Here is a 68,247-nt window from a genome sequence, read left to right on the forward strand (position 1 = left end):
TCTGTACCGAAACCTCCCCTCTCTGACTTGTGGTATGGCCCATTTTTCTGCGTTGGCAGGAAGCTGAAGAGAAGTTGTCGTTTTTTTATTTTTTTTTCTTCGCTCAGTGGGTTTGGGTAGCGATGTACCCGTGTCTCAGACCTTGGCTTTGAACGTTTCCACTGACACGCAGTTTGCAGTAATTTGGTCAAGACGTCGCCCTACTTATTATGAGGATTACGACCAAAATATTAAATAGAAATGTGTTCCGTAGCTAATATCCACCATTTCTTTATTACAATGTACAGCTACACCACACAGCCCTTGTGAATAGCATTTCATGCCCCCCATACAGTATATATTCAGGAAGTGCAAAAGTCGGGACAATAAAATATCGCAGGAAACAAGTGGGCTTTAATTTTCAAAGTGTAGCCCAAGATATGTCACTGAAATGTGGTGTTTCTGCGCTACAGCCTTCGCTCCCCGTCTCCGGCGCTGAGGAGCTCTGCGTGCACAGCCGGCCCTCAGCTTCCGCACTTGGCAGCCGAGATCTCGCTGAACTACTAGATAAATCCGTGCGACGAGACTGAAACGAACAGAAATTATAGACAGATTCAGAGCAGGCAGCGGCGGCGCTGAAGCTCAGACACGACACCCGCCGGACTAACGCCCGGACTTGAGCGACGACCAGCCGCCTCAATACAATCTCTGCCTGCCGCCATCCCAGCCGCCGAGCTGTCCTGCCTGGGGAAGCGCCTCGAAACCGCGAGTGTCAATGTGATCAATTCCAGCAATGACAAAGACGATCTCCCCCGCGCTTAACATCCGCTTAAGGTGGATGCTGCACACTGGTGGTGGGGGTGGAGGGGATCCCCATTACCTGTAAAGCGCTTTGAGTGGAGTGTCCAGAAAAGCGCTATATAAGTGTAAGCAATTATTATTGTAACGCAACGGGGGCTCTGGCGGGCGCCCTTGCCGCATTAGGTCGGCCCCCCACCGTCAGGGGCTCGAACCCGGGACTCCCGCGTCACTCAGCAGGGACCCAGCCCGGTGAGCCGAAGAGAGATCTCCTACTCCTGCTATTACTGGGAAGGGCGGTGACATCACCTGCTCTGGTAAGCCGGCTCTTACACAGTGCCTGTCGGCCGTAAGCGTTACATTATTATAATTAACAAGCTCTCAGTCTGGTGATGTGTTTCAGGAAGAAGCCCAGAATGTCCGACGCGCCCCCTCGCTTCTGGCTCCTGTAGGAAGCCCCCCGCGCTGTGTTCTCTCGGATCCAGTGAGTACCGCGGTGGACGGCGGCGCACAAGCGACACTGCGCTCCCACACTTTGCCGAGACCGCACTCGCTGTCGGTGTTGCGCAGGGAAAACTCCGTTTTTTTTGGGGGGGGGGGAACATACAGGGCTCGCTCAGAAACCAGACTCAGATGTGTCGTTAAAAGACTGTCCACATTTATTCAGGAATAGGATACACACATTAAATGCAGTTGGCAGTGAGAGGGGAGGGGGATGCGAACAGGTGAATAAAATAATAAAAGCAGAAACAAAATCTAAGCGCAGGAGTCTCTGGCTGCGACATGCAGTAGCGTTGAGGTTCGGAATCTCTCTTTTTCCAGGCCCTGAAAAAAGCCTCAGATTTCCAGATACCAGCATCCCTGAGAAAGACACGGCTTTGCCAGAATCTCTAGGATCGCCCCCTTACAAAAGAGAAGGATAGGCAGCAGCTTTTCCTTTGGGCTCCCCAGCCATTTTCAGCAGCAGTTACTCCATTCTGTCTATAATTTGCACCCCCCTTTTCCTAATCTCCCCAAAGAGCACCAGATATGTGCTCATGCCTGTCGGCAGCAGGGAACCTCAGTTCTGCTGCCAAAGGGCCCTTTGACCTTCAATGTCCCAGCTACCTAACAGACACATTTTTAGTGTGATGTCATCAGGAGCTTCGCCACCCCTTTCATGAACCGATTTTGGCTGAGAAACGCTGAACGAGATCCCGTGTGCAATTAGAATCATTGAGGGTGTAATCAGGCCACAAATCCAACCGCACACGGGTCCTCTGTGCGTGAGTAGGTCTGAAGGCCCTGCCCCAGGGGTCAAAGTTACATGGACAACCACAGAGGTCACAGTTGTGAAGAGAGAGTCCTTCTACTGAAGTTCAGTAAACACTGCCCTCTGCTGGCCATGTGATTGCAGGGCTTGTCTTTGGAGACATTAAATCGCAAAGACTTTTCATTGAAAAAAACGAGTATTGGTTTTCCTCCTGCCAGAAGTAAGCCACAAGGAAAAGTCCTGAGGGTGGATTTTCACTGACTTTAAGCATTTCCGAACTTTCCATGGTTAAATATAACTTATCTGTTACACTTTCTGTAAATTGCGTTATGTTTCAAATAGGGGATGGACTGAAATCAAAACAAACAACTGAACAAAACAAAGGCTAAAATGATATATGAAGTATGATGATGATAAATAAAAAACAAAAATCGCTATCTTTAAAAAGTCCAATTTTGCAGCAGTGGAATTTCTTTAGCTCCCGAAACAGAATGCACAAACCAACCCATCAAACGCTGTTCTTATCATTATTATAATTGTTATTGTTGTCATTATGAGGATAAAAAAAAATCAATTATATATGTCCAGTAAGCAAGAAACACTGTGGCTCCTGTCTTCTTTCAGAGTTGGGTAATAACTCCGGCAGAAGGCCGAATCGCAAGCACTGCCTTATGAACTAGCCGACCTCCCTTTTACTAAGGATCAGCGTCTCTCCCCCCCTCCCGTCTGCAAGCAGAGCTGTTCCCAATAATGACACTAACAGCGGTGATGGCTGGTCTGTGAGGGGTGGACAGAGGGAGCTCAGCTGTGTGTGGAGCTCCAGTGCGTCGGCCCGGCGGCGGGCGGACCACTGGGGTCGCTGTGGCCTTTCCTCAGGCCGTGAACTCAAAGCAGCCCCGGCGGTACCACTGCATGTCCTTCACTCGGCGGATGGACTGGATCTGGGGGTGCTGGCCGCCCCATTCGTTCCAGTGCTTGTAGGGCCCACACTCGAACACGTACTGGTAGCCACGGTAACCGGGATACTGGTAGCCCACCCAGCTACGGAGAGAGGGAGAAGAGAGAGTGAGAGCTGTGCCTTCACTAGCCTCCTGCGGAGAAGGCGAAGCTCAAGGCTAGGATCGCCATGGAAAGTCGCTATATTCACTCCAGACTGACGACTGATTGAGACTCACGTTCCCCCCATGACTTGGATGCTGGCCACGCGGTCCTGGAAGCCGTAAGACCACAGGCTGGGGATATCCTCGTCACACACCTCCATCTTGCGCCCCTCGAAGTTCACGCACTCGAACAGGCAGATCTTGTGGTCCTGGGCGTCCTAGAGAGAGAGCAGTCCAGGAGCTGCTGTCAAAGCGCCGCTTTTTCTTGGACGTGGAAAGAGTTTTTGCGCAATTGCATTCCAGACGCTAGACTCTGCAGCGCCCTTCTTGCGTAATCCCGATGCTTGTAGGAACCGGGTCTCTGCTGATGCACGTTGTGAACTTAAGTCATACTGAATGTATGGCTGTGTTGAAAAACAACACTCATTAAGCCTCTCTATGCAGATTAAAAGTCATCTGTCTGAAGAAGCAGGCAGCATAGACCTGGTTATCCCCCATCTCCCATCTCATATTGTAAAAGAATGAATGAATTCCTCACACTTATATAGTGTTTTTCTGGTCACATCACTCAAAGCGCTTTACAGGTAATGGGGATCCCCTCCACCTCCACCAGTGTGCAGCCCCACCTGGATGATGCACCAGTACTCTCCCCACACACCAGCTCTCAGTGGGGAGGAGAGCAGAGTGATGAAGCCAGTTCAGAGACGAGGATTATTAGGAGGCCATGATTGGTAAAGGCCAATGGGAAATTTGGCCAGGACACCGGGGTAACACCCCTACTCTTTTAGAGAAATGCCCTGAGATTTTTAACGACCACAGAGAGTCAGGACCTCAGTTTTAGTCTCATCTGAAGGACGGCACCTTTATAATAAGAAGAACTATTATATAATATAAGAACTATTAATGACAACGTCCCGGTGTGACAGAACAGAGAGAGGCCTAGGAGCTCACCATACGGACTGGCCTGAAGGACATGAACCGGTCATTTCTGTAGCTGTTGGTCCAGGTGTCCCAGCGGGGATATTCTCCCTTCTCCAGCATGAACATCTCGCCGGTGAAGTTCTGTTGGTCGTACCCAACCCAGCTAGACAACAGCAGGAGGACAACAAAATGGCGTCAGAACACTCCACTGTAGCTACCAGCCTGCCAACACAGACTGGTACAAAGTGCCCTTTCACAGCTTCACAGGCTAACCCATCAGCCCTGATGAGGAAACATAGCCTCTGAGTTAAAGAGCTGTGTAGCTACCACCGAGTTTACAACCTTTGCTCTTGTCACATTGGTGCTGACTGAGGATTGCCCACTCTTTGGGAATGCAATATTGGTTAGGCATTTGACTCAAAAATATGAATTATAATAAAGAGGGAACACACCAGAAAAGGGCAGGCAGTTAGGTTACACAATTCTGTGTTTTTCAAAAGGATGTGGTTGGCAAATCTTCATTTTTTTGCAGCGGGTGTGTATAACATATTCTCCCAAGACCACACGTACAGAAGCACTGTAGCCCACGTCATCACAGCAGAGGCAGTTAAGTTATGTTTTTTTAGTCTAGATTCTGAGCTGAGGAAATGAATTTCTACTCAGGTTTAGAGTATCACCTCTCAAGCTCCAGCCTCCATTCTGGAAATGAGATGGACACTAACAAAGGATACTGTCACAGAGTAACCCAATCTAACAACGGAGGCCACAGGCAAAGCTTTTTTCCTCTGCAACAACGCAAGCCCTCTGTCAGAAAGTTTAAAATTAGACAGCAGAGCTCCAACACCTTTACTGTTGGTTGTTTTAGACCCCCAGAAGGATCTGAGTTGCTTTGAAACATTGCTTTCACATTACATTTACATAAAATTCTATAAAATAATTGAGACGGGGGTTAAAAAATAAATCCCGTTTTAACCATGGGTATAAATTTCAGGACGTTAAGTGTTTTAAAATGAGGACTTGCACCTTTTTTAATTGGCTGGTACTAATCAGATTAGCCCCACAAACACAAACGTTTTTAAAAATTATGTCTGGCGTGTGTTAGGTATTGTGTTATCTCGTTGATATCTCGTTATCTTGTTGATGTTTATTATGGAGGTATTTTTATTCAATAAAGTAGTCGATTTAAAAAAGCGAAGTTTCGTGGCGACCGTCCCTCACTGCCGCCCTCTAGCGATAGGAGCCCCTGCAGGCGCGGCAGTGCGAGTTGTACTTGTAACGAAATTACAATCTGTTGTAATTACAGTTGCAATTACTGAGCAGCAGGTGGCGCCCTTGGCTTTAGGTCAAATCTGGGGAGGGTTTTTTTTTTCTGGATGGGTAAACTTAATACAAAATAAAATTCGCCTATTTTAGGAGCTTGGAGGTGTCGAACTCCTGTCATCTGCGGCGCCCCAGCTCCCCTTACGAACCATTCCACCATCGCAAAGGCGCCGTTAATCTTAACTTCGCTTTTTAATGGAGTCCCCGTGTCCAATACGTATCTTTCTGAAATGCTAATCGATTTGGCAATGATAATGCGACTAGGTATGTTAATACTTGAACACCCCCCCCCATTTCTGACACGCGTGTAATCGATTATGACGCTGATCACGGTCCCCACGACAGCTCCTCTCTACAGCCGAAGCGCAGCGACTTACGGGCCGCACTCCACGCGGATGGAGCCCACTCTGTCGAAGCCCTTGTCGCACAGGTTGCGACACTCGGCGTTGAACTCGATGTGCCGTCCCTGGAAATTCTCATATTCCCAAAAGCAGATCTAAAAGAAACAACAAGCATATATATATATATCTCAACAACGAGCTCCATTTAATATATCATTTTCCATTTCAAGCGGTTTGTCTTTCTGCCTTGTTTAAGTTCAGTAAGCAGTGATTGACCTTAAATGAACTAATCCAAAACGTTATTTTTTTACCACAAGGTTAACCTGCAGTATATGGGCATGATCAGGAGGATCTAAAGTATGCTGAGGTCGTCAGCGTCAGTGCCTTATAAAAAATATCAACCTCCCTTTGAAGTACCTTCTTCAAAATCCTCTCGCCACCACCCTCGTCTTATTGATAACGCATTAGGTATCGGCCCAAGCGCTCCTGCAGTGCTGGAAATCATCTTTAAGAAACAAGCGACTCATTCGCTCCGGTCGGGTCAGTGGGAGCTGTGAGGTACTCATGGGCGGGACCCCCTGAACAGACCCCACGGACAGACTCCGCACAGAACCTACTTTGTAGTTGCGCAGGCCGACTGCGGGATGACTTCCGATGCTGCCCTGGGCTCCGGAGTGCGACATGGCGAGGGGGGCTGGGGGGAGAACAGACAACAAGCGGACAGTCCCATGACACCACTCCAGCGTGACCGGGGGGCTTCGAAACACGGCAGCGCGGCCGCTAATCCCCTGAGCCAAAGGCTCTCCCGAGCGCAGGGCTGCACAACCGCTGCCCTTCCTTCAGCCACACCCTGCACACGCCTAACCCGAGAGAGGCGGACAGACCCTCGCGTCTTTAGATCGCTGGATTTTGTCACTTTGCTTCCACCTCTTCGAGTCGAGATTGTATCAGCTACTATCCGGCCACTACGCACAGGCACATACAGTATAATCCTCACACCAGGATCGCCCCAGCAGTACCGCCAGTGGGCTACTTTTCCATTGATTATCAAGGAGACAACATTTCCTGCATAATAAAAATAATTATCCTTTAAATTGCTTTTTTTTATTAGCTCATTCACAGGGAAATAGTCCCCCTGTGACTCTCATGAAAGTGGAACCTGTTCGCTCCTGCCTGAGACCACATTTCACGTGTTCCCCCCAAAAACTAATTTAATTGACCCAATCCAGCAGAAACTAGGACGCGCGTTCAAGGCTGTAGGCTAGATTCAGGAGGCCTAATGCAGCAGCGCCCCCTGCTGGGCGGGGGGGTTACAAGCTGGTGCTGAAGATCTGTCTCTTCTGCGAAAGACCTGTCCGCACAGGCCCCGCAGGACAGAATCATCCCATCTGTGGCCCACCCAGGGCCGTTATCAGAGGCAGGAAAGCCCTGCCTAACTGGAAGCGCCTGCCCTTCGTCTACAGAGAGCGCAGCCGAGAAGTCTGGCTGCCCTGCGCTGGCCTGTCCCGTCCAGAGCGCAGCGAGAGAGGAGGCTCACCTAGGTACTGCGAGCAGGCTGAGAGGAGCTGAGACCAGCAGGAGGGGCTCGACAGGCAAGGTTGGTGTCGCACTCGGCCCCCGGGTGGGTTATATATATACCGTACATCTCCCGCGGCATAGCCCCCCCACCCCCCCCCAGTGTGTGAGCTCCCTCCGTCCCCTGGCATGCAGAGGCTCAACAGGAGCCCGGGCCGATCCCACGGGCCGCTGACTCTGCTCATCGCTTTGTTGAGGGGCGTCCGCTGGGCTGCCGCCTCACTCAGCACAAAGTGAACCATGCCCCCTGCGCCCTCCGCACCCCCCCCCCCCACCCACCAGTATCTCCCCTTCGGATTGTGCGCCGACAGAGAAATGTGCTGAGCTCAGGCGCTGACCTCTGCAATCACATTATGTGTGTGAGCTGGGTTTTCAGGACTTCTGGGGGGCTCGCTTGCCTTATGTGCTGTTGCTTTCCTCGGCGCCCTTATCTGTCGGACCCCGGATCTCTGCCCTTTTTTCTTTGCACACTTTGAGGGCTCAAGCTGGTACCCCTCAGCTAGTTGGCGGGGGGGGCAGAAAGATTTAAAGTTATGGCAGCTGTACTCCGAACTGCCCCCCGTATTAATAAAACCCCTCATTTCTCCAAACTGCATTGCTCCCTGTCATGGACACAGAACAATACATCCGTCTAGAAACACACAAAGACAGTCTTGCAATATACAGTGGATCATAAGTGTGACTCGTAGATCTGTATTAAAAAAAGACTGAATTGAATTTCTTCCTGCAGTGTCAGAAGCTAGGGTTTCAAGCCTGTTTTGTTACTGAACTCCTGGGTTGGGCATACTGTTGACATGATCTCTCAAGTAGTCTGTTCTCCATCTGTGACTATACAGTCAGTATCCTTGTTTTTGTAGGGTGATCTTAGCCTGTGTTTGACTAGAGAAGTTTAGCTACGAGGTCCAGTACACAAAAGCGTGGTAGTATTACTGGGCCGAACAACTATACTGACTAATTAAATAGCAAATAGCAAACTGGAACTCACAGCACCACTGCACTCTGTCAGAGGAGAAGGGGTTTATGTCTGTGTAAAGCAGTCATACCCACAGTTCTCCTTTGTTCTTGTGGTTTGGACCTTTTGCTGTAAGATTTAGGTTTTCTTATTACAAGGTACTTTTGCTCATCAAAATGCAAGAAAAGCCTGCCTTTCAATCAATGCTTTCACACATGCAGCAAGAGCCAGGAGTGTGTTATGAAATATATTGCACCAGTTGCTCTAAATCCCAATCTGAAGCTAAATCCCGTCTTTCAGTCATCTTGTTTGTTATTTGGGGCCCGCGCTACTAGCTCGAGAAAACTTAAATGTATCAAAATCAGCAGGAATTTTAATTTTTAGTGGGATATTCTGGCAAATATCTGGATGGTGTCATTGACATTGTGCATTGCTGTACCACAGTTATTCTGCTTTTGTGTTGCCCCTGGTGCAGAACAGATGGGGCAATTTCAATGAAAGTGCCCCCCAAATTCTTTACATTGGGTAAATATGAAGGCTCAAAATCCAGGGTAAATATTTAAAATCATATCAGTAATTCAGATCTATCAACCAGAGGTAACTGATGAGGCTTAACTGTAGAATAAAAATAATCTGATAAATACATTCAGTATAGATGGAGAAGCATTAAAAGCACAATAGATAAAGTAACACAGGATGGATTTTCTAAAATTGGGGATGCATTCCTGAAAGTCTGGGAGGGATGACAACAGCCAAGTTCAATCAGGCTCAGCTGTCAGGAATTTGTATTCATTCCTGACATTCTTCCTCACCTAAAACATTATAAATATTCTACATTATCCCCCTCTCTCCCTCACGTACGTCTTTTTACATCTCACCTCCACCCCATCTCCCCCTCTGCAGCTGCCCCTGGGTCACCCCTCACTCTGCAGGGGGCTCCCAGCCTCCTCGTCCTCTGGCCAGGAGGTCGGCCCTCAGCCAAGTGGGTTAAGACACATTTTATTGAATAAAACACTCCATAATCCTTTCAGTACGCTTAATTCTTGGGTGTTGTTCCTCCTAGTGAACACTGAAGTAAAGGATCCTTGTCTTTTATCAGCTCCATCAGTGTTCAGTCATGGTTTAATGGTTGTTGTACTTGTAGAAGCAGCATGGAAGAACACAGGGAGATTCACTGTCCTAACACAACATACCAACCCCATGAGCACATACCAGAATGGTACCCAGACATCTTGATATAGGATTGAAGGTGGTGGGAAGAATCTGCCTCTTGGATTAACATAGACAAGGGCAGCTGTGTTTCCAGCACAGATTGAGGAGACAAGCTCACGTTCATAATAACACAAATAAGTATAGGCATAGTTACAAGTGTACGAGACTACACAAGTGGGACTAAGCTGCCCTTAAGAATATAAGAACCTTAAGAAAGATTACAAGAGAAACCCATTGGGCCTGGCCCATGCCCAGTTCACAGATTGTGTAAGTGAGTGTGTTTGTGGAGACGGCAGTGTGATAGGCCCTGTGTCGCAGGAGGACAAGAGCTCTCATTCCGATTCATGGGAGACAAACCCAGTGGCTCAGGCAGGAACAATAGGCGCCAATGCAATGTGCTGACTCCAGTCCGGTTGGAAACCGGGGGCTCCATTCAGCCAGGCCGTGTATAAATAGCCCAGCTCGCACTAAGTCAGAGGACAGTTTTTGTGGGACCCCTCAACTCACACCACTGTTTTTGGGGTAAGTCAGGTAAGCCCTCATTTCAGCTGTTTTGTTCATTCTGCTCATATCTTCTAATCGTTTCTCTCCACGGGGAGGGTGGCCAACATTACTCGAAGCAGAGAGTCGTGGTTATTATTGCTGTCTAAAAAAAAATCTCTGTTTTTTAAGGCCCAGCTTTCCCACTTCAAATTTCCAGATTCCAATTTGAAATGGACTAGGCTGAACTGGCATTGCCATAAACAAATACAGACGGCTGATATTTTTCAGCTGCTTTATCAAAGCACTGCAGTAGCTTGTGCGTGTCGTTAAACGATACTTCGAGCTCACGAGGAATGACAGCAGCCGGAGTTTGTGTGGGTGACGGTAGAATCGTTTATTGAATTTAGAGAAAACTGTGGCTCAACCCGCTTGGCCTCCAGGTTGGGGAGACTGGACCCCCATGCTTGCTGGAAAGGTGGAGATGGAGTGGAGGAGGGATGTGAAAACGAGTGAGGAAGAGGAGTGTGGTATATATGTGAACTGAGGTGATTATGTCAGGCTTACGTGCAAGTTGCGACAGCTTAATTCGTTCGGCTGCCTTCATCCCTCCTGATCTTTCGTTAGAACTCCATTAAACTGAATTGAGTTAAAGTAAATTAAACTGTGGAATGATTCAAAGTAATGTGCATATAAGGCCTGCTGTCACATGTGCTGTAAGTGCTGTCGAAGCTATCGGCAGGCAGAAGACAGGGTTCTGATTAGCACTGTGCAGAGCCTTACCCAGTGTGAACCGTCTGCGTGTTTAACAGTACTGTGTCCATGTGTGATCAAGACTTGATCAGCTGGTGCTCTTCTGTGCCATTTCTCAGGTGAAACTGGAATGGTGAGACTTTCAACTTTAGAATTTGGGTGTGGGTCAAAACTGGGCCTAGTTACGTGTATATATTACCGCAAAAATATAAGCATCTGTATGGCATTATGTAGGCTAATGCATTTTTATTGTGTCATGCAACATTTTCTCTGAAAAAGGTTTCACTGTACATAATGTATGATGCTTTCTGTTTTCATAATTGTACCCCTTTCAAAGTTAATTGTCAGTTTAAAGAATTAACGATAGCATTCCCCTACACAGACTCTTCTCACAGATGCTGTCAGGTAGAGCCAGGCCTGAGACCCATTGCTGGGCTTCTGTCCTTCAACTCATAGCTTAAATAAATAAGGATCTGTCGAAGGCATCACCTGCACTGTCCTTCCACGGACAGATGTCCAAAGCTGATCATTTCCAGGCAGTAGATGTAGCACCCCCTGCCTGCCAGCTTGAACGAGTCCCATCTGTCTCTACTGCTATTTCTGTGTGGGGAATTTCAGCAGATGGGATGCTCAGCAAAACTCCCAGATGGATCATTGAAATCCTGTTATATATCAGACAAAGAAATGACCGACGGCCCACTGAAACATCTCGGAGGACAGCATTGTTAAAGACCGGCTCACTGCTCAGGCTTCCTCACACGTTCTCTCTGTTTTGTTCTGTGTCGGGCTGCAGGTCAGACAGCACTGAAATATCCGTCAGAATGGCACAGACCAATCCCATGCCCATGGGGCCGTGGAAGGTGAGAGATGATGATGATGATGATGGTCCCTTTCCTTCCTCTAACATCACCCTGCTCATATGAGCACTGTTTCCAAGGGCACTGTATGTGCCCGAGCACCCCAGTATTCTTGATCGTGTCCTTGACGACGCTGGGGGTGAAGGCAATTGTACTGGTGCCATAGGATTACCACAGGACTCCACTGACAAAGTGCTGAATAACTATTACATCTTGTCCTGGACTTCATATTCAACTTACTTGACTGTTAGTTAATGATGATTCACTTGATTTATTGTTTATTGGTGAAGCAGAAGCAATTGATGTCAGATCTGGAAAAGTGTCTTGCAGAGCGTGGTCACTGCTAACAAGCGAAACTAAAAAGAGATATATACTGTAGGTATTTCAGGACTAGTTCAATTTGTCATTTGAAAACCCAGGCCTAAAAAGATGGGTTTTTTTTACAAAATCTTATCATGAATGAATCTAATGGCAGTCAGAGAAGTGCTTTCTTAATCTGGATACATTTTAAGATGAACACCACTAATAATTTTGAAACATTGGTGTCTAGGCACTGTTGCTATAAATCTTACAGATTGACCAACAGTGTGAGGATTTTACATCCAGTGTTTTCTAAAAATTTCTCAGCTAATTACTTGTCTGCTGGCCTTGTTTTCTTATTCTTGATGATTGTGGTCCTGTTGCTGTTTTAAGTAAATAACAAAAATTGACAAGCAAGCTAAAATGCTAACATGAGTTTAAGGAATATTGTAGATAAAATTGTACTTTTATATTAATATAAAGTATGTATTAAACATAGAGCATTAAACAGGGATGACATACTATATATGAATGAAGAGCTTAGATGTAAATTAAATGACAAGAATGGGAAGAATTTTCCTCTAAATCATAAATTCTGTAAGCTTTAAATTGCTCTCTCCTGATAAATCGGAGCTCATTTAATGATTATGTTCTTCATTTATAATTTCTTACCCTGTAACCAAAATGTGATATATCTATATCTCTTTTTCAAGTGAACAGGTGTTTCTTATTATTTTAATTGTTCTTGGGAAGTCATTTTTATCAGAACAAATAAATTAAATCTCTCTCATGTTCTCCATGTTCCGTGTGCATCCGTGTCAGATCACGGTCTATGACCAGGAATGCTTCCAGGGAAAACGCATGGAGTTCACCGCTTCCTGCCAGAATATCAAGGAATGTGGCTTCGACAACATCCGCTCGGTTAAGGTGGAGTGCGGAGCGTAAGTTACAGTACAGGTCACATCCTGGGCACTAACTGGGCACACTGCACTCACTGGGAATTAACTGGGCACTATGTGGCCTCACAGCACTCCCTGGGTACTAGATGGGCACTAAGTGGGTACATAGCACTCACTGGGCACTAACTGCGCAACCAGTAGTCACTGGATGCACTATTCACTGGGCACTCTATGGGAATACACTACTCAAAGGGCACAGATCACTTCACCTGAGACTCCTCTTATGCACTTATAGAGACAAGCTTGTCTGGTCACACAAACATCATATGGCAACAAAGATTATTTAGGCCTGAAAACAAAATGTTTAATCTTTGAAATGATCAGGAAGTGAAGTCGGCAACATTTCCCATTCATTATTATAAATTCCAAGCAAACATTTTAGTTTGCCTTAGTCTGAGAAGGCAGAACGCATGTTTAATCCATCTGGTTTCTTTCAAAAACAACAAAAGAAAATACTACGGCACATGCAGAAAACAATTTCATTAGTGTTCTTTCTGGTCAAACTAGTGCCCCCAGCTGGTGATCAGCATTTGTCAAGAAGGTGAAGCACGCAGTAGCCTGTGGCGCTTGTCTGTCATTGCAGCTGGGTGGGCTATGAGCACTCCAGTTTCTGTGGGCAGCAGTTCATCCTGGAGAGAGGAGAGTACCCTCGCTGGGATGCCTGGAGTGGGAGCAACGCCTATCACATAGAGAGGATGATGTCATTCCGCCCCATCTGCTCAGCCGTGAGTACAACCGTGAACGTTGAGCCCCCTCCCCAGCAGGAATACCAGCGCTCACCCCCCCCCTCCCGATCAGCTCCAGGAGGCTCGGACAGCCCTCTACCGAATAATATATTTCCGTGGCTCAGTGACGGAATCCAGCATTCTTGCATTCTCGGCCATTAACCCTGCCCGAGTGAGCTGAGGAGCCGTCGCAGCAGCAGCCATGACCGTGGTTGAGGAACACAAAGTGCTGCATGCTGGGAAGGAAATTAAAAGGGAATGTGCTCGTATAGGGGTAGGACATTACACCAGGACTCCACTGGTCAGGGATTGTGAAAACTGACTACAAACCAAGATGGTACCTCATGAGATGCATTTCCGTTGTCTGGAGTGGGGGCAGCGTAGCATAATGGATAAGTCTCAGGTCTCATCACTGCGGGCTTGGGGGTTGAAGTCCGCACTGTGGGCCTGGAGCTGTATCTTGAGCTCTGTACTTGACCCCTGCTGCTCCAGTCAACACAGCTGTATGAACAAGGACCAGTATTGCCGGAGAAAATCCCTACATTAAATCAGAATATGTACTGGGGGAAGAGGGAAGACTCACCTCCTCTCTTGTCCTCTTTACACCAAGATATGGTATCTAATTCAGGTCTGCCCAGTATTTTATACCTCAGATAACCTACCCTCCGCTATAGAGGAAATCGTAGCAATCAAACGTCAGAGTATAAAAACACAAAGGAGGTATAAATATATGGTGTTATCTGTAAAAACAGGGTGTCAGTATAAGTCATTTTCAACAAATAAAGACTTTAAAACCTAGATGTGACAGGGCAACCCAGCAGAATTCATTACAATGTTGAAACCCTTTAATTATATCCCAGCCAGCATGGTTCTCTCACCTTCTAAGAATATATCCTTTTCTTATTTAAAACTCACCCTGAAGCTGCGGTTCATTTTAGGAGCGAGATTGAATCTCGTTTGCGGTCAAATCTTCCTGCCCCCCTGTGGTCGTTCAGCAGTATTGCAGAAGATCACAGGAGGTCCCTGAATCGCCGTGCGATTCCCTGAGAGTTCTCGAGGGGTAGCTGTACAGTACCGGCCTGTGACGGGTGTCATCTCTCCCTCCCCCTGCCGGCCCAGAGCCACAAGGAATCCAAGATGACTCTGTTCGAGCGGGAGAACTTCATCGGGCGCCAGTGGGAGATTTGCGACGACTACCCTTCCCTACAGGCTATGGGCTGGTGCAACAATGAAGTCGGATCCATGCAGATCCAGAGTGGCGCGTGAGTAGGACTTGTTAAATCTTCCCGGCTCGCCCCCAGGAACCTGCCCAGGACCGAGCCTGTGCTCATCATAAAAGGGTACTTGCCCAGATTTTATCAGTTGACCAATACAATGGCTTTCCTTGAGATTTTTCCCTTTATCGGCTCTGTCTCTATGGGTCTTCTCCCACACGCTTTAAAAAAAAAAAAAAGGTTTGGCATTCCACTATACTCGTGAAGGAGCTTCCTTTTGTTGAGAGACCCCTGTCGGTTTAAGGTAAACATGCATGTGCCAGACAGGACACAAAAAAAAAAATCCACGACAGCTGAAAAAGCATTTCTGACCCTTGACCTTTGCCCTTTCCTCCCAGCTGGGTGTGCTACCAGTACCCTGGTTACCGTGGTTACCAGTATATCATGGAGTGCGACCACCACGGAGGGGAGTACAAGCACTGGAGAGAGTGGGGCTCCCACGCTCAGACGTTCCAGATCCAGTCCATCCGCCGGATCCAGCAGTGAGAGGCAGCCACCCTCTCCTTCCTCTCCTGACTCCATCGCGCAAGTCCTTTTGAGCCAAGAGGAGGACTGCAGGCTGACACGCTGGTGCTCGGTTATAAACAAAACAGGGTTTACATCACAAGTTTCCCCCACCAGGAAACAAGCCTGTCTTAGGGTGAAGCTCCCTGGACTTATCGTTGCCATTGTACCTTCTGAACCAGTAATGATAATAAAGAACGAAAAACTTTGACGCATACCTGCTGCCCCCTGTGTTTCTCCTGAAATACTGCACTCTCCTTGCCTCCAGGAGAAACATGTCATAGAATACAGTCTGTAGATGACACACAATTTATTCAAAATTAGGGGAAACCAAATCATGCTGTTGCTGCGATATTGCTAGACCTTAAGCCTGTTCCGATTTAAAAATTCTTTCCAGTTGTACTTGTATAAAGAAGAATGAGGTTCTTTTGCTTTATCTGTCTTTGCGAAAGAACAAAGGTTATAAATGGGTAATTTTTCCAGTACAGGAGGCAGGCTATGTAAATCGACAACATGTTTAGCAAACCTGATCCCACAATACTTTGCATTAAAGTGGCTCCTGTTACATTTAAATGCCCTTTTTTGTAGAGAGCCAACCAAGAACAATGAGGATTGTGGTGCTTCTATGTCATGGATCCAATCTCTCTTCCCTACTTCCAAACTGAACTTCCTTTGCAACCAGATTGCCAACGCAGGCTCAAGTAAACAAGAAAAGCACAGCTTCCTTCAGAAGGCTCTTTATTAAGATTCCCAACAGTTTTCATAGAATCACAATCAGGGAAATCCTAAGAAATCAGAGGATTCTAGAAACCTGCTAAGAAAAAAAAAAGAAAATTAGACCAATCTAAAATCAAAATAAACCTTTTTTTTCCAGAATTGAAAAAAAGATCAAATCCAAATTGAAAAAAAACAACTTTCACTTAAAAGATTAATCTCCTATTTTAAAAGTGGCAACCAAACTTTTAATACATTCGGTTTATAAGTACCTGTGCTAATTCAATGCAGCATGGAGATGAACTGGACCACCATTCACCAGCAACAAGGTCATATTTGACCAATTGAGGGATTTTTCTAAGAAGCGGAAAAAAAAAAAAGAGTACTTTTATATCACAGCACGTAGCAGAATCCATTCACATTCATAAAAATAAATTTTAATACCTACACCACCTCCCTCCTTCTCAGCAGTGATCACCTTCAAACAGCACCGCAGCACTGTAGACATGCTCAGTTTCAGACTGGTATAGCAAGGAATATAAAGATGTAGAGGCCATTATTCAATTAAAACCCTGCAGCAGGGTTGTCCCATCTCAGCTCTGTAGGGCTAGTGTCTGCAGTTTCTCTAGGTGCTGGTGTTCTGAAGACACCAAGAGCTGGGAGAAGCCTAAATTGGCCCCATGATGGCAGAGGTATCTGCACCCTAAGTGCAATAATAGAGGGAAGCTGTAATGCAGAAACACAGCCTATGCAAGACAAGGATTTCCTACAGCTTGCCCGACACATGAGCTCACCTGCTCCTGGACTGCAGCTCACATTGCACTGGACCGAGTCTGAGGGCTGGCAGGCTGTTGCAGTACAATGGAAGTAGATCTGCAGAGGAAGTCACGAGCGAAACTCTTTAGGGTGTCCTTACAGCCAAAACTGCTTTCATGCCGCTTATGAATCCAGACAAATGAAAGAATAAAAGGGCTGCTTACCAGATCATTCAGTGCTTTATTTTCAGCTGGATCCAGGAAGGCAAACATCTTGGTCAGAAAGCGTTTGTAGTGGCCGGGGTATCGAAGCTCTTGAGAGACGGCGACGGGAATCAGCTTAGTTGAATTAAGGTCCTCATTTGGAGGACACCTGAGAGCCAAGTAAAGAACAGAGGAGACCAGAAAAAAATGGATCTGAGGTCAACTCAGAAACACAAAAGTCCCTTAAACTCTAGATCTCACAGTTGTGCTATAAGCCGAACAATGCACGGAGGGTACAGTGCCTTCTGAGTAATTCATGAACATTAAGGCCCTTTTATGTTTGGTACATAAAAATGGTGATCATGCATCTGCTTGGACTTAACATGATGCTGTATTACAGGGCTGGCGTGTCTGCAGGCATTCAAGGTCTCCAGGCAGCAGCAGCACCCACAGAGCTAGAAGAAGCGGTTACATTGATCCAGTTCACCCAGCGACCAGCCTTCAGAGCGGAGTTCAGGATCGAGACTGGACACCCCTGCTTCATCGGGTACGAAAGCCCTCGCAGGGCAGTGGTTCAGCGAGGTGGCGGCAGGTAAGGCAAAGAAGGAGCTTACCCATCAATCAGGAGGTTCCAGTGGGGGTTGCTGAAGGGGCTGGGAGTGGCCGTGGCCCAGCAGTCGTCCAAGATGAGGTGGATGTTGGGGTCAGTCCTCCCCACCATGCGCACCTCCACCAGCACAGGCTGCTGTAGCTCTAGAGTCACCAAGTCCTCACTGCTGGGGTGATAGGAGCTGTAGCTCTCATCTGGGGAGACCAGGATGGAGAAATACTTCTACATAGGCATTTATCCTCCCCCCCTCACAACCAAAGCAATATTTATTTGCTGTAATGCCCTTCACAACAGTTGGCCACAGAGTTGCTTTAGTTTCTATAAAGGTCACCCTCTGCCCACCCAGCAGTAAGAAACTCTCTGCCATGCTTAGCTTTCATGAGGCAATGATGACACTGTGCCACTGAGTTCACCCAACCAGCTGGGAATTCTGTTTTCAGCTAGTGAAGAGTTTAAGCAGGTACTAGAAACGGTGAAAGAGTTCCAACAGTCAAGCGGGGGGTAATTTAAGAGTATCATACAACATGAAAAGTGTCTGGTAATGGTTCAAGGATTCAGACACTCCTAAATCTTAGTTACAAGGGCGGCCATTCCAGAGGACTTCTTAAAGCATCCAGCTGTCTGGTCTGCGGTACCTTTCGCTATTCGGAGCTCCAGGTGAAGCGGGCCGTACGCTGTTAAAGACGGAGGGAGCGTCGGAGACTGAACTTCAGCTTTCACAGACAAAGACTTGTTTGCCGGATAGGAGCACCGAATGGTCAGGCTGGGTGGGGGAGACAGGTGAAAATGACAGAAGAGTGGGAGTGGTGCCCACTGGGTTTTGAAGAAGCAGAGCACACAGATAACGTACAGGCACCCTCTCCGAGACAGAGGTTACTGGGGGTCTGATATTAAACCATGAAAAAGGGTTTTCACAGCAGCTGAATCCAATTGCACTCAATCCAGTGCCATAGATAGTAATCGCCCTTTAAAAGGCAGACTTACTGAAAGTCAACATCCATGGTTATCACCGCAGTGCGACGGGAGACCGACATCTGGTTCTCATAGACTAGCATGTTATCGATCTCCTAGAAAATCAAAAATGGTTTAGTGTGGGCTTTGCAGAAGCGAAGCTCGCATTCCTCCCCACCCCAGATCAGCAGTGCGGTGCACGATTTTTAAAACCCCGCCGTTTGTTAAATGCATCCAAACCTCAGACATCGCAAAACGACTTGAAAAGCTCTTGCCTTGGTGGTTGTGCCACAGCTGCTTAGCGGAAACCTGAAGAGCACGAAGCTGGGAGTCCTGGAGGCAGGCGAGCTGCAGGGTGCGGCGGTGTCTTCGTTCAAACGGAGCGACTCCAGTCTCAGCGGCGGTTGGGTCACCGCCTTGCTAACGGCAACAACCGCGTATCCATCGCTGGTGCACTCGACAGTGACTGGGGGTTTAAATGAAGAGGGGAGACATGAGGAGAGCGTCGAGCCTAAAGAGACTCCGGCGATGAACCCGAAATTGCTACAGCGCAAGCGATCTTCAGTCAACTAAACCCCTCAAGTGCAAGGTGCGAGGGATACAAGTCGGACGAGAAATGAGAAAGAGCCTCAAACGCCTGCAAGGATAGGGTCACGCAAGTGTTTGTGACTGTTGGGAACGGGTAAGACTCACCGTCGTTTTTATAGAAGCAGCTGGGGTTCACGGAGGAATCGAAGCAGCACTGTTTAGCCCGACAGCGGGCCTCCCCGACCTGCGGCTCCTCGCAGGCCAGCGCGTCCTCCGGACGGACACTGCAGAGCTCCGCCGCTGTCCGCTGCTGCCGGCCCTTCACGCGGTCATCAGGGGAGGCTCCCAGAGGAAAAGAGGAAAGTCCGTTTTTACTTCCTGCCGGTCCGAGCATCTTTTTTTTAAATAAACCCCGAGCTCATTCCTTTTCCGGATGGCGCCCCGCACCCGTTAACATAATATCACCGGACCAGAGGGGTTTACAGAAGTGTGAACACTTGATAGAGAAGCTCATTACCTGCAGAAGTAGATACTCCGGGATATCCTAAAATTTCTTCCAAGAACACACAGAGAGCAAGGAAAAGCGATACCAGTGACCCACTGCGAAAGTAAAGCACCTCCATCGCCTTTGGTAATCAATCCAATCCCAAGCCCTGAGAGATATAATACTGCACGAAAGCGTACATTTTAAAAGGAGCACACCGCTTAAGTCTTGACGTAAATCAGATCTCCCTCTTCCCTGTACAATTCTCCTAAATCCCACCTCCAGATCATTATCAGCTTTAATCTACGTGTGATTTATGGATCTTTAAACCTAACAAGCTTTCCCTAATTATCGCTTAAAGCACACTCGGCAACAGTTCGCCTAACCAGCGGATGTCACCGTATTTTGTTGTGGTCAGTTATGTAGGATTCATGAGGATACGCGTTAACATGATGGTATAAACAGATTTGTGTGGTCAATCCAGATATTTAGGCACGTTCCAATCGACAGAGTTCTCTTAAAATAACCAGTAAAATCAAACGCTTCATATTTTATTCCTAGTTTCCGCCTGACCTCGGTCACGCTAAATTAGTGATTCCAAACTCCTGTTCTCGGAGTCCGGAAACTGGCAGGTTTTCTTGCCGTGCAAGTGCCCCACGTTTAGGAAAACCTGTAAGCAATCAAGCAAGCAATGTGTTCAATCAAGAACTCCTTATGCCAGTCTTTCAGGACTGAAGTAGATGGTATTGTAGCCGCATCATATACAGATGTGCCCAGCGATCAGTTTTTTCATGTAAAAATAGCCTTCAAGATTGTGGAGTTTCACGGTTTAAATAGGTTCCCAGTACTTTTACAGCACAAACTACAGGCGTGTTGTGCTCTCAGCTGGCTTGGAGGAGGGGCTATAATGATCTTCTAAGACGTTATCCTTACAGGTTTTAGCCCAGATTGACTTGTGGCTTTTTCTGCCCCTGCTAGGGTTTGATCCTGGTCAGGTGCAGCACAGCTCCCTGGGCTACAGGGAATTTCAGAGGACAGGTGTTGTCACTTCTGCACCTGGTTCAGTATTTCCACATGCCTGCTTTGTGTGATCACCATCCAGTGGTTCTGCGTCGTTAGGAATTTGTGACTAGATGGTTACTTGTAAGACTGGCCACACTGGGGCTCCTCAGGGCTAGAGTTGGAGTCTCCTGCCTGAGTGAATAAAGTCCTTTAATTAAACAGATACTGTAGCCACCTGTATGTCGGCACCCCTGCTTCTGAAGAGCCACAGTCCAGCAGTCGATATGGGCAGCTTTAAAAGATCAGTTAGCAGAGGTCTGGGAAGAACGTCCTCACTTGTTAAATAAGCAGCTGGTTGGTCCAGTGGAAAACCAGACCCAGCTCGAACCTCTCTCCTGACAGCGACTGTCCAGTCCAGCAGAGATGCATCTTGAGTCAGTCAGACCGCGCACCAGTCTTCGCTTTGGAGACCCTGGGAGTGCACGCAGGCAGATTTGCCACATACACATCAAAGCCTGTGGCATCCAGGTGATACTGAACACCACTGAACCCAGGAGTGCCGAGTTGTAGGTGTCAAGTTTATAAAGAGATTTAGAAATTAAAGAATTTCTAGGCATTATTGGTCAAACTAGGAACCAGTATCACACCATATTACATATACTGTAAGAGACAGTTGTATCTGTGAGGTGCTGTTATCTGTGGATAGTGTAAGTTACAGCCACCAACACTAGACGTTTCTTGATGTATGAGAAATTGACAACTGCATCTCTGGATGTGAAAGAGCAGCCTCAGCGCCACCATCCCTGCAACACAGCATAAACTGTTCAAGTTGCCATTTGCAGCAGCCAGCATCCTGTAGCCACACACCCCAGCCATCTGGTACTTAGTGGAAAAATAGCCTTCATGCTTGTGGCATTTTGTTGTGTATAAGGGATGTAGAATTGCAGGAATTCAAGAAGGACCATTTGCCAGTATCTTTACAGGCACAAAGCTACAGGCCTGCAGGGCATAAGACCACAGGCACGAGCCTTGAGGAAGTTATCCTTACGGGTATCAGCCCAGATTGAGTTGTGGCTTTTTCTGCCCCTGTTAGGGTTTGATCCGGGTCAGGTGCAGCACAGCTCCCTAGGCTACAGGGAATTCCTCTGCAGCAAAAGACCACTTCTCTGCCATTGCAGAGGAGAGGTGTTGTCACAAGCAGTGCTTTCACTGGTTGCTTCACTTCTTTCAGAAACCTCTCAGGGGCCAAGAAAGGGTTCATGACTTTAAGCACCACCCCAATTGGTTTATGCACCCTTAGGAAACAAGGCCTCTTGCATAAGAATTGCTCAAAGTCAGTGGACAAACAGTAAAGGTTCAGGAACCACATGACAAAGTACAAGACATCACCCTCCTGCTGTTTTAATAAAGGCAAAGACTTTATTGTAGTGCTTCCAAGTATAATGTGTCAGAGACATATGTTAGATCTCTCCCCAGATCACAAGGGGAGAAGTATAAAGAGGCAAGACTACAGCTACAAGTTGCACCAAGAGCTCGAAAGAAAAGAATGAGCTTTATTGCAGCTCCACACACGGGAACGTCGGTTATGTCTTCCGTCGTCTCAGGGAGATGAAGGCGAGGACCAGAGCTACAAGCACAACAACAGGTGCTGCCACCATCAGCCCATACACAAATGTAGACGCTGCCAAGAGAGGATCCAATTAAGAACAGCAGAGTAATCATTAAAAAAAAAGGAAGGCAGATGTCTGAACCAAGCCAAGTACCCTCAGTATCTTCCTTTATCTCCGAGTCTTCAGCCAGGATCATAGCCTTGCTTGAACCAAGGAAGGTCTGGCTTGAAGGAATAGTCCCTGGTACAGCAGGAAGCAGGCGACGTGTAATGAATAATAAAAAAAAAAGCATCAGCAATATCTTAACATTAAGAGCTGCAAGTTATAATGCATTAGACAATTAGAAGCAGAACTTGAGACTTTTGAAAGTCACAGCAAGTTGTACCTAGTTGCAAGCCACAGATTAGTATTTGACAGCGTCCAGGTCTAAAAAACTGTTACAGAACCAGGTTGGCTTCATATCCCAAAAAGAGTCCACATTCAAGGATGTGCAAATTGAAGCAGAGAGCAGGGCTAAGTAACAGTATTTGGAACACAGCTTGGACAAAGAAGGGGCTCTTGAGATAACGGGTCTTGGTGGAAGCCATTGGTTACTAATTTAGCAATTAAAAGCGAGTCATGGAAAGACAAATAGCTTACCAGCACTCTCAAGTTCCTGTTCAGCCTTGTTTGCGTCACTGGTCACTTTCACAGCCCCTGCAAGAGGGTTCAAAAACAAACCCAGGGTCAGCTTCTCTAGGCAAGGGGCAGGGAGGAGGAGGAGGTACTATAATGGATACATACCCTTGTTTTTGATGTCTACGCCAGTCAGGACTGGGACGTCTGGGGCAGTCAGCACTATGGCATTGCTCGACACAATGACCATCTCCCGGGAAGCAGAATGCCTGTCTGCACAACAGGTAGTATAAAATCAGGAGCAATAGAATGATTCCTTACAGTATAGAGCACTATATGGACACTCCACAGGTAATGGGGATCCCCTCCACCACCACCAGTGGTGTGCAGCCCCACCTGGATGATGCTCCAGTACTCTCCCCACACACCAGCTCTCAGTGGGGAGGAGAGAAGAGTGACGAAGCCAGTTCAGAGATGGGGATTAGGAGGCCATGATTGGTAAAGGTCAGGGGGATGTTTGGCCAGGACACACCCTGGGATTTTTTTTTTTTTAATGACCACAGAGTCAGGACCTCAGTTTCACAGCTCTTGAAGAGGATGTACTATTCATGATACTGGGGCATTAAGACAGATTTAGGGGCAAGTGCCCCCTACTGGTCCCACTAACACCTCTTCCAGCAGCAACCCTGGCTTTCCCAGGAGGTCTCCCATCCAGGCTCAAAAGTGATAAACAATTCCATTGACCCCCGTTTCTCAAAAAGCATTCTCTACTTTAGCAAGGGGAACTCCCACTGGTCGCCCCTGGGTCACCGACAGAATGAACAAGACTGGGGTTTTCAAGAGCAGCTTCTGTATTCGACTTGTGCCAGACCGCGGCGTCCCACACTCACCGACATTCCCGTAATAACAGAAGTTCCCATCAAAGCAGCAACTCCTAGCCTCGCAATCGGCTTTTGAAATCCCTCGAACTCCGCAAGCCAACCTCCGACTCTCCGCGACCACACACCCCCCACCGACACCGTGCGGCGCTACCTGAGCGACAGGCAGCCCCAGGCAGGGAAACAGCAGGAACGGGTACAATCCCAGCCCCACGAACTTGCTGAAAGCCCACATCGTCACTTCACTAAGCTACAACAGAATGAGGAGCAGAGCCGCTGACATCTTTATATAAGACTCTGGCACGCGCAGGGCACAAATTGGTGGGTAATTAACACGGGACGATCCCTGCGGGGGGGGGGGTCGAGTTGAGAGGATTGCTCACGGAGTTTCTAGGTATTTTATTAATTGCCTACTATATTTCCAATGGAATGAGAGAGCGCAGTGAGAGTCGTAAATGTGCTCCTGACAAGTGAAAACAAAAACAGCTGAAATTCATTTGAAAATACGAGTCTAAACTTTTTTTGCAGAGGGGGAAGGTGGAAATTAACCATTATTTTAACTTTCCCAACAATTTCCGGAATATATCCCGACCACATTCACGGAATTATGGATCGAGTCAAGGAACGCGTTGATTAGAAGCATAGTTGTAATCGATTATTCTGATTTTTGCAAGCCGCCTGAGCAGGGCCTAATCGTGAGGGCACAGATATTTGTTAGCGGTTGACGCCGGCAATGTCCGTGTCGTGAAACGAGCCTTGTGTTTACAGGCCCGGATTGGCTCTAAATCCTTAAACGTTAACTGCAGCTGCACGATCGAGCCTGTGAGGGATCAGCGGTCGCAAATCTGAATTCCACCTTTAATGAGCGGACTCGGGAGACCATTCGGACCGGTCCACCTTAACTCGGAGCCTTCTCCCCTCCCTTGTCGAGGGAAAGAACCTCCCACGGAAAAGGTTGAAGGGAAGTTGCAAGTAGACGAGAAATCAGATCGAGGAACAGGCGGCGAGACAGTGAGAGTGAGAGAGAGAGAGCGCTGCAGGCGGGGCGGCCCGGAAACATGGCGAGCCCACAGTGCCAACAGCTGCGCCCGCAAGCTGCGAGAGGTCTTCACACGTCTTTGCTTGCGAGTCTTCTCCTCGTCCTGGTCCTCTCCGCCGGCCTGCCAGCCCGTGGCGAAGCGAGGGCGCTGGCAAGCCGGGAGGCGGAGGACCGGGCCGGGGCCGGGGTCGAGGAGACCTACAGTAAATACTACAGCTACTCCGAGCTGACCGCCCTGCTCAGCTCGCTAGCCCAGAGGTACCCCCACATCGCCAACCTCTCCAGCGTGGGCCAGTCCGTGGAGAAGCGGGAGCTGTGGGTGATGCGGATCACGAAGGAGCCCACGGCGGAGCTGCCGGGGAAGCCGAAATTTAAATACGTGGGGAATATGCACGGGGACGAGACGGTGTCCAGGCAGGTCCTGGTCTATCTGATCGAGCACCTGCTGGCCGGCTACGGGGCGGACCGCCGGCTGACCCGGCTGGTGGACGAGACGGACATCTACATCATGCCCAGCATGAACCCGGACGGCTTCGAGAAGTCCAGGGAGGGGGACTGCCAGGGCGAGGCCGGGGGCCGGGAGAACGCCAAGGGCAAGGACCTGAACAGGAGTTTCCCCGACCAGTTTGAAAAGATCCAGGTCCCGGCGGAAGACATCCCGGAGGTGGTGGCCGTCATGCGCTGGATTCAGCAAAACAAGTAAAGTTCAGCCCGGATCCTGCTTGTTGTGTGGCAGCGATAATCCCCCCTCCGTTCTCCTTATTGTCTTCCCCCACGCGTGCTATATTCTTGTTATGAGCCGGGAAGATAGCGCTCTGTTGTTACACTGTGACCATTTCACTTAGCTTTGCCTTGTCGCGGCAGCCGCGGTTGTGGAGCTGGGAGACGCGGTGGTTTCTCGGGGAAGTCGCGGCAGGGCGATGCCTATCTTGCCGGTGCCATATGTGAAGCGGGCCGCCGGCTGGCTTTTTAGCGACGGTGCCTTTCTGATTCGTGCCCTCACCGGGCAAGGGGGCACCCGAGGGGGCCGGGTTCAAAGTTGACTTGTCGCGCCGGGGACGTTTGTGTGCGGTTCCCGACAAGCTGGGGCGCTGGAAACGACGCTATTTCGGACATATTTGCTTTTTTTTAAAAAAAAAAAAAAAGCCTTCGCGCTGCTTCTCCTCTTCAAACGAGGAGGGCAGTTTTGGCAATTGCAAAATATACTCCTCTTTGGGAGAACGTTGTGTAGGCAGGCGCAGATCTGTCTTAAATAAGTATGTCGCATCCAAAAACATTAGGTCGGTTTTGTTTTGACAGTTTAACGTGGCCTAAAGGAGGTGAAACTGGCATTCATACTTTTTTTTTGGGGGGGGGGAGGGGGTCTTATGAAGTTTAAAGGGGTGTCCATTTATGAAACGGACGGTCGTGCGGTGGGTATGATCTTAGAGTTTTATTTTCAAGCTGGTTTCGTATTTTCTATTTTTTGGGGGGCAGATGGGCGCACTGCGAGTTGCGAACCGAGGTGCCTTCCGGGGGTCGAACCCCCGGCTGTGTCGCCCGTCTCTTAAAGGACCCCCTTCCCCCCCCCCCACCCCCAGGTTCGTGCTCTCGGGCAACCTGCACGGGGGCACCGTGGTGGCCAGTTACCCCTTCGACGACTCCGCCTCCCACGAGCCCACAGGCCACTACAGCCGCTCCTCGGACGACGCGCTCTTCCGGTACCTGGCGCGGGTCTACGCCGAGCACAACCCGGTGATGAGGACAGGAGCGCCCCGCTGCGAAGACACCCCCTCCGAGACCTTCACGGACGGCATCACGAACGGAGCAGAGTGGTACGATGTGCCAGGTAGCGTCGCAGGCCTCTACCCCGTTCTTGGTTGTGCCTGGTTGGGTGATTGGGAGCTCTCCTCCTCTCTTTTCCAACAGTTACACCCCCCGCCCACACACTCTCTTGTTTTCTCCATCTTTTTTTTTTAAATTTTGAAACCCAGGACGAGCTGGTTGCCGTGGTGACGGCACCTTTGTAGACGTATGCTAACCACTGTGCTGATTTTGTCACAAGGAGTTGCTGTTAATGATTGAAGCTGTTGTCTTTTGCTGTGTGTGTGTATGTGTGGTGGGGTGGGGGGAGTCAGGTAATGATTATTTGAGCTGGGATTATACAACATGCTCCCCTTTTCTGGTTTTCCTCTAAAAGTGTTTCTAGTCACAGCGCAGCTCAGCAGAATGTGGATGTCTGATTCTCTGGGCAGCAGGCTGCATGAGGCTTTTCTTTCAATCTTCTTGGAAGATAAAATCAATAAATCCCACATAACACCAGTGTTCTGCCAAAACAGGAAATCAGAGGGTTTTGATTTCCTGTTTTGAAAAAGTCTGCCGTTTTTTTTAACTGGATAGTCACACATGTAGTTTAGGTGGTGCATCTGACTGGGATGACACATTGGTTTCTATGAGCGTCTGTGCTGAAGTCAAGAAATCTCTGGTGTTTGGGTGACTGCCATACGTTTTAAAATGGTCATGCGGTATGATATTTACTGAGCTGGACTTCAGTACACTTTTGTCACGAGAAATCCTGTGAAAGCTGTTCTTGTTCCTGTAGATGAATGTTACCAATTCAGTCCACCACTGTGTAGGTGTTTATCTCATTGCGTTCGAAACGCATGCCCCATCTCTAGCAAGAGGAGCTGTGAGAGCAGGCAAACTGTCCTGAGGGCTGCAAGTCTCCAACAGGATGGTCTGGAGTGGGACAGCAGCCCTACTGCCTTGTAGCTGGAGTTTTTCAGATCTCAGAAGTACTGGGATGGAATATCTCTGGAAAACCAGGTTGCTGTTCTAACTGGTGTTAGTGGACCAGTAGAGCGTGTTCCTCTTTCTGGATGAGAATATCCAAGCCCACGTAGCCTGTATGGTAATCAGGGAAACTGCAATAGGAGACGTTAAGGCGGCGTTTGGAAAAGCAGGTGTCTTGGCCCCTGGGTGTGTGCAGCCTGCTAAAGTGGTTTCTCATTCCTCCTCCCCCTGATCTGTTGTGTGTTGGGACTCCTGGTGCAGAAGGGATGCCGAGTATCGAGTCCCAGTTGGGGCTGCACTTCAGTGATGGATGAAGCAGGACCTCTCCTATAAATAATTTGATTTGGGACGAACAGCACTCTATAAATGCAATTACTCATTATTAGTACTGCAGCCACGTGATGCACATGGTGTGAATGCTAATGTGTGTAACTGTAGGGCGGGTTGGGTACTCTTCATGTCTTGATTCCTGCACTTGTTTAACTTTCAGCTAGAGGTTTTCGGGTTGGGTTTCAGTCTGGCTGGAGGCAGCGACGTTAGCCCAGCTTAGTGCACACACTCCCATGTTATTACCCAGCTCCCAGTCCCCTGCTGCCTCTCGGACAGAGCAGGAACCTGATCGCGGTTGCTATTGTACGTGGAAACCTGCGGCTTTGTCGCTAAGCAGCAAAGCAGTGTCTTGCGCACAGGTTAAATTGCACAAAAGAGCCCTTTTCTCCCAGGACCTGGAAGTCATTCACCCTCTCCTGGCTGGGTAAAGTGTGTAAAGGCTGAATTCCCTTTACCGCAGCGATTGTGCGGGAACTGGTTTTGTGTGCTTTCTCTGTAAGGCGCGTGATGCTCCAGCCCCTAAAGAGTTAATGGAAGGTGTGAGGGATTGCTACACCCGTGTGGTCTCCTCCTGACCCGGACATCCGCCTTTATGGCTGGCTTATTTTGTTTTTACTGTTTTCCAGTCTTGCTTAACTCATTTTATTTGTATTTGATTGCTCTTTGTAAAAAGTACACGCTCCAGGCATGTTCCGGAGAGCGAAGAGGATGTGTTTAGCATTCTTACCTGAGGAGGGCGAAGTGTTTAACCTTCACGCGGGGTTTGTTTGGCGAAGGGGTCTGGATTAGCAAAGTAAAACCCTTTGGGTGAGGGAGTGTCAGGATGCAGTAGCTCGTCAGGTGGTGGGTGTGAAGAAGGGAGGAAGAAAGTGGTGAACAAAAGTTCTCCACATCTGCAGTGCGGGGCTGTTTGAAGCCGATGTGTTCTGGGTGGTGACCACCTGTCTTTAGGATAGAGAGCATTTTCCTTGAAGTTGATTTATTCATAATTAATCAGAGATTTGAGTCTGGTATTGCATCTAATATAATCTAGTAAAGTGAGCATTCCAAAGGCTTTTTTGGGGCTTGAAGGAGGTGCCACATTGGAATTGAGGATAAAGCAATGATTCCCCCCCCCCCCTGCCATTTAAGTCCAATGCCTGGAAAATCAGGTCATGGGGAATAATAATTATCTGGTAATGACGTTTTGTCCACAGAGCAGAACTCCCCCATATTACTCCTAATAAAGTGCTTCCTCTGAAATGCTCTTTTTCTGTTTTAACCGCCACCCCAGCTGCTTATCGGCCAAGGGAAGTTTGCAGTTTTACTTCTTCTGAAATGCTGAGGGCCCCTGCCATTCTGTCCGTGCCCTGAGTGTTCCTCTGTAAACATCCTGCCGAGAGATGGGAGAGCGTGTCGGGGCGGGCAGTGAGAAGGAGCCTGCCCCCTTTCCTGTCTTGCTCCAGTGCGGTTTCATGAGCCAGGCTGGTGTGCTCCGGTGACTCAGTCAAGGATCTGCAGCTGTGTGCAGGACTCTGGGTTGTTATCCGAAGCCTTGCTATTATTTGGGATGTGCCTGCGGAATACCTGAGGAGTTGTGTAACCCCAGGTTCGGGCTGGGGGAGGGGCTCAGGAGGTACTGACCTGACCAGGTGTGGCGTTTGGGAGCAGGCTGTGTTCGTGGAAGATGGGATCCAGCAGTTACCTGTATCGACGGAGACATGTGACCTGTCTCAAAGTTGCTGAAGCAGGATCTGCAAGCCTTTGGCTTTTACTTCACTGTGTATTTTTTTAATTTGCTTCCTCCACATGCTGTCAGGCCACACCTTAAGAATCACAGACTCCGCAGACATTTAGACATTTGAAACGTCCTTACAGTCATACCACATGATGGCACAATGTAACTAATAATATTGAGTTATTACTTAGTGCAAGGCGACGTGCGTGGAAGATGACTCATTGCCAGTGGTTACAGTGTGATTTTTTTTTTTTTACTTTTGGCATTGTTCACAAGCAGTGTTTCAGTCAAGAGTTACCAGGTCACTGATGTGACGTGCGTGTTTGTCCTGGTGTCGTTCCCTGCAGAGCTTGTTATTAAAGAGCACAGAAATCTTCCCCCGGATTAAGCTTTTTTTAAATTTTTTTTTAATCGCAGTTGCCGTTTTCTGTCTATTCAGGGGCATTGTTGCAGTTTTGTTTTCTGCCTTTGGGAATTAGGAAGTGGAGGCTGATGAACTGGGGCTAGTTTGGGCCCTGGTTGGGTAGTGAAATCTATGGTACAGATCACCCTGCTCTTGTTTTTGGGACCCCACCCCCTCCCTGCAAGAGACACAGCTGGCAACATGTGGCCCCTGTGCCCGGACGGGCAGTGCCAGTCGGCGGTCCTTCCTGCCCGGACGGGCAGTGCCAGTCGGCGGTCCTTCCTGCCCGGACGGGCAGTGCCAGTCGGCGGTCCTTCCTGCCCAGACGGTTTCATTTTGGAGTCCCCGGTTGTAATCCTTGTCTTTTCCTTGTGTTTGTCTTCTGAGCACATTGTGCCTCCTGTATTATACATGTTAACAACAGACCTTTGTGCCCAGATTCTAAAATGCAATTAGTTTGTCTTCAGAGCTGATCACCCAGCCAAAAGGTCATGTTTTATTTCCCTCTCTTCCAAACGACAGCACGCGACCCTATTTTTGTTCTGGGATTTCATTGTAATCCCCTCCAAAGCGCAGAAACGGATTATTCGACAGTGTTGTTTTTGTGTCCGCTTCTATTGGCGTTTTGTACCAGAGTTGCACTTTCTGCATCCCTGCATTTTTTCAATTGATTTTCAAGAAGTGGCAAATTAAATAACCTCAATCAGGGCCTTAACGTCCTGACTGTTTATTTTTGCTTTCCGAGCTATGACCTATAAATCTATGCAGGGATTAAAAATGAATTGACAGTGACACCAAATGGCAGGGAAAGCAGGGATTTTCAGAGTCTTTGAGCAGCTTTCAGTTGTCTATCTGACGATGTGTTTTGCAGCTCTGCAGAGCTCAGTGGAAAAGCATGCACCGCACTGAGGTCAGTAACGCGTGCTGGTACCGCGGGATTTCCTTCTGCAGCATGTAGGCCCGCATGAGTAACGAGAAGCAGGGAAACTCCGAACCAGGTCAGTTTGTCTTGAAGGAGCGTCGCTAGCTTCCTGTCTTTGTGTGGCAAGGCTCCAGACTCGGGGGCAGATCCGGAGAAAAGTTCAAGAACTGCTGGGAATGCCTTGGATGCACTGAGCACAATTCCCAGGGAGCAGTCGGGTGCACTGGAAGGATGCTACTGCCAGTGGAGAAAAAATTGCTCCCCCCCCCCCCTCCAAAATGATGGCTAAACGAGCACCTTAAATAACCACCTGACAGATCATAAAAATGTTTGCACTACCCTTTCTGTACTGTTAACCCCAACCACACACACTTTAAACCGCCACACAGCTACTCCGGAGCTCTTCCGGACTTGTGTATATAAATACTGCTGTGTCATGCTTAAGGAATGTCAACGTCTGTGTTCCTGAAAATCTGTTTTTAAGAAATATCGTAGTCTGTATCTTACATAATGGAATAAAATGGTTTGCCTCTCGTCAAGAAAGGAAGAACATTTTCCTGTCTTTTTGCCTTTTTACTGGGAAGAGTAGGTTGCAATTTTTTGTAGTAACGGTTGGCTCGTTCACAATTTTTTTTTATACAGTATCTATGCATTTCGGCTCTTCATGGAAACAGAGAATGACATTTATCTTGTTCTACGTAAAGCTAAACCACAGACATTTGGCTGAAGAGCCCTCAGATTACAATTGAAAGGAAGCGGTCTCACTGATCCACATTCACAGACTCTTGAGCGGTTTCGTACAGGAACGGAAATAAAAATGGAACGACTCAGCTTTTGTCTGAATAGCTATTTATTCGAGGTTTGGATCCCCAAAGCGTTTTAAGTTTGCATTCAATATAAAAAGTGGAAGAAGGGTAGAAATTCAGTTAGTAACTATGCAGCCCGATTCAAGGGCTCTCAGGGCCTGCTGTTTGGTATAGTCTGAGAATGTGTCCAGTTTGCAAATTAATTCACTTCTTTTTCTATTCTGTTGCCTTTATCTTACTAACAGGATGTGTGCTGTATGTGTGTTCCAGATAGATGATTATATATCATTGTCAAGATTCTCCTAGATACTGGTCAAGAACTAAAGCATTGCCTAGGATTTCAGACTTGGCAGGAGGAACACCTTCACTTCCTGTGACCCTTCCCCTTAAGATTACTGCATTTTCTTTACCTTATTAAATCTGGACAAAGTCCTGGTATTACATGAGCCCTGTTCTATTGAGCAAACCTGTCATTGAAAATTGTCAGTTTCATGGGGGGGCTGGGGGAGAGTCATATTTCAGTGTGAAGGGCTCTTCAACTTCTAAGCTTTGTGCTGAATTGTGATGGTGCTGTACCTCTGCATGCTGTGAAGCCTTCATGCTGAGCTTGTACAGCGAAGGCGTGATGCAGAGAGCTCACCGTGGACAAACCTAATGTGTGGGTGAGCTGAACTGCAGGGAGGCCAGCGCTGACCTCCTGTCTCTACAGGTGGGATGCAGGATTACAACTACCTTCAGGGAAGCTGCCTGGAGATTACCCTGGAGCTGAGCTGCTGCAAATACCCCCCTGCCTCGAAGCTGCTCCAGGAGTGGGAGAACAACCGTGAGGCCCTGCTCTCGTACATGGAGGAGGTAGGGAGTCCAGCTCCTCCGGGGGCCCGGTCACGCGCGTTCCGAGCAAACGGGGGCTTGGCGCCAGGGTCCTGCACCGTTTTAATGCTTTTACAGAGCTTTCAAATCTTCAGTGAGCGCAGGAAATACACCTGCTAGGAATATAAAAACACCCGGTGGAGTTATTTCAGAGGCTGACTGGAAGGAAATCCCAGAGATGCTCAGGGCTGGGTGGAACAATTTTGCGAGCCTGCGGAATAGCGTAGAGTAGAGGAGTTCGTTGCTATACGCACGCGTCCGCTGAAGTCCTTATTCGTGCTGATATCTCATGACGTACACGGTATGGCAGAGAACGTTCATTATATGTAATGAACATTATTATAAATAAATTCAGGTGGGGAGCTGCGTCAGCATGCGTCAGCTGCAGAGGAACAAGTGATAGGTATCTTCCATGCTGAAAAGAGAAGAGAGAAAACGCAACGTTTCGGCTGTGGAGCCTTCTTCGGGCGTTTTCTTTCTTCTCTATTCGGCAGGGAATAAATAATAACAGGAACAATAAATATGTTGTGGAGCAATAAACGTGTAGAAGTGAGGAAAAAAAACAGGGTAGACCATGCAAAAAGTGCCGAATGCAGATGTGCGTCGAGTCTGAGACGTTGCAGTGAGCTGTTGAGGATGCTCACTGCGGTAGCCTAGAGGGTGATCTTAACCCTAGGGGTCTGTTCTTTAACAGTGCAGTACCGCTTGCCAGAGCATGGGGGGCGAACAGTTTGTGGCCGGGATGGTTGGGATCCTGAAGGATGGATTGGGCTTTATGGCGACAGTGGATGGTGTGGATCTCACTGATTGATGGTGAATCACATCCTATGATCCTCTGTGCCGCTGCCACAACCCTTTGTAGTGCATCTCTGTCATGCGTGGTAGTACTGCTGTACCACACAGTGATACCGTTAGTGTTCTTACAGTACAATTTCTGCTATTGGATTTCTTCAGCAGCACTACCTGCCTGGAGAGTCTGGGTTAAATTTAGCCAGTTGACATACTCCAGTGTGCTTCACTATTAATGATATTGGTTGGCGATCACCTGTAGCGGTATGTCTCTGTGAACGCATGTAGGCTAGCGGCTCGTGTGTGGCTGGCCTATTCTTGTTCGATGAATAGCTGTTAATGTGTATGTATGCAAATCCATTTATGGTTTAAATGCAGTTTGTGAAATCCCAGCACCTTTGCACACGGTCCCTTACTTTTGAATCCGCTTAAATGTGTCGAGTGTTCCTGTGACGCTGTTAACGAGGGCAGACGATTGTCTGACTTGATCTTCAGTTTTGTTCTCTCGCCTAAACAGCGACTTCCTCTTTTCCACTTCCCAGGTACACATTGGAGTGAAGGGATATGTCGTGGATTCTGGAACCGGCGCCCCGATCTCAGATGTGCTGATAGCTGTTGCCGGGATCAACCACAACATAACAACAGGCCGGTTTGGTGACTATTATCGGCTGCTGTTACCAGGAAGCTACAACATCACTGCCAGTGCTCCAGGGTAGGAGCTCATCATATGGGGGAATACACTTATGTGTGTAAAAGTGGTCCCCTTAGGACTGTATGCATCTTGTTGTTTACACAGTTAGCCTTGAGAGCAGACCACTTTTCATTCTAATTGAGAATCATTAACACATCAGTTGCGATACTATTTTGTTCACATGTCCTGTAAGTGGCTTCAGTGTTTATTAGCAGCGTATTGTGTCATGCTTATTCATTAGTTACATCTGTTCCCAAAGGAAGTATAAGCCACAGTTCCAGAGTTTTTTTTAAAGGTTTCAGCCCATGGTGATCGGAGCAGTTTTGCTTTTAAACGTGACCCTATAATGAAATAGCCTAACGGCCTTCTGGTGCAAAAACCCCATCTTGTGCTTGGGGATTGTTTCTCACCTTTTACAATCCAAATTTGAGATTGATTCCAAGGATGTAGGAGAGTATATTAGACAGAACACCATTCTGAGTTCATAGTAGCAGTAAATATTTTTTTTAATGGGTATGCAAGTTAATTCGCTTTTTGCACTCGCAACACTGCATCAGGTGGGCTTTCTTATTTCACTGTTTATAAAGTGAGTTTATGCGGTCAAACGTCTGTTATGAAATCCTTGTAGTGTGATGCAATATATGACGTCATGCGTAAGGGACCACAGGGAGCAGATCACCCTGGACAAGAGCTGTGCAGCTCGTTTGTTGACATCGGCTTGCCTGCGCGAAATGTCTCAGTTCCTAGGTGTTCGATGTCCAGTGTTGTCCAGGTTAAGCTCCCTTGGGTCCAGTTTTTACTAGACTTCATTGCTCCACGCTGCAGTTTTTTGCGGTGCGGTTGTATGGTAGACCAGCTAGCTGCCTGTGTTTCCAAGCGTGGAGCTCGGGGGTGATGGTGTCGGTGTGTCCTGTGCAGCTTCCTGCCGGGGACCGTGAGCAGCGTGCAGGTGGTGGAGGGGAAGGTGACCGAGCTCAACATCACCCTGGTGCGCTCGAGGCCGCACGGCGGTGTGGTTCCGACCACGGCCGGAGCTGCTGCGGCCACGTCCTCCTCCTCCTCCTCCTCCTCCTCCTCCTCCTCCGGGCCGAGGAACGGGAGCGCCCCGACTGCGCCGCCAGAGCACCTGCCCCTGCAGCCCAGGGACTTCCGGCACCACCACTACGCGGACATGGAGCTCTTCCTGCGGCGCTACAGCACCGACTTCCCCGACATCACGAACCTCTACTCCATCGGCAAGTCCGCGGAGAACCGCGAGCTCTACGTCATGGAGATCACCGACAGCCCCGGCGTCCACGAGCCCGGTACGGACTGGCGCGCCGGCTGCCCCTGCCACTGCGACGCTCCGATGCCCACCGCACCGCTCCTCCTGCCTCCAGCTCAGTTTCTGCAGCCCCTCCCCAGGTTCTCCAGCACTTGCTCTCCGCTTCTTGGGCAGCATTGGAGAAAATAAGTCCTTGGCTATATAAATCCCCTGATCAAAGCCGACTGTTGGGAGGGGGGGAGAAACAACCTCCAGTTGGTTCATCTTTTCCGCTGCAAGACCTCAGAGGCATCTGAGCAGTCATGGAAAAGCACCGATTTATAAATGAAGGTGGTTCAGGTTAGGACATGAACGTGATCATTATGCCCTACCCCTGTCACTGGTGCTATTAAATATTTCATGTCATTATTTCCAGTAAATCTGAAGAGCAGGGCCTGCTAACTGAGCTGGCAGGCAGTGTGCGATCAAGCGGCAGGCGTGTTCCTCCGCAGTTTGCCGTCTTGGTGTGGCTGATTTTATTGTAGTTTTTTTTTTCCTCCCCCACCACGGCAGGCGAGCCGGAGTTCAAGTACATCGCGAACATGCACGGGAACGAGGTGGTGGGCCGGGAGCTGCTCCTCAACCTCATCGAGTACCTCTGCCACAACTACGGCACCGACCCCGAGGTCACGCGGCTCGTCAGCTCCACGCGCATCCACATCATGCCCTCCATGAACCCGGATGGCTACGAGGTGGCGCAGGAAGGTACGTCCCCGGAGGAGCTGGACTCCCTACCTCCTCCATGTACGAGAGCAGGGCCTCGCGGTTGTTCTCCCACTCCTGGAGCAGCTTCGAGGCAGGGGGGTATTTGCAGCAGCTCAGCTCCAGGGTAATCTCCAGGCAGCTTCCCTGAAGGTAGTTGTAATCCTGCATCCCACCTGTAGAGACGGGAGGTCAGGAGGTGGCGCGGGGGGGGGCAGAGAGGATTGTGGAGGGTACAGAGCGCAGTCGAGCTGCGGTTTGAAATAGGCCGTTTCTGGAGAAGACGCACGCGAGGTGTATCCCCAGTGACGCTCTGAGTCTGAGCCGTTTTTCAGGAAGTTCTGTCATCCGAGTACAGCTCTGATATTGCCCGGAAGCGGTCGTTGCATATGCACTAGAGCTGTGCAGGATCGCGCGCAGGCGTCCTTGGTTTTCTCCCCTGTGTTTTAAGGCAAGATCTAACTGCGGCTCCCTTGCTCTGCAGGCGATGTGAAGGGCTATAAGGGCCGCAACAACAGCAACAACTTCGACCTGAACCGCAATTTCCCTGACCAGTTCGTGGACATCCCTGACCCCCGGCAGCCCGAGACCATCGTGGTCATGAACTGGCTGAAGAAATACCCCTTCGTGCTCTCCGCCAACCTTCACGGAGGTGGGCTCTTGCACGGTTTGAGTTGCACCCGAGCTCAGCATGTGAAAGAGGTGCTCGGAGTTGACTTGAAGCACACTTTGAAAGCGTGCCTTTGAGACTCATGCGAGTAGGAAGGACAGCTTTCTAAAGGGAGTGTAAATATTTCTGTGCAAAGGGTAGACAGATGTAAATGATGGACTTTAATTAAAAAAAGCCTGCACTCATTGCACGCTTTCTTGATTTCTAAAGTTGGCTAGGTATTTGCTAGTTAAGAAATATCTGTTGTTTCCGGATCCTGTCCAGTGTTACTGTATTGTGACACATCAAAATATTGAAGTAAGAACACAGAATAGAGTCACAAGTAATGTTTGTTGTCCTTGATATAAATAAAAACTAGCATGCACATGTTACCGGCAGTGATGTTTGCAGTTAGCAATAGATAAGTATGAAAGCAATGCAATATGTGGACAACAGTTTTTGTGGCAATTGAAGAATTTCTGTCGGGAGAAGTGCTGCAATTTCAATTTTGCCAGCTTGAACAGGTGTCTAAATATACACATTTTATCCATGTGTGTGATGTCACCCCTATAGATAATTGTTCCATTTAACTCTCCATGTAAAATGTTCTAAGATTGTGTTTTAAAACTTACTTATTACTTATTAAATGTCTCCACATGTATCTGTATGTAATTGCATGTGTAGTTGTTGCAGGCTTTGTAAGGAGAGAGATGACATGCTCCTGTCTGTTTGGCTGGTTACCTGTACCCAAGGGACAGCTCTGGGCTCTGCTCGTCGTCCTGCTCGAGCTCCTCAGGAGAGGGTTAGCTACTAGTAGTGCCTTATTCCCCAAGAGTCGCACTCAGTCGGCTGTGTGTCTGTTTCCCCAGGCTCGCTGGTGGTGAACTACCCCTACGACGACGACGCAGAGGGAGTTGCCACCTACAGCAAGTCCCCCGACGATGAGGTCTTTAAAATGCTGTCCCTTGCTTATTCGAAGGTAAGCGTGCGCGAGAGGAAACCAATCTATTGAATGCAGTGAAACAACAGTCTTTGCATCTTTATTTGTGCAAAGCCGTGCATCTCAGCTCAGTAGATTTCATTCAACTTGAGAAGAGATACGCGAATATTCATTTGTTTTGCTTCTGTAAGACATGAACCAGAGGACACACATAATAGACTGTGGATTTTCATTTTAAACAGACAGCGGGAGACAATTTATGCATAGAGTGGTGGGAGTATGGAACAAGCAGCCCAGCCATGTTGTTGAAGCCAATACCTTGTCTTCTTTCGAGACGCTGCCGGATGAGATCAGTTAGCTTCCAACTACCGAACAGGCTAGATGGGCCAAGTGGCTTCCTCTCGTTATTGACGTCTGTCTTATCTACTCATGCAACAAGCCGACAGTGTTGAGATGACGATGGTTGCAAAGGAAAAGGCCACTGTCGTTGATGACCTAGTTGGCAGTGCCATCACACACAGAGCCTCCCCACCTCCCTCTGAACACCAGCAAAACTAAGGAGCTGATCGTGGACAACAGGAAGCATCGAGGAGCTGATCGCGCACCCATTCACATCAGCAGGTCCGCAGTGGAGAGAGTCAACAGTTTGAAATTCCTAGGTGTCAACATCACAGACGATCTAACCTGGACCCACCACACCAACCTCTCAGCCAAGACAGCACGGCAGCGCCAATTCTTTCTCCGCAGACTAAAGAAGTTCGGCATGCCATCACACATTCTAACAACTTTTTACAGGTGCACCACTGAAAGCATCCTAACCGGCTCCAGAGGTGGTGAAACTGGCTCAAAACACTACCGGCCGCACGCTACCAAACATCAAGGATATCTACTCTGTTAGATGCCTCAAGAAAGCTGGGTCTATCCTCAGGGACCTGTCACCCTTACCACAACTTGCTCTCTCTACTACCATCCGGAAAACGGTACCGAAGTATACAGACCAAGACCACCAGGTTTTATAACAGCTTCTTCCCCCAGGCAGTAAGACTGCTCAACAGCCAACCACAGCAGACGCCTGCAGTTACCCAAACGGCCGCTGGCGAATAGGCAACCTCCTTGAGCTGACAGGTGCACCAGCGCTGCACTCTCTGCAGTCACTTGCACTCTCAGGACAAATACGAAGAGCACTAAATACCTCCTATCCTTGTGTTACTGTCGCACAATCTTTAAATTGTATTGTAAATTGCAATTGTGTCATTTTTTGTATCCTAATGCTAATCTAATCCCTCTAAATTCCTGTCCTTCTATCCCTCTTAATGAGCTCGTGGACAAAGCATTTCATTGCTGACAACACCCCTGTATGCTGTACTGTTCGTGCACTGATAAATAAACCTTGATTGATTGATTGATTGATTGATTGAAAGCAACTTGCTCTCTCCAATCCCTGTTCAGGAAAATCCCGCCATGTTCCAAGGCCACCCCTGCGAAGAGCTGTACCCCCAGGAGTACTTCCAGGATGGCATTACCAACGGGGCTGACTGGTACAACGTCCCGGGTGAGCTGCTGGTGAACGGAGGCGTGGCGCTGGTCCAGCAGAGAAACGGCCTCGTCACTTCATTTCCTGTCACTCCCTGAAGTACCCCAACGGCTGCTGACATAATGTCATTAATGTCACCCTTTAATTGAGCCGATTGCTGTGGTTGCAGACGCCTTAGGTTTATCTAGTACAGAGAATTTAAAGGCTGCTAATGAAGACTTAATTGAAAGCAGGAGCCTTTTGTGGCAAAAGGTGTTTTGTTAAATAGTCACCTCGTAGAAAGTGAGAATCATTGTGTTAAGGTGAAAGTGGCAATCGGGCGTTCTCGGTCTGCTGGGAAATGTTTTGTCAGGGTAACACCTAGATGCGTCATGGTTAACATTTTGGTTATTAGTCATCAAGAACTGTTTCAGTGCTGAAAAGAGTCCGGTAGCAGGCGTTGTTGTCCCTGAGTGCTCTGCTCGTGACGAGGCTGTTGCTGCTTGCAGGGGGGATGCAGGACTGGAACTACCTGAACACGAACTGCTTTGAGGTGACCATCGAGCTGGGCTGTGTGAAGTACCCGCTGGCCAAGGACCTGCCCACCTACTGGGAGCTGAACCGGCGCTCCCTGCTGGCGTTCATCCAGCAGGTCAGTCCGGCGCCCGGCCACTCCGCTCCTGCAGACCGAAAGGACCGCCTGCTCGCAGGAGAGAGGAGATCCGGTCTGTCAGATACATCCGGCCGTTTTCCCAACCGCTTTATCCCAGTCGGAGCCTATCAGCCCGGCAGGCAAGGGGTTACAAGGCAGGGTTCACCCTGGACAGGATACCAGTCTGTCACAGGAAAGACACAGACATGCTCACACTCACACCTGGCCCAGTTTCCCCAGGAGCTAATTAACCTACCAGGATGTCTTTAGATTGTGGGAGGATACACCCTCCAGGCAGATAGCAGCACAGGTCTGGAGCTGTGAGGCAGCACTGCTGACAACTGCACCAGTGTGCTGCCCCTCATAAAAACATTCCACCCCCACCACACTTCAACTGTGTAATTAAGTAATCTTACTTGTATTCTTCTGCATAGTTCACTAATAAAGAAGGGACAGGATAGACATTCCCTGCTAGTGCAAAACAAACCATCTTCCTCCTGACTCCATGGCTGAGATGCACTTTTGAATCTTCTTGATATAAGGGCCACTCAGCTTATAGACATTTGTTTTGCATGATGTTTAGCTATTTGCTCCTACAGAGGATTCTAGAGTGCTTCATGTGAGGTTGGGGGCACTGAGTTCATCCCTCCCTGGACTGCACACGTCTTATTTGAGATCAGCTGGGAGAGAAGTAGCCTGTACACCTATATATAGATGTACAGCCCAGGGACAGATTTTGGAAACGGGAAACCTGGTCATGAAATAAAGGATTGCAGATTCTGCATTGAACTGCCCCCGAAAAAGCTGAGGAAGTTCTTTAGTCAGTGGCTGGGAGTGTGGAATAAGCAGCCCAACTGCAAAAGATGATGGCCTGCTTCTTTCAAGTAATGGCTAGATGAGACTGTCAGGTTAGCTGCTCGTTTCCAGTTAGCCATCCCTGACTGCAATTTGTTCGTGCGTTCTTACCCGCCTGCCTGTTAACGCCAGGTTTCTGGGGTTTTTTTTCCCTTTGCCCGGATGCCCAGGTGCACCGGGGTGTGAAAGGGTTCGTGACCGACGCTAAAGACGGGACGGGCATCTGGAACGCCACCATCAGCGTGGCCGAGATCGATCACCCCGTCACTACCGACAAGGCTGGGGACTACTGGCGCCTGCTGGTCCCGGGCACGTACAAGCTGAGCGCCTCGGCGCCCGGGTGAGGAATCCACCCGCCGTGGGAGAGGGTCCCGGGCAGAGGCCCCTCCCGCGCCTGTGAGAGAGCGGAGTCTCCCGAATCGGACCGGCATCCGTATGGGAACCCAGTAAAAACACTTCTGCTAAAAGAGATGTGTATATTTTTATCTACACGGTGTGTTTCAATTCAGAGTGAGTTTCTTATGGGGAGGAGACAAGAACACGGTAGAATGTGATATTAATGGTCTTCTTGCTTCTGGAGCAAGAAATTAAGTGTTCTGACCTGGGATATCCTGTGTATCTCTGAAAATGCACAACACCACCAGCTGTTACCTCCTCTGATGTGCAAGCATCAATCTGCTGAAATTAGATGGTTTTCTTTTTTTTTTTGTTAGTTCATATTATTACCATTATTAACCGTTATGACCATTATTAATCATTTTGGCACAGGCAGCTGATGGAGGGGTCCTGCTCTAGCGGTCTCGCTAACTGCTCCGCCTCCTGACTGGTCGCGGTGCAGTGCACCCTGGGTAACTCCCCCCCCCACCCCCCCGTCTTCTCGCAGATACATCCCCGTCATGGTGTACGTCACAGTCCGGGAGGGCAAGGTGGAGCAGGTGAATTTCCGGCTGACCCGGATACAGTCCGGCAAGAGTCCCTCCGCGAAGGGACCCCCGGCCACCCAGGACCCCCTGGAGGTGGAGTTCCAGAACTTCATCAAGGAGCTGTCGTCGGAGAGTGGCCTGGAGCACCTGGTCCGGAGCACCAACGCCTCCGAGAACAAATTCTACCGCTACCGGCCCTACAAGGAGCTGTCGGAGTACCTGCGGGGGCTGACCCTCAACTTCCCCCAGATCACCCGGCTCCGCAGGTTCGCTAGTCTCCCTCCTGCTGTCCTCCCGGTTTCAACACCTGCACCCGTGTCGAGAGCAGCAGCCTCAGGGGCCTGATTTTTTCTGGATCATCCAGACAAGAGATTCGCGCGGTATTTAAAACTAAGGGAGTTGATTACTAGGAGAGCAGTGCTAAAAGCGCCGCTCTTGGATTTTGGAGTGATCCAGGCGGATATTTGTTCATTTAGTTCTCTGTTCACTATTTCATAATGACACTCCAGCATGCTGCTTTTCAATGCCGTTCTGATATTTCGGCACGTTCAGGCAAACCTGGCTTCACCAGAATCCTCCTTCTGGAGCCCGGTAGTTTAAAATTGAGCTCCGGCTTCTCCCTGACCACCAGGCGTTGTCTTCCAGGCTGGGCCAGAGCTGGGAGATTCGGACCATCTGGGCCCTGGAAATCTCCAACAAGCCGGGAGAGGCGGAGCCGGCCGAGCCGAAGGTCCGCTTCATCGGGGGCAACCACGGGAACGCCCCCGTGGGCACCGAGCTGCTGCTGGAGTTCGCTGGCTTTCTGTGCATCAACTACGGCAAGAGCCCCGCGGTGACCAAGGTGAGGCGCTGTTCCTGGAACGTCACACAGCTGCAGCCCGTCTGTAGCCTTCCTACATGGAACAAAGGGCGTGTAGGTCATGTGTTTGAAAGATAATCAAAATATGTAATAATAATTCCTTACACGGCGCTTTTCTGGACACTCCACTCAAAGTGCTTTACGGGTAATGGGGATCCCCTCCAGCACCACCAGTGTGCAGCCCCACCTGGATGATGCACCAGTACTCTCCCCACACACCAGCTCTCAGTGGGGAGGAGAGCGGAGTGATGAAGCCAGTTCAGAGATGGGGATTATTAGGAGGCCATGATTGGTAAAGGCCAGGGGGAAATTTGGCCAGGATGCCGGAGTTACACCCCTACTCTTTATGAGAAATACCCTGGGGTTTTTTATTGACCACAGAGAGTCAGGACCTCGGTTTTACGTCTCATCTGAAGGACGAAATCTTTTTTACAGAATAGTGTATGGGGTGAGCGCCCCCTGCTGGCCCCACTTACACCTCTTCCAGCAGCAGCCTTAGTTTTTCCCAGGAGGTCTCCCATCCAGGTACTGACTAGGCTCACACCTGCTGAGCTCCAGTGGGGCTGCCAGCTATGAGCTGCAGGGTGATATGGCTGCTGGCCAAGATCCAAAGCCACATGTGGTGCAGCTCTCTGAATTAATACCAGACCTACCCGATTAGGTAGGTCCTTCTGGTTTCCTCTGTCTCTTTCACTGAACGGGCTGCCGCTCGGGCAGTTATGCTCGTCCAGCCTGCCTGCTCTTTCTCAGGCGTTCCTCTCTCCCCCGCCAGCTGATCGACGAGACGAAGATCGTGATCTTGCCCTGCATCAACCCCGACGGCCGGGAGATGGCGCAGGAGAACCAGTGCTCGTCCACCGTGGGGCTGACCAACGCGCACGGCAAGGACCTGGACACCGACTTCCTGGGTGAGCCCGCCGGGCCCAGGCCCGGACCGCACACTGGTTTGTGTTCGTCGTGGTCCCTGTGGGGCCCAAGTCCAGTCCTGGTGCTGCAGGCCCACACACCACCTGCCGAGCTCATGGGCTCAGCTGAAGCCTTGATGGAATTAATAAGCTGCAATCACAGCAATCACAAGTACATTATTTCATCTCAAGAGTCTGGGGCTTTGATTTGAGTTAGGAAATGCAGTAGTTAAAAGGCTACCTCCAATAGATTTAAAATTTGACAACAGTCACACAGTTCAAATTAATCCTGTTTTTAAATCGCTTACTAATTCAGTGGTGTCACTGACAAGCTGGCTGGAACCAAACCCATCAGGTGTGTGTCTGTGTGTGTCTGTTTGTCTCCAGGATTGGGAACTCCTGCTGCATAGCCCTGTGTCCTTCTGAAGTTCATTTCATCTGATGAGCAGCAACCAAAGTATTCCTAGATAGAGAAGACGATTTTAACAATCATCCTTTTAAAATACAAATTTGAAAATGTACATCATACAAGAAAATTTAGTCTTTTTATCTGTTCTCTTAAATGTTTTACAATCATTTTGCTTGTAATGGAACTACTGTGTATACATTCAAAAGAAAAATGCTTAACTTTTTTGAAGTGGGGAAAAACAGTTGATATGTAGATATAGTTTCTTAATTCGAGTCTCCCTTCCCCCCACCCCCCACTACACAGGTAACGCCTCCCAGCAGTTTACAGACGCCCAGCCCGAGACGCGGGCGGTGATGGATGTCATCCTGGAGAAGGGCTACACCCTCTCAGTGGCCCTGGATGGGGGCTCGGTCCTGGCGACCTACCCCTACAACAAACCTGTGCAGCCAGGTAGGGTGAGCCGGGGAGGGGTGCCGCGCTCTTCTAGGGCAGGAACTGTGCTCGAGCAAGAGGCTTTGGCAAGGCAAGAGTGTCTCCTGTCAGCCTGCAGAACTGTCTGCTCATCATCAAAAAGGAACCATTTAGACCAGGTGCTGGTGGCTCTGAAATTAATATTCTGAAAACTTAAGACGTCTGTGAAAGTGGTTGAATTATGCCAGTTTATTTAATTGTAGGATAAATAAAAAGGCGGCTGTTTTTTTCAACTAGCAGCCAAAACCCTTTTGATTTTATATGATTAATATGATTTTTCTTTTCTGTAAGAAAAACTTGAATCTTTTTTCTGTTCCTCTAAAGTGATTTACTTCTCAGCTAAGCCTCTGAGTGTATAAACTCTAAATGTCACCTCCTGTTGTGGGGTTGGAAAGAAATGAGGCTACCCTGAAGGTAACTCTTGTCTGTGTCCCCCCCCCCCAATTACAGTTGAAAATGAAGATACTCTCAAGTACTTGGCTTCTGTCTATGCCAAAAACCATCCCACAATGCACCTGGGCCGCCCAGGATGTGACGGCAATCAAGGTAGGAGTCATGTGGGCTGGCAGTGCCAGGTGGGGTGTTTATACTTGCCATGGTCTATCATAGGGATTGCCGAGAACAGAGGAGAGCCCTGCAAACTCTACTGGCCTGTCGATAAGAGGGTGAAATGGAGACATTGTTTTCTTTAGTTAGTCTTTTTTTTAGTTAAGGTACCATAATGCTTTATGTATTCTAGTACCTATTATACAGACTAAAATTTTTCTGCTGTTTTCCAAGTTGGACTTTGCAGTTTATTGGTGACACATTAATAGAAATAGAAAGGGAGATCGATGCTAATTAAGTGATGCCGATCCAAGCTGGCGTCTCTGCAAAGTGTCTCATTTTTGGGTTTAAAGCACAGAGCTGGATTGAGGACTGGATGAAAGTTCCCTACTGGAATGAATAAAAAAAACATTCCAGAAGAATATCTTGGATATCTGCACACAGTTCTGGTTCTTTTAAAAAAAAAAAAAGTTGCAGGTAGCAGTTGTTCTCCACCTAGCATCTGTCAGCAGGTCCCCGAGAATGAGTCCTCTTCCCTGTTTTCCCAGTGGACAACATCCCAGGGGGCGTCCTGCGGGGGGCAGTGTGGAACAGCCACATGGGTAGCATGAAGGTAGGTCCTGTTTCACCCCTCCCCCATCCTCGATATTCCAAACTTCAGACTAGAGCTTTTCTGTAAACAGACCCCATTTCCACTCCATTGCAGTAGCGAGCACCTGGCTTTTTTCATTAATAATTACTCGGATCAATATAGCAGTTGAGGAGCTGGTTACACTAAAGTACAGCTGTGGAGGCCGGAAAGGCCACAGTGCAGAGCAGCCAGTCCAGTGTTGGCTGCCTTTATTTTTCTTGCTTACAAAATACATGCTTTTTGCTGCAAAGATTGCTTGATCTCGTCTGTTTTAAGATTTATTTTTCTTGTACAGCCCTGCTGCTCAAGTGCTAGAAGTCTGGCTGCTTTGATCCTTGGATGTCGTCATCCACATTTTTAAGATCTCTGTTTTGTCTGCTCTTTTGGATCCGTGTTACCATCCGGGCATGAGTCAACAGGATCTTGCACTGAGATTTATAGTGCAGTTTTAGTTCCTGCTTGATGGTGAAAAGCTGGAAGTCTTGGTGTGCCGAAGATTTCCTGCTTGGGAGTGGCTGCCCGGGGACCACCCTCTTTTCACTCGTTTGTTAGTGTAAGTGTGGCGTGGGAGGGCTGTTGTGGTGATGCCAAGCTCTTTGCCCGCAGGATTTCAGCATGGAGTTCGGTCACTGCCCAGAGATCACAGTCTACACCAGCTGCTGTCTGTTCCCCGACGCAAAAGAGCTCTTCAGGCTCTGGGTTGAGAATAAGAAATCTCTCCTCAGCATGCTAGTGGAGGTCAGTTCCTTTTCTTATTTTTTAGGATGGGAGGGTGGGGTGGGTGAATGTAAATCTGGGGTCGCTGTCTTGGTTTGTGAAAAAAGGGGTACTCTTCCGTTTGCTCAGGTATCCCTCTTGCTGTGAACTCGCATGACTGCCTTTCTCGCTAACGTCATGCTAAAAGTGAGTAAGGATTAGTTGTTGCCGCGTTAGTGATGGAAATTCAATGAAATCCTCTGCTCGAAGAGTGTGAGTAAAGTTTCGAAAGTAGCGGCCTCAGTTTTATGGAAGTCCATGCTTTGCTGGTGACCAGGGCTCACAGGTGTTTCCTATGGTTAGTGTTGAGCAGCTTGTGGAGCAGGTTTACTCTTTGGCTCCCCCTTGTGGCTGCAGGTTCACAAGGGCGTGCGCGGCGTGGTGAAGGACAAGAGTGGCAAGCCCATCGTGGGGGCCATGATCGTGCTCAACGGCGGGGTGCGGGTCTTCACCGGCGAGGGGGGCTACTTCCACGCCCTGCTGGCCCCCGGTTCCCACAACCTGGAAGCCGTGGCCGAAGGCTACCAGCAGCAGCACCAGGAGGTGAGGGGCCGGAGTGTTAAACCCCCCCGTGGGGTTCTGTGCGTTCCGGGGAACAGGACAGCTCAGGACTGCGTAGTTCCGGTTTGCTTTGAAAAGGCTTTTACCCCCTCTCTCGCTCCTTTCTGTAATTTTAATTTTTCACGCGAAATCGCTGAAGCTTGTCCTACTCATTATTAATAATGATTCCTTACACTTATATAGCTCTTTTCTGGACACTCCACTCAAAGCGCTTTACAGGTAATGGGGATCCCCTCCACCACCACCAGTGTGCAGCCCCACCTGGATGATGCGACGGCAGCCATAGTGCACCAGAACACTCACCACACATCAGCTATTAGTGGGGAGGAGAGCAGAGTAATGAAGCCAGTTCATAGAGGGGGATTATTAGGAGGCCATGATTGGTAAGGGCCAATGAGAAATTTGGCAGGGACACCAGGGTAACACCCCTACTCTTTTCGAGAAACGCCCTGGGATTTTTAATGACCACAGAGTCAGGACCTCGGTTTTACGTCTCATCCGAAGGACAACGCCTGTTTACAGTATAGTGTCCCCGTCACTACACTGGGGCATTAGGACCCACACAGACAGCAGGATGAGCGCCCCCTACTGTCCCCCTCCAATACCTCTTCCAGCAGCAACCTCAGCTTTCCCAGGAGGTCTCCAGGTACTGGCCAGGCTCACACCTGCTGGGCTTCAGTAATATTGGCGCTCCTGCTTGAAGTGTACCTCCATTTGCCGAGGCAGGCTCTTGGTGACATGAGTGGTTCTTGGGTTTGGCAGGTGTTTGTCTCCTCCTACGAAGCAGCCAGCTCCATCATCATCGAGTTCGACATGGACAACCGCATCTTCGGCCTGCCCAGGGAGTTCGTGGTCACCACTGCAGGTACGTGAGTGAGCTGGGAATGACCTGTAAAAATGGGTCCCTATTGCATGTTGATGGTAATCAGTATTTTAGCGTAGGGCAGTTTGTATATGTTCTGTCTCGTTCAAGGCAGTGCAACTGCTTGCCTATTTCAATTCTTTGTCACTTCAGATTCCACAGCTAGGGGGCGTGCTTTCCTAGTTATCTTTAATTTTCTAACACCCGAATCCCTGGCAACAGGGTTCTGCTGATCTCACATTTAAAACAAGATCATAGATAAAAATCACTAAGTAAGCAAATCAGGGAAGCACCTTCTGTAGCTAAAATGATGTTGCACAGTGGAAAAATAGGAGTGGGTGTCTCTAGTTACTCAGTTATTTTTGCCAATAAATGAATTATGTGCTGTTGGTATTTGTTTTAACTTAAGAGGTTTAAAAAGCATACAGTAATCACAACTGTGATATCATGCCATACTCGGAGGGTAAGGAGTACATTTTGGTAAACTGGCACCGAGGGAAGAAGTTATGACCGCAGGCTGTATTGTTTTGGAAAATGTTCTAAATAATATCAGGGCTGTGCCCAGTATTTCTGTTTGTTTATGGTGCGCACGGCTCACTTGACCTACATTTCAATCTGGGCCGCCACAATAAAAAAAAAAAAGTGCCAGATCAAGTAACACCCAGCTAAAGCGAAATATAACCTTAACATTTCAAGATCGGTAGCATCGTCTTTCAGAATTGTCGAAAGACCCTGGGCTTTTTTTGTTCTTGGTCTACCATTTGAGCATGTTAACACTTGCCCCGTCACACTTTCAGCTTCTGGATAAATGATTCCTTTTAGCTGGGAAATGTATTTTGATCAGCTGAAATAAGCAGACACAAAAAACACCTTCTATTACGCTTGAGTATAGAGACGTTGTAGCCGACTTCCTCATGAAAGGCTCAGAGTGGTTCAGAAGGCTAGTGAAAGATCTTTACCCTGGTCACTCTTACAGACTGTAACAGAGCTGCAGTTTCGGGGTCACTGAGGTGGGGGGACCTGATCTGGAGAGGATGTGGGACGGATCTCACTAGAGAGCTAGAAGGGATTTGGAGATGAAGGATTTCTGTGTATCTGTATGTTTTGGGGTATTAATCGTATTGCTCTTGGAGGGTGGACGGTATGTGAGCTTTGCTGAGTGTTAAGAAAAACGGGGGGCGGGTGTTTCCGGCTCTCTGGCTCCCCGGTGGTTCAGTTGTTTTGCCCCCCCGCTGGCCCGCAGGAGCCTCGATGACGGCGCTCGTCGTCACCGCCTGCATCATCTGGTGCGTCTGCTCGGCCAAGTCCAACCGGCAGAAGGACGGCTTCCACCGGCTGCGGCAGCACCGCGACGCCTACGAGGACGAGATCCGGCTCACCTCCATGGGCTCCAAGAAGTCGCTGCTGAGCCACGAGTTCCAGGACGAGACCGAGAGCGACGAGGAGACCCTCTACGCCAACAAGCACTGACGCGGGCGCGCGTGCCCCCCGAACTCCCCCCCCCGATCCCCCGGGGCCTGCCGCGAGAGACTGGCTGTCAATCGAGGGGTGCGGGGGGAGAGGGGCGGGCTGTGGCGTGCGTTTATCCAGGTGTGCGTCTTGGGTTGCTTGCGCGCACAGCTGCATTGAGTGTTGCAGAAGCCATTTCCACAAGTTGTGGTTCAGAGCAGCTGGACGTCCAGTGTGTTGAGGACTGCAGAGCCCCGGGACTCAGATGCACAATGGTAGCAGGGAAATCCTCCCCTCTGCGTGCACACACACACACACTACCACAGTATCGGGCTCCTTGGTTTCACACATCCTCTTGTTTCACCTGGTGCTGCAAATACAATTGAGCATTAAGCATTTTTTAAAAATACTGTATAGATTTGCCACCTCCCCCCCTCTCTCCCATGGGCAAGTGTCCATGATGCCTTTGGACATGGGTGTGTTCGTTGGTGTACCCCAAGATTGCCACTATGATGATCACAGAGTGGGGGGGGGGGGGTCAGGTGCTGTAGGCACGGCAGAGTCCGTTGGAGGCCAGGGAGAGGGTGATCAGACAGGCCAGTACCCTGGTTTGTAGGTGTACCCACTGTTTGTGATGTACGTTTGATTTTGGTCTACAGCTAAAAGCATTTGCCTTACTGCATTTTTTTTATTTTTGGCACCCGAACCAGGGAAGCTCTTGTCACCTGTTTTCCAAATGATCGCATCTGTCCGAAAGAGACCCAAACGCATAAACGAAGCTGAAAACGAGGGATTTTTATTGTGTGCTTTCATGTGCCTGTCTTACTCGCCTAGAAACTATAAAGAATATTCCTTCACCTTTCTGCCACGGACTTTCGTTTGGTGGGGGAAGAAAATACAAGCTTGTTATAGAAATGGCCTGGTGTGGCTTGGCGATGGGGGGGATCTTCATCAGAACGTTGTGTATCCCCAGGAATTCGGGACGCCGCCGTACATATCTCGATTATTTTGTCGTGTTACTGTGAAGAGCTGCAGCTCTCTCCGTTTTCCCCTTTTTGTTTCAACAGTCTGAAAACGGGGTCAGTGAATCAGCTGTGTGAACCCTAAGGTTTCATGAGTCCAGATCACGCTTGGAGTTCATGTGGCTCCTTCTTTGACATCTTTTGTTGAGTGAAATTCTTTTTAAACCCCTGTTGATTTTTTTTTTTAAAGTTTTTATTGTATACCCACATGCTTTGCACTCGCCATGTGTGGCAGGAGGGAATTGGCCTCTCTCATTCAGCAGCTTCTTCAGCTGCCTGAGAGACTGGAAACCTCTGACAGGCTCTCTTGCTATTCATTACTTGGCACCTTACAAGTTTTCTCAGGAGTTTGGGCAATGCAGATGGGGCAAGTCACGTCTTTTTCCACTGAGATCACTGCAGGCATTCAGGTGCCCAGCAGGGGGCAGCATAACATTGTTATAATTGTTTTCCCTTGTCACTTGATGGGCACACGTGAGCAAGTAGCAAATATACAGAGCTGTTTTAAGGAAAAGAAAACAAATGAAAAAACCAGGTGCCATCTCCTGCTGCAGCCCAACTACAGAGGTGATGTGCTGTGTAGGGACTGGGGTGTAGTGCTGTCAAACAAGTCTCTTTATCTGTATTTTCAAATGTATAGCATCTACATATCTGGTCATTTCGGAGCACAGTGCAACTTCAGACCCCCCGATGCTAGGCCACACAAACTGGGATTTTGAGGTGGTTACTGGATACAATAGCTCTTTTGACGTGTATGAAATTTTATTACAGTGTTCCTGTTCGCTGAATTTCCTAGCTTTTTAGATTTGTTTTTCGTTTGACTTATTTTACAATGGAATTTGTTTTAGGTCTGAGGGAAAGGTGAACGTGTTGGTGGCAGTAGTAGGATTTTGGGAACTTGAAATGCCAGCGCGCTCTACAGATTGTAAAGAGGGCTGAGGTGCAGAGGAAAGCAATTTGCACATTTCGTTATGCATTGAAAGTATGTATCGAACTTATAAAGGCTTCTCTCTTTATTGTGTAGAGCAGTGAAATTCTTGCATTCAGAATTAATCTGAGGTTACAGCATGAAATCAGTTGTACAAATTCCTGAATGTTTTATACATGCGAGTCAAGGGTAGGCTCAGGTATTCAGATCTTGATTCAAGTTCCTGATGTACTCTATTGTAAAGTTCTGTCTGGTCTGTATGTCTGCGTTTCCTTTTTTTTGTATAGTCTTCACAATATGTTATTTTGTTTTATAAAAGTTGATTTGATTGTAAATGATGAAATGTTGCCATTTTTATCTGGACTGGAAAAAAAAAGCTACTTCCAGGTCAGCGTCTTAATGTTACTATGCGAACAAACTGCGTTATCAAGACGTCTTGGGGCAGATGTGGAGACTCGGCTTTTCTATGAGAAGTGTAAAGAAATTAAATGTGGGTTTTGGCGAGTAAAAAATAAAAATAAACCTCCACACAAGTCACTCTCCCGCTGAAAGTGTATTCGTGTCCCTGGACTACTCCTGCAGTGCTGTGCCAGAAGATGCTGTTTTTTGTTTATTTGAATCGTTGTGGACAGACTGGGGGAACTGAATGGGGTTGTTTAGTGCTTAATGTTCTAGACTCCTCACTAAAGGGTTGTGGGTTTAATGCTAACAACTGTGCCACCCTGCTACCTTGTCCCATCCCAAATATTTCAGGCTCAGCCTGGTTAAACATGTCAAGCAGAACATACAGTGATACTAGACAGTTTGTGAACCTTTTAGAGTTTCTGCATCAATTTGACCTAAAATGTGATCAGAAGATCTTCTTCATCCAAGTCATAAAAATAAAGAGAACCCAGTAAAACAAATAACACACAAAAGGATATACTTTTTCATTCATTTATTGATCAAAATGGTCCAACACTAAGTGACTTAGATGAAGATCTGATCACATTTTAGGTCCAATTTATGCAGAAACTCAGAAAATTCTAAAGGGTTCACAAGCTGTCTAGCACCACTGTTTGTGGGGAAACCCTTTAACACGATATGAAAATCGGATCCCCACCATCCAGCAATGTAACTATAACCTGTTATTGTACACCGTCCACTAGAGACTACAGTGTGAAAAGATGGACCGAAGAAGGTGAAATCAATCCTGCGTCACTGTTTTTTTAGCAATCAAGCAAAAAAGAGCAGAGTAGAAAAACAGTTCTTGCATCCTTCCTACAGTATAACAGCTCAGCTTCTCAGTGTCTTTGGCTGAATTAATCAAGTTTGGAGTTAATAGGATATTAACCTGCACATCTCGCAGGTTTTTAGGCAACATTGCTATTGCAGCTGAGGGGAAAGGAATATGTTGCAGGGCAATATGTTTTAGTTCTTGTGCCTGGATATTCAGAACACCTTAGTTGCAAAACCAATTTGCTTGACTTTTCTTTCCACACGGGGGCGCTGTGTACGTGTTAGTAACCCCTTAAGACCGGCGTGTCTGTGACCTCTTCCACGCACGTTTTCAAAACATTCCGGTGAGATGAGCAAACGTGTTGGTGCAGAATCTGTCCGGAACATGTAGGCACTAACACCTGTGAATCAATTCAATCGATGATTAACGCCCGAGATGTGTTTAACTAGGTGAGTACTTTTGAGTGTAAAGTCTCTTACAGCTGAGTCAGGTGTTTATACAGTAGGCCGGTTACTGGAGTAGAATGAATAAGCCTTGCTCAAGAGCAGAGAGGAGCATCGCTCTTGGTATTTGGTGGCCAGAGCAGAGCTGTAACCACTACTCCACACTGCAGTTTAACTGGTGACAAACTGGTTTTAACATTTCTTTCCTATTCTAGTCAATGTTTAATTACAGTTCCTTTTTTTCCCCCCAGTTCACCCACACGGGGGAATTTTTATGTCCAGTGCCACTTAACTGCTGTTGGGGTAAAGATGACTAAATCAATTTTGCATGTAAAAATGTGAAATTGCTAACTGCACATTAATAATTTGCTCACTTTTAAAACATTTTACTATTCCTGGCCCAGAGTCAGCCTTGCTGGCAGAGTTGACACTTAAATTTAAGCGTTTAATACAAATTTATAAAGTGTTTGTTTTCTCACTGTAAGGCACTTTGAGAAGCCATTTTTAAATGTGTTGTATAAAATAGTTTTTATATTTATTATTACATATTAATGGTCCACATGAGCCACCCTGCCTGTGTGCATTTACTAGCAATCGGCAGCTTGGGCTGGATGTTTAAGGCAACCAAAAAGAATGTACTTAACATCAGCAATTAAAAAAAAAAATCACCTGTTCATTTGTAACACTTGCTGCAATTGCAAATAAGGAGGACATTCAGCCTGCACTGATAGAAGCCCAGAAGAAAAGCTCTTTGGTTTTGTAACCACAGAAGCCCTTATGGGATGATAACTGCAGATGAAATTAAACCTCTGTTGTCTTCTGTAATAAAACTGGGATAGAATGTGTTTTCTCATTGGCTGTTAAAAAGATTCAGTTGCGATCACGTTGAACTGCTTGATGTGTATTATCAGTCTTGCATGACTTAATGAGACTCTCCTGAAAGAGGCATTGAGTAGCTTATCGCTTTGTGCAGGGGAAAGTCCATCATACAACTGGTTTATCGCAGTGGGCGTTGCAGGCAGGTGGGTTGGAACTCCGAAATGACCTTCTTGGCATTAAGCAGTGGATTTAAAACATGACACAAAAATCCTCCCTGTGTTGGTTTTGTTTAAATATATAATGCTTAGACCGTCGTTGAATTAGTCACTCGGAGAAAAGATGGCCGAAGTCAAGGACCCGTGCCTTAAAAACCTGGTACGTTTCTCACCATTCAAGACTTCCACATTGAAACCGAGACCCCAGCATAACTGCAAGCCTGTCTGTGGATGTGGTCTAAATATTCGGCCACTGGGGGAGTAGTCTACATGGGAGTTAGAGCTCTCTGATGAGAGAACAAGTAAAGGTTTGTTCCATGCTGGAAAGCGAAGAAAAACGTTTTTTCGGCTGCCGAGCCTTGTTCGGGTGTGAAAGAGGAAAGTCAGCAGCAGAAGTAGCATAAACTGGGAGTGTGGAGGAGGTGGGAGCAGGGGGGAGGCACTCAGGTGGTGTGAAGTCAAGCCCTGCACATGAATAGAGAGGATTAGAGGGAACGAGTCTGTCGTTGAGAGAAGGAGGAGGTGTGAACCTAGTTTCAGGATATTTTTGGATAATTTCCAATGACACCCTGCTTTCAGGTTCATTTACAATCACAGCCTGCTTGAACTCTTTGATGGGGGTGCCCTTGTTTCTGTTTTTAGTAGGCTGTATACTGTAGTTAAATATCCTGTTTAGATTAGCGTAATGGATTGGTAAAACATATTCTTGTTAAGCCAAATTGCAAGCATCTTTCCTTTTCATGGCTCATGGCCTGTGTCATGCCTGGCTGTACAGTGCCCCCTCTCTTCCGTGCGCTGCTTTCTCCAGCGAGTCTTTCGTGCTTCCACAGGCTGTTCCCTTCGTGACCTCTGTCCCAGGCGGTCTGCGGGAGGGCGCGGTCGTCACGGTGACCGGCAGGGTCCGGCTGGGAGCTGAGAGGTGGGTCTGCATCGGTGTGATCGATCCGGGTCACCTGGTCAGTGCCCGCTGGGGGCCGCCTGTTTCTCCTGCAGCTGTGCTTGCTAGCTGTGGGCCTGCAGGTTCAGGGGGAGTCAGTTTGGGGCTGTAATGAAAAGGGTGTGTGGTTGGAGTCCAGGTCTGGAGACCCTTTCTCTTCAAAGGCTTTTAATTCCTGGACCAGGAGGACCAGCATGTCTCTTTTCTAGTCTTATTGGATCGCTAATTCAATAATTGTTCTACTGATCATTTAAGTGTTTTGAGTGGAGTGTCCAGAAAAGCATAATATAAGTGCAAGGATTCTTCTTCTTCCTCTTCACATATTTCATGCTGCTGAAACAGCTAAATTGAGATCCTCCAGCAAAAAGCTGGATGAGAGCCCAGGATAATTAACCCTTTTGTTTAATGGAATAAACAGCCGAATGTATATAGTGCCAAATGTATGATTGAGCAATTTCCGAGTTGGGTCTGTGTTAACAATATTGTCAGGAGACAGTTGGAATGATCGGGTTCAGAGCCCTAGATATGTGTTGTAGTGTCTAGGCGTTTATTGCAATAACCTGGAGAATCTCTGGAATTGCACTGCGGTGGGATTTTAACCAGGGCCTCAGTAATAATCTCCTAGAGCCCTACGACTGTAGAGATCCTGATCAAAATGAAACGCGTCAGTTTTCTGAAGAGTCTTGCATTCGGTGTCACACGTGACGTCCTGCCTTGCTAAAAGACCCAGGCTCCTCTCTGCTTCCGCTGTCCGTATTTGGTCCCTTCTTCGCCCCCGCGCCTTCTCGGCCTCGCTGCCGACGGCGTGTGTCCTCGTGGCCCAGCTTGCTCGCGTGCTGGTGCTGACCCGGTGGAGCTCTTCAATCCCTCTGGCCTCCCCAGGTTCCACCTGAATCTCCAGTGTGGCCTTGAGGAACACCCTGCCGCCGACATCGCCTTCCAGTTCAACCCGCGCTACGGCCGGCTGAAGAACTATGTGGTGTGCAACTCCATGCGATTCCAGACGTGGGGCATGGAGGAGCGCAGATATAAGACCGCAGCCCCCCCAGGCTCCTCCTTTAAGCTCACCATCACCGTCTACCAAGACTGCTACCAAGTGAGACACCTCTCTGCCTTCTCCCCTTCTGTACTCCCAGTTATTACCCCTGTTCTGCTCACTGCTTTATAAAGACACTTTCCTGGACCAGTGATTTATGCAGATCCTGCAGAACAGCTCTACTGAAAGGTCTGACGGAGACCTCCTCTTCCCTTTGTGCCTGACACAACAGATATAGTACATACAGTAGTGTCTATATTTGTTCAAATTTGAAAAACATGTGATGACTCAGTGTGATACTTAAGTATTTTAATATGGAAAAAAACAAGTATTCCAATCTGAGTGCTTGCTAGACCTCAGTTAGAATCTGGAAGGTTATGGTTCTCTTCGTCCAGCGTTGATCCCGTCTGTTTGATGTTCAAGGTCGCTGTGAACGATGTTCCCTTTCTGGAGTTCAAACACCGGCTGCCCTTCTCTGATGTGAACGCCATTGTCATCGATGGAGGAGTGGAGCTGGAGTCAGTTAGTTACTAACCCCCCTCCCGGGTAAGAGCATGAAGTTCTGCCTACGGGCACACAGCACACTGCACACACTCATGTAAGCTAAATCTACAAACACATTGCGATCCAATATGTACATGTGTGCATTCGGTCAACACAGGAATTGTGGTGTCGGGCTCATTCCCTGGGGCTGTTGTGTCTTTCAGGTAGTGCGATAGCTGGAGGCATTTGTGCTGCTGGAACACAATGAGCAGCTTGCAGGTCTTCTGGGGTTGGACATCCTGAGGATGGTTAATGCTTTTGGGAAAATTGATTCTCCGAAAACATGGAGAAGATTGGACAGAAACTCCAGATAAAAGTGCAGGAATTAAGAGGGAATATTGGTGAAAAGATGTTAGATGTTGGCATGTAGGCAAGCTAAGGCTATGCTTTTTCCATCTGGTCATGAATAAAAATAAGAGATTACATGTCATCTCAAGAGGTTGTTTTTCTTGACACAGCTTCAGGTTTCAAAGTGATGCAGTTTGCAGTCCACCTGCACTGCTGTACATAATGCACTGGACTGCTGCTCTCTTCAGATCTCTTTTCTTATTGTTTAATGTGCAGATATGAAGTCTGAACTTTGTGCTGGATTTTGGAGGACCCTAAAATGTATTTCCACGAATAGATTGTCGAGCATGTGCGGAGTTAATCACAGTTCCAAGAAATGATGTACCCACGGAGGTTTAAGAATTCTTTTGCAGTCTCTTTGTTGACGTTCAGGGAGGCACATTAGATTCTGCAATATCGAAAGAATGCGAACAATCGCCCCATTTACGTCAACAAGCAATAGGTGCTGTGTTAAAATGTCACCAAAAGGTACGCTATGTTTTCTTCATTGAGTTGTTAAAAACAAGTGACCTATTTACATCACTAGATGGGTAAACTCATTGTCTGCAAACTCCTCACCCAGCGTACTGTTGGGTGGTTGTCTGCCCAGGGCAATGCTGTTCTGCCCAGGGCAATGCGCCCATAGCTAGTTTGACACTGGAGGGGAGGGAGGACACCTCAGGCTCTTCTGTGAGAAGATATGTACTCATCGTTGGGAGCAATAAATGTTATATCCATATGTGTAAAAGAGCCACGACAGGAATATACAGTAACCGTCAAAATAGTCTAATTTGGGAAAACACCAAATTAGATTACAGTACTGTCTGACCTCCAGGAAGCATGTCGCTGAAAAAGTCGCACAGGGGGAAAACTCTTTTCACTGGTAGCATTCAAGGAGTCTCTCTGGACATGTCAGAGCCATTTCTGGATTTCGTTGTGCCTCTGTGTTCACCTGTACACAGTTCACAGCCTCTTGCTAGTTGTCCTGCACTGCTTTAAAAAATCTGGGCTAGCAAGAAGAGTGCCACCTAGTGGTCTACTGACGCCACTAACAGCAATAGCCTGCTGTTCATAAAACGGCCTCCCATCCCAGAGCTGACCAGACTGAGCCACTCTTAGATCTTAGCTATAGTGATTTAGTATGGAAGCACATTGCTGCCATCAAAGGAAAAAAAACTCATGTTATCTTGTAATTATGACAAATTATGATCTCATAATTATGAAAAAGTATATTATCTTGTAATTACGAGATAATTTATCTCATAATTATGAGATATTTACTATCTCTTAATTATGAGTACATTATTGCTTATGTGATAATCACACAATAGCCATATGATACCTGCATTATCATTAATTAGCTTTCAGTTTGATGCCGTGGAATCGATTGCACAGTAGAGTCTTTCTTGTCACAGCATAAGTGTGACTGTCCTCATACTTTAAATGATTAGGTTCACATTAGGTAAAAACTGTACCATTTTATGACGAATAAACTCCAGTGGAAAGTTAAGCCCGTGCACATCCTGTCCCAAACACTAAATCCAAAAGTCCAGCTCAGCTATCAGGCGCTTCTAGGTGCTGCACAATGTAACGGGTTGTTCATACACTCACATGATCATTGTTTATTCAATAATGATAATGGTAATGAAATAATGTACTATTCTTATTAAAGTGAAAGCTATTTTTTCACATTATAGTAATTGTGCAATATGCATGCTTGATTTTATGATAAGGTTAGCATTGGGGTTAAGAACTGAAATGATTTGATTCAAATGTATGTATGCTTCTTTCAGATGAGAGGGGGAATTTGGCAGCTTTGTATACAGAAGCCTGATGAAGAGCAGAAAGGTATTTTCATCCACTTTACCCCCGATTTCCCTACAGCTGACGGAAATCTGGGCTTCGGTCAGCTACTTTCATCACGTGCAGACAGACGTGACCCTTTCGGGAATCTGTTCCTATGACAAATTGGACATCCTACTCCCAGTTACGTTTTTCTTAATTTGTGCCTGAAGAATTGAGAGCAAACAGACTAAATCCTGCATCATGCATTGAGCGATCCTGTGGCTTCAAGAATAACGAAAAGTGAACAGACTTTAACATGGAAAATTGTTTATTTATATTTTTCAGTATTTCACACGTACATAATTTTTAATTAAATATATATATATATGGCAGTAGCACTTCATTCATATGGAATCCCTTAGGCCTTCGGTATTCAAAAGTCTTATCAAGTAAAAGTAAAGCTATTGAAAGGATTTTTTCTATTAGCCAATATACAAGAATAATTAAGAGTGGCCTGTTTCTAAAAAGAGCTTGTGTAACAGACTTTAGAATATAATTTACAGAAGAAAAATCAAAATTATTATCATACATAATTCTGCTGCTATAGTGAAAGCATTTCTATATACATCTGTTTTTGTACTCAAGTTCTATAAAAGTCCTTCTGTCCATTTTTATCTGATATTTATTTGCATATCCTACATACAAAGGTGTTGTGCAGCTCTCCTCTAACCCAGCAGAGCAAGGCCCTGGAGAGAGTTTGTGCCATAGACACATACAGTACCAACAGGCTGACCAATGTCCTGATCCAAAGATCAATATCATTTTTTTAAAAAGTCAAGCTTCAGATGAAGACTGAAAAGACCCTTTCACCAGTTAGGTAGCATACCATGAAAACGCAACGCATTTAAAAGACGTACACTGATTTTCCATTCGTGAACAGCTGTCATTGTTTTCAGCTTAATCAGTTAATATACAATGATGCATATTCCAAGCACTGGCTATCTTCATTTCAATGTTTAACTCCACTGTTCATCAGTGTTTAAAGGTAATAAAATAACATTAAAAACATGAACAAAATTAAATACAAAATACCATATTAAACTGCAATATTATCATCTCTTCCTTATAGCTAGACTATCTTATAAATACATTAACTTACAAAATATATAATCTTTCAGTAAAGAATGCAGAAGTCACTTCATTTTACACATAATCTGTCGTATTTCTTCATCTCAGTAACTCAGTGCTGGAGATCTTTGGTCCTGTAGTGATCCAAGCTCCAGCTCTTGTCTCTCATTTCTGAAACACTGCTCCGAATATATCTTCATGATACCTCTTCTCGGTCTGGAAAGAATGAAATAATCCAGCATGTTAAGGCACTGTCTTCACACAGTTAACCCAACAGCGTTTAGAACTCGGAGAATAAATTTAGAGTAAAGGTATTGTACGAAAACAATTTAATGTACACATTTTCAGTTAAAAAGAATTGAGCTAAGGTTTCCTGCTTTGTCATGTACTAAAAATTAATTAAAACTGTGAAAATCGTAAACTATAAACATTATTCTGAATGACCTCAACCAAGCACTAGTTTCACTGCATTGTTCATGAACGTTGAGCGTTTTCGTGAGATAATTCCTGTATCAGACCATTGAGCCTATTTAACTGGCCCTAGCTTGTGTTCTTCACAACTTGTGCTGCAGGATAAAACGATTATAAGCTGGTAAACATTTCTGGTTGCCAGAACTTGGTGTCTGACATTGTTTGTCATGAAAACAGACCACACATGGCAGTCTTTTCTGTTAATCTCATGTTTACCTGGTGAGCTCTTACTACTGACTGACTGATTTATTTGGCTGATCCTTCCACCAAAGCAACTTGCATTTTGACCCATTTACACAGCCGGGTGGGGACACCAGCTGTGTCTCACCTGGGATTTGAACCCACAAGCCACAACCTTCCAGCTGGGAGTCCAGAGCCCCTGCCCACCACGCCATACTGCCGGGGAGCAGTCGGGGAGTCTCCCGCTATCCTCACCTTGAGCTGGGACAGATAGTTGGCAGCCTGCTCCAGACTCATGCCCAGCTTGTGGGCAAGGATCTGCGCGAGAGTCTCCGCCACGTCCCGCGCCATCCTCACGTCTCCGCAGATGTAGATGTGCCCCTGCTGCTGATGCAGGACTCTGACCACCTCTTCGGACAACCTGTCCCGCAGCACGTCCTGGACGTACACCTGCGCAAAGAGCACCGACAGCGTCTTCAGCTCCTGGGTTACTGTGCAGGACCGCGCACACCAGAGCAAAGCAACAGTTCTAGCTAACGGTGGAGTCGAGAGAGCACAGCGTTACAACGTGTCCTCCCTTTCTCTTAATTGACTCGATGGCTTAAATGATTCTGCCATTGAAGAGAATTACAGTAGAAATGTGCTCTAGCAGTGGTTCACAACCCTGGTCCTGCGCGACTCCACAGTCAATTTAAGATTTCATTCCAGCAGAGCTGTATGGGATTAACAATCTGCTTGGTTTTCCCTTTTCAACATCCCTGTGCACTTATTCTATGCTTCCAAAAATGCCCTGCTGTGGGTGTCCTGTTATAAAAAAAAAGATCAGGATGGAAACTCCGTCCTCAGCTCACGATTGAAATGGTCTGCACAGCTCTTGTGGTCAATAAATGGTTATTGGCCACAGACGCAGGTGGCCCTGGCACTGTATCACACTCCCCAAATAATAATAACGTGTGTCTACTCATGTACACCAGGAGTCAGTTAGGTGTGAAACCCAGAAACTGGTTCAGGATTGATGCTCATTACCAACCCTCTGCAACATCCTAGGAGCTGAAAAAAAGTTCTGCACAATCAGCAAGAAACCCTGTAGCTGACTGCATCAGGAGCTCAGCTAGAACGGAAAGCAGAACACACAAGGGGTCCGGCCAGGAGCGAGCCAGGGCAGAGGCTGGCACAGGTCTGGGCGTGTTGGCATGCCTCTCACCTTGGGCTGTCCGGGCTGCCGGGAGTAAGCGGTGATGGCGTCCTTGAGGATCCCCCTGCGCTTGAGCTCCAGGGTCTCCTTCTGGTACAGGTGGTCTGTGTTGGACTGGCGGCAGCCAAACACCAGGGTCATGGGCGCCGCTCGGACCCCTGCGCACACAGCAGAGGGAAAGGAAGGTGAGTGCACCCGTCTCGCTCTGATCCCCCTGACCTTCCCCGGGGTCCCAGCCGGCCAGTGTCGGGGTGACCTGGGCGAGTAGGCGCGGCGGAGCCAGTTACCTCTGGTCTCCAGGTCATGCAGCCGCTGCTGCCAGAAGCTCCGGAAGGGCGCGATGCCGGTCCCGGGTCCGACCAGAATAGCTGGAGTGGTGGGGTCCTCAGGGAGGTGGAAGCCATTAGCACTGCAAAGAGCAGGGAGCATAGTCAGCACAGAGCTTCTGGGTGCAGATTCAAGGAACACACGGGGCTGTTTATCACGCAGAAAACAAAGATGCTCAGGGACCTTATCATTGAAAATAAACATCTTTTTTTTTTTTAACGGAACAAGGCGTGACGCCTCCTGTCTCTTTGGGGCTCCTGAACAGCATGAGGTGGGGATCCGAAAAGCTCACAGCCCCAGATCTCAGCTCAGAGGGCCGGGGCTGTCCAGCTGTGGGGTTTACAGTGTTTAAAAAAAACTCTGCTTGTGTTTCAACGCCGATTTTTAACGCCAGCATTAACTGGAGTGTTTCTGGGTGGGGTGCAGTACCTGCGGATGAAGCAGGGCACCACGTCTCCCTCCTTGATGGTGTCGAGCCAGGTGCTGCAGACGCCGTGATGCAGAGGCCCCTGTCCATCTGAAACACAGGGCAGGGGGGGGTCACACGCTGGCACAGGGGAAAGAACCCAGCGTCTCCCTGTTGCTCCCATCAGTAGCTGCAGTTCTAACTAGACTAGCGCGGACAGCGCTGCTGGTATCACGACTATGCAGTTAAACTCATCAAGTCTTCAAGTGATAGCCCTCGGAATACCTCTGGTGTTGTAGCGGACAACAGCCACCGTGAGATGGATCTCCCCAGGGTGGCGATCCACGGAGGAGCTGACAGAGTAGAAGCGGGGCTTCAGCAGGGGCAGCTGGCTCAGGAGGAAGGTGGTAGGGAGCTGCAGGGAGGGGAACTCTTCCAGGACCTCCAGGAAGGTGGGGCTGTTGAACGTTTTCCAGGTGTTGTACTCCTTGGTGTCCTGCAGGGCAACCCACAAGCACAAGATTGTTACTAGATATCGCTTTGGTCAAAAACACAGCTCTCCCTGCATGGACAGGTTTTTTGTGATTTAGTCATTATTCAGATCAATACTTTTACTTTCATGGTCAACGTGAAGTGTCTTTCTCTTACAGTGATCAGATAGATGCATTATTAGAAAAACGCACTTTGTTCTGAGGACTGAAACAGGCCTGCTGTAGTTTATGTGTAGTAGCCCAGGGACCACACAACACTTCTGTAAAACTTGATTTCACCATAACACAACAACAGCTAGTTCTTGTATTTCTGGGAGGTAAATATCTGTTTCAATGCAGTGTATATGTGGGGGTTAATATCTGTTTCAATGCCTTGCATACTGCAAAACCAGGACAATAATGAGAGGTGCTGAGTGCCTATCCAGCTGGTGCTGATGCCCTGTGACACCTGTGCCCAGGTGTGTTTCCCCCCTCTGCCCCGCCATGGCGCACCTGTGCCAGAGTGAGCAGCCGCTCCCTGTGGCTGTCTTCTCCGGCCAGCTGGGCCAGTTTGCGGAGGAGGCTCTGGGAGGGCGGGGCGGTGATGTCCAGGAAGTAGGTCAGAGCCTGGGACAGGGTGCATGCTGGGAAACGGGTGTCTGTCTCCCAGTCCGCAGCGCCCCCTGGTGAAAAATACGCAGCATGACAAGTGAGCAAAGGGACAATATAAATTTTATATATGAGTTTGACAAACACAAAATGTTTAATATTAGTTGCATACATAAAAAAAGAAAGAAAGAAGCACAGGGCTCCTCCTTTATAAACAGAAGTTTCTATATTTTAATGAGCCCTTAAACTGCACAGATACACAAGAAACTGCATTTCCCATATTTTCTCCGAAAGGTCTGTTCCCCTGGTTTCTTCATGAACTCTGGGCCACTCATACTCTCTGAAATGTGGGGCATTCGATGTGTTCATTTTGGACAGCAGTGCTGCCCTGGTTCTGCTCGGTGGGCATCTCCGTTACGGCTGGGCCACACTCTTACCCTTGCTGGTGCTGGGACACACCTCCAGGCGCAGGGTCTGGTTGGACGGTGGCGCGTCGTTGAGGTGCTCGCTGACGCCGCTGACCAGCTGGGCGCAGTTTCCTGGGAGCACCCCGATGTGCTCTCCGGGGAGGTAGCGCAGATCTTGTGTCCCATGGCTGACCAGCTCCACCAGGATAGTGGAACGGCTGGAAGAAAGGAAAGGGGGTGAGCCAGTGATTCTCGTGCTGCTGGGCGTTCTGGGAATCCAGCTGCTGACAAAAGGGATGGCCGTCTACATCCATGTGAACACTGGGGAAGAGTAATTCTGAAACGTCCCACATGAGCAAGTTCTGTCTTTATACTAAGACACGGGGACCACTTTATGTGATCACTGTTTCAACATACTACCCACTTAGAAATATACGATTGGAAGATTCCAAATGGAAAATGCTCTCTTGCTGCAAATTCCTGATGGTACTGAATGGAAATGTTGAAGACTAAAATACTACTGATCTCTTTCTATTGTATATTGCCAGAAGAGGACATTTGGGGATTATTAAAACATCTAGATGACTATGATCAAAATATAATATTGTACCTTGAGTGCAGACTCTGAAGATTGTGTCTCTTTTTCAGTTTCATGGCAAAAACGTCCTTCGAGTGGATCGTAGAAAGCGCTTTAGAAAGGGGACAAAAGTGAATTCAAAGTTAAAGTGCGAGTTCGTATTCTAAATGGGGCTAATTCTGTAAAAGTATGAAATTCACAGATGTTTAGACCGAGACATAACATGATACAATTTAATCTTTTAAGTTATAGCTCAAAGTAGGACTCCATGACGTTTGGCTTTTTCCAGTTAACATCAAAATATTTAAAAGTGTAAAAATGCTAAACATTTATGTGAGAGGATCTTTCTCAACGTATTCAAGACACCCTGCCTAGAGCCTCCCACCTTCCTGCGATTCATCCGAGAGCTCTGCTCCTCGCGCCCGGGAGACTCACCATTAATGAGGTCCAGCGTCTGGCTCTCGTTTGCCAGACGGTACCTCTTGGGGTCCCAAGTGTTGCTCAGCCGGTCACTGCCAGGGAGCTGGATGTTCAGCTGGCCACGGATATCAAACGTCTCACAGGCATCCTTTAACCAAACGCACGCGAGAGAGAGAATTTAGGCGCACGCCTTTTAAAAAGTGCTAACAAAGACATTTTGACACGGGGATACAGTCTAGCCTCTAGCGCGATGCCTCGCCCAGCGTACCTTGAAAGCGACGCCAGCCCAGCTGGAGAAGGCCTCCTCCTGACCGCCCAGTTCATCCCCCTCTCCAGTGAGGGTCAGCCGCTGTGCCCCCAGGTCTGCCAGCTTCTTGTCCACGGCGTGGGCAAACGCGCAGAACTGGGGGTACATCCGCGAGCCCAGGCCAAACACACAGTACCTGCGGAGACAGAGAGTGAGCACCACCGGTCTTCAATCTCCTGCCAGGAGTGGATGCTGGAGAATTTCTGACCTGGCAATGCATATTAATCCTACAACTAGCAGCCCACAAACAGTCTAGCTACCTACCTCAACTTGTTTTTCAGACGCTTCAGGGCGAACAATGATTTCTTGAAAGTCTGTTAAATAAAACAAGTACATTCATTAATATCCCACACAATGTATCCTATATATAATGACAGTTTTAAAGTTATATTGACAGTGGTGGAGTAATTGATAATGCAGTCCTAAGCACAACAAGGTGCCAGACAAGGTTCAGCATCAGCAGACAGCCTTCACAAATACACACACACACACCTCTCCATTCCCCGGAGAATCTCCATTTCCAAACGTGCTTGTGACGATGACCAGGAAGGTCTCCTTCTCCAGGTCAGTGAAATCGTAGTCCTCCATGCACAGCACCTGCCAGGAAAGACAAGGTCAGCACCAGATACCACTGATCTTCCAGAGGAACACTCCGGCCCCTCGGCCAGAGTCTCACTACAGCTGTTCTTGTGCTGATGTGTGCCCATCGGCTTTCACTGCATGCAAGAGCACTCGCTCTGCTGTGCTGACTGTACGGTTGGTAAGGAGCCTCACCCTGGAGTTAAAGGCGCAGTTCAGCATGGTGTTGAGTTTCTTGGCGAAGGTCTCGGATTTGCCCGTCTCGGTGGCGTACAGGACGGTGGCCTTCACCCTGGCCGCCATGACCTTGCGCATCAGGGAGGAGGTGAAGAAGACGGCTCTGGGAATGGAGGTAAACATGTTCATCACGCTGTGATTAGTCTTGCGTCCTTCCCTTCCCTGGACACACAGTCCCACCCTTCTTGCTGCAGCTCAGCCCTTCTTTCTGTTCCCCTGCACTGTGTTCTTCAGCAAAGGCCTCGCTTGCTGACTTCCTCTGTCTTTCAGCGCATCATTCAAACCCTTACTAAGACGTCTCCCTCGCCACCTTTTGATTCCAAGGGATGGGGCAGGGAGTGGCTTCAGATGTGACAATGGAGGGCTACGGGCCGATGAGAGGGCCTGACCTCCTCCCGAACCTTCACTGAAAACTCCAGACATCTTCTCTGCCACAATGTAATTACCTGGCTAGGTCCCGGAAGTAGATCTTCCTCTTCTTTGGTCTTTTCTGTTCATCCTTCCAGACATGGACCGTCATGGGATCCGGCTTTAAAAAACAAGATTGTGGAGTTATGCACGAGCCCAGCTATATGGAAGAAAGAGGCCCTCAGCCTGTCCGTGGATACATCCAAAATGCAATGAAATCAGGTATGTATATGCAGCATTTTAGCTTACAACTTGCTTGGAGAATATAAGGGTTTTTGATTGACTTATTTTTTAAATCACAATGGTATTTACTGGAACAGTTATTAGCTCAGTTACATCCATCCAAATCCATTGTCTAACTGCTTTATCCAATACAGGGTCACAGGCAACAGGCACAAGGCAGTTACAATTAAACCTAGAGTATCTCACAGGGAATCAGCCCCTTTTACAGTAATAAGGCTGATAACCTTATATGAAAAGGTGCTGTTTGTGCAGATGATACATGCTGTTTATATCGTACTGTCCTGTGCTGTGCATTATGCTTTTCAGTTAGCCTTCCCTTTACAGTCTACTAGCACCCATAGAGTCCGCAACCTTGGTCCTGGAGAGGCAAGGGAAAGTTTAGCTGATTTTGTGACCTTAAATAGTCAGTGAGCAGAGATCTGTTAACTTCCTCTGTCTGAGGGACCGATCGATACAGTGAAGTCACTGAGAGCTCAGCAGGAGCGATAACCAGAGAACACTGTGACCCTTCAGATCCAGGGTGGCTGACCCCTGCCCTGGCCTGGCCGCCCCCTTCATCGTCCGGCAGTCAGCCCTGTACCTGGTAGTAGTAGAAGGGGCTCAGGATGTAGCTGACCATCTCCTGGTGGAAGACTGGCGTGAGGCTGCCGGACATGGGCGGCACCAGCCACACCCAGTCCGCAGGGCAGCCCCCCCGCAGGCGGAACTCGTTGTGCATGTGCTTCATGAAGGACTCGGCGGCCGAGTGGTGGTCCATTATCGTCACGTTGTGCTTCTGCAGAGCAAGGACAGGGGAGACTGAGGAACAGGGGCTACATCCTCCGAAGAGGCAAGTATCGCGCTGCATTTCACCAGGTTTACGGGCTCGCACGACAGCGTTTCAGTTTCTGTTTTTCGCTCCAAAAAATGAGATTCATTCCCCAAAAAACTAATCCTAACCTGTGAGTGAATTAAAAAAAAAGGTTAATTTAATATCCCTGCCCCCACACACACACACACGGCACTAAACTTGCCACAGGCTAAATTCACAAGTTCAAACATACCGAGCTGCACCTCGCTGCCAGGACACTGAGGGTGAGCAGTTCCCCGGCAGGCCCTGGCTGTGCCACTCCTGGCGGTGTCAGTCACCACGCACCCGCCACCGCATTCCAACCTGCCCTGTTCGCCGCAATCCATCAATTATCCAACCTGTTTTCCCCTTTCTCCCTACTTAAACCTTTCTGCCACACCTCTCCATGCTCACTATTGAGTTTCACTCACCAGAGCTGCTCCATTCGCCTGTTTGCCTAGCAACGTTTTGGATGACGGGTTCTGCCTCACCCCTGACTACGCACCTGCCTCCTGGATCGGATTTGGTTTTTTGCACTCTGCTCTCTGGATTACGGATCTCTGCCCTCCTTCTTGACCACGGCATTGCCTAACGATTTGGACTCCGGTAACGGAACTCGCACGCTCTCGCACGCTCTCGCACGCTCTCTCTCTCAACTTTTCACTCCAGCCCCGCACAGAGTCCGAATCAGCCCTGCTGGATTCTGACAGCCGGGTTCGGAATGACAGCGTACCTGGAAGCTGTGAATGACAGCGACGTTGATGGCAACCAGGGCCTCGTCCTTCCACAGGGAGGAGAGCCTGTGCGTCTCCAGTCCCATCCTCCTGCCTACATCCTGGAGAAGAAAGAAAGCACGTTGACTCCCGTTTACTGAGCTGAGCTACCGCAGCTCAGGACAAAGGCTCGCACAGCTGGCCTCCCACATAGACACAGCCCCCTCTGGCGACCATAGTCTCCCACTCGCTATTTTCACAACAGGAGCGCAGAGACTGAGCCTGTGAGGTGATGGAAATGTGCTCTTGCTGTAGTAAAGCTGAGCAGGAATGAGGCTCACTGGGGACACTTGCAGGGAGTTAGCAGCACTGTCCTCAGGAGTTGCAAAAGCACAGAAAACCTGCCATGCAGAAAGATCTCACCCTTTTCCTTCATTTAAGCATTAATTCAAGCACGCCTGTGTGCATGAGTCTTGAATATTGCACCTA

The 68,247-nt window shown here is 48.1% G+C and overlaps 6 protein-coding genes across 6 annotated transcripts in view; 3 read left to right on the plus strand and 3 right to left on the minus strand.

Annotated features, from left to right (window-relative positions):
• Positions 1-2,901: 2,901 nt before the first annotated feature.
• crybb1l3 (crystallin, beta B1, like 3) lies at positions 2,902-6,394 on the minus strand. The gene is made up of 5 exons (XM_088906859.1): positions 6,329-6,394; positions 5,748-5,866; positions 4,081-4,213; positions 3,205-3,347; positions 2,902-3,070 (listed from the first exon to the last, which is right to left on the minus strand). The coding sequence occupies exons 1-5, from the start codon at positions 6,392-6,394 to the stop codon at positions 2,902-2,904; spliced, it is 630 nt and encodes a 209-aa protein (XP_088762985.1).
• Positions 6,395-11,504: 5,110 nt separating this feature from the next.
• On the plus strand, positions 11,505-15,284 carry cryba1a (crystallin, beta A1a). The gene is made up of 5 exons (XM_088906860.1): positions 11,505-11,543; positions 12,663-12,781; positions 13,383-13,524; positions 14,644-14,786; positions 15,137-15,284. Exons 1-5 carry the CDS (start codon positions 11,505-11,507, stop codon positions 15,282-15,284), a joined length of 591 nt encoding a protein of 196 aa, XP_088762986.1.
• A 1,009-nt stretch (positions 15,285-16,293) lies between these two features.
• Positions 16,294-19,687, minus strand: LOC148814347 (zona pellucida sperm-binding protein 4-like). The gene is made up of 9 exons (XM_088906660.1): positions 19,582-19,687; positions 19,230-19,406; positions 18,812-19,002; positions 18,570-18,652; positions 18,221-18,348; positions 17,590-17,779; positions 16,997-17,144; positions 16,811-16,889; positions 16,294-16,373 (listed from the first exon to the last, which is right to left on the minus strand). The coding sequence occupies exons 1-9, from the start codon at positions 19,685-19,687 to the stop codon at positions 16,294-16,296; spliced, it is 1,182 nt and encodes a 393-aa protein (XP_088762786.1).
• A 4,946-nt stretch (positions 19,688-24,633) lies between these two features.
• On the plus strand, positions 24,634-51,461 carry cpda (carboxypeptidase D, a). The gene is made up of 21 exons (XM_088906823.1): positions 24,634-25,391; positions 26,273-26,520; positions 32,352-32,494; positions 33,844-34,013; positions 34,911-35,296; positions 35,809-36,000; positions 36,482-36,649; positions 37,516-37,625; positions 39,036-39,138; positions 39,609-39,751; positions 40,777-40,946; positions 41,490-41,795; positions 42,175-42,370; positions 43,161-43,296; positions 44,006-44,152; positions 44,624-44,719; positions 45,268-45,332; positions 45,957-46,088; positions 46,464-46,649; positions 47,430-47,532; positions 48,773-51,461. The coding sequence occupies exons 1-21, from the start codon at positions 24,712-24,714 to the stop codon at positions 48,997-48,999; spliced, it is 4,107 nt and encodes a 1,368-aa protein (XP_088762949.1). The 5' UTR covers positions 24,634-24,711; the 3' UTR covers positions 49,000-51,461.
• Positions 51,462-53,653: 2,192 nt separating this feature from the next.
• LOC148814349 (galectin-7-like) lies at positions 53,654-56,570 on the plus strand. The gene is made up of 5 exons (XM_088907230.1): positions 53,654-53,784; positions 54,455-54,543; positions 55,444-55,657; positions 56,021-56,143; positions 56,305-56,570. Exons 1-4 carry the CDS (start codon positions 53,749-53,751, stop codon positions 56,129-56,131), a joined length of 450 nt encoding a protein of 149 aa, XP_088763356.1. The 5' UTR covers positions 53,654-53,748; the 3' UTR covers positions 56,132-56,143; positions 56,305-56,570.
• A 2,017-nt stretch (positions 56,571-58,587) lies between these two features.
• The window catches only part of nos2b (nitric oxide synthase 2b, inducible), a 13,761-nt gene continuing 4,101 nt past the window's right edge, over positions 58,588-68,247 (minus strand). The window contains exons 11-27 of the mRNA XM_088907173.1: positions 67,779-67,880; positions 66,797-66,991; positions 66,012-66,094; positions 65,524-65,668; positions 65,242-65,346; positions 65,014-65,063; positions 64,711-64,885; positions 64,458-64,590; positions 64,056-64,134; positions 63,476-63,663; positions 62,943-63,112; positions 62,245-62,455; positions 61,983-62,070; positions 61,514-61,635; positions 61,236-61,384; positions 60,287-60,481; positions 58,588-59,596 (exon numbers count right to left, since the gene is read on the minus strand). Of these exons, the coding sequence (XP_088763299.1) occupies positions 59,546-59,596; positions 60,287-60,481; positions 61,236-61,384; positions 61,514-61,635; positions 61,983-62,070; positions 62,245-62,455; positions 62,943-63,112; positions 63,476-63,663; positions 64,056-64,134; positions 64,458-64,590; positions 64,711-64,885; positions 65,014-65,063; positions 65,242-65,346; positions 65,524-65,668; positions 66,012-66,094; positions 66,797-66,991; positions 67,779-67,880 (2,241 nt within the window). The 3' untranslated portion in view covers positions 58,588-59,545. The remainder of the gene's footprint in view (positions 59,597-60,286; positions 60,482-61,235; positions 61,385-61,513; positions 61,636-61,982; positions 62,071-62,244; positions 62,456-62,942; positions 63,113-63,475; positions 63,664-64,055; positions 64,135-64,457; positions 64,591-64,710; positions 64,886-65,013; positions 65,064-65,241; positions 65,347-65,523; positions 65,669-66,011; positions 66,095-66,796; positions 66,992-67,778; positions 67,881-68,247) is intronic.

The sequence above is a fragment of the Atractosteus spatula genome, chromosome 27, assembly GCF_055471065.1.
Source record: "Atractosteus spatula isolate fAtrSpa1 chromosome 27, fAtrSpa1.hap1, whole genome shotgun sequence".
NCBI lineage: Eukaryota > Metazoa > Chordata > Actinopteri > Semionotiformes > Lepisosteidae > Atractosteus > Atractosteus spatula.

Coding starts and splice junctions, on each gene's coding strand:
- LOC148814347 (XM_088906660.1), bottom strand. CDS start 19,687: ATGGAGGTGCTTTACTTTCGCAGTGGGTCACTGGTATCGCTTTTCCTT. Junction 17,780..18,220: donor GGAGCTCCGAATAGCGAAAG/GTACCGCAGACC, acceptor TGGTCTCCCCAG/ATGAGAGCTACAGCTCCTAT. Junction 16,890..16,996: donor ATAAAGCACTGAATGATCTG/GTAAGCAGCCCT, acceptor CTTCCTCTGCAG/ATCTACTTCCATTGTACTGC.
- cryba1a (XM_088906860.1), top strand. CDS start 11,505: ATGGCACAGACCAATCCCATGCCCATGGGGCCGTGGAAG. Junction 12,782..13,382: donor GTTAAGGTGGAGTGCGGAGC/GTAAGTTACAGT, acceptor CTGTCATTGCAG/CTGGGTGGGCTATGAGCACT. Junction 13,525..14,643: donor TCCGCCCCATCTGCTCAGCC/GTGAGTACAACC, acceptor CTGCCGGCCCAG/AGCCACAAGGAATCCAAGAT.
- LOC148814349 (XM_088907230.1), top strand. CDS start 53,749: ATGGCCGAAGTCAAGGACCCGTGCCTTAAAAACCTG. Junction 53,785..54,454: donor ACCCGTGCCTTAAAAACCTG/GTACGTTTCTCA, acceptor GTGCTTCCACAG/GCTGTTCCCTTCGTGACCTC. Junction 54,544..55,443: donor GTCCGGCTGGGAGCTGAGAG/GTGGGTCTGCAT, acceptor TGGCCTCCCCAG/GTTCCACCTGAATCTCCAGT.
- cpda (XM_088906823.1), top strand. CDS start 24,712: ATGGCGAGCCCACAGTGCCAACAGCTGCGCCCGCAAGCTGCGAGAGGT. Junction 25,392..26,272: donor CGCTGGATTCAGCAAAACAA/GTAAAGTTCAGC, acceptor CCCCACCCCCAG/GTTCGTGCTCTCGGGCAACC. Junction 47,533..48,772: donor GTTCGTGGTCACCACTGCAG/GTACGTGAGTGA, acceptor GCTGGCCCGCAG/GAGCCTCGATGACGGCGCTC.
- crybb1l3 (XM_088906859.1), bottom strand. CDS start 6,394: ATGTCGCACTCCGGAGCCCAGGGCAGCATCGGAAGTCATCCCGCAGTC. Junction 5,867..6,328: donor TCGGCCTGCGCAACTACAAA/GTAGGTTCTGTG, acceptor TGTTTCTTTTAG/ATCTGCTTTTGGGAATATGA. Junction 4,214..5,747: donor ATCCGCGTGGAGTGCGGCCC/GTAAGTCGCTGC, acceptor GCTGTTGTCTAG/CTGGGTTGGGTACGACCAAC.